The sequence below is a fragment of the Castor canadensis genome, chromosome 15, assembly GCF_047511655.1.
Source record: "Castor canadensis chromosome 15, mCasCan1.hap1v2, whole genome shotgun sequence".
In the NCBI taxonomy this organism is placed as follows: Eukaryota; Metazoa; Chordata; class Mammalia; order Rodentia; family Castoridae; genus Castor; species Castor canadensis.
In genome coordinates this window covers 19,009,143-19,061,232 of record NC_133400.1, presented here as the reverse complement: position 1 = coordinate 19,061,232, position 52,090 = coordinate 19,009,143, and the positions used below count along the sequence as shown (strand labels likewise).

The following is a 52,090-nucleotide window of genomic DNA, read 5'->3' as shown; positions in this document are numbered from 1 at the left end:
AGAGCTCTGCCCACACAGGGAGACCTATTGGATGGGAGACCTAGAATGGACAGAAGGCCTTGATGAATGGGCAGGTCAAGGAGAAGCAGTGATCCAGGCTCCTGGCCCCTCAGCCGAGGGAAATACGGTTGCTGCCACCATGGCTCTGAGAAGGACAAAAACTGTGCCGGGTGGGCTCTGAGTGCCTATGGGGGCAGGAATGCCGAGGTAGTTGCTGGTTTTCAGGGAGCAGGTAGTTGTTGGTTATAGGCTGTCTGAGATTGAGTTTAACGTTATTTCCTCATGGAAGTCATGCTGGGTGGATGATCACAGTCCCATGATGCCTGTCCTACATCCACACAGCCCTCAGATGCTCAGAATCTCCATGTGAGGCCCTGACACCTCTGACTCACCAAAGGTCTACATAGTTCCTAGTGCCAGGACCAACAGGCTCCCATTTCATGATGTTCCTGTGGATATTTAACTGTGCACTGGCTTGGGTCAGGCATGATGGGAACCTGCAGAAGTACCACAGTCTCATGTATATTACAAAAGAAGGGCCAAGGCTGAGTTGGGAAGGGCCCTCAGATCATGGACTCTAAGAGATACAGAATTGTTGAAGGGGATGAGTAAACCATGCATGCTGATGGCCTGGAGGAGTTGTGCAGATGAAGGACACAGTTACTTAGGAAGAGGACACAAGAAAAGGCACTTCTCAAGCAGTTCCCTTCAGCTTATCAAAGATCAGAGCCATCGTCCATCTGTGGGGTCCTGAGCAAGAAACTCCTCAGAGATGCTCTCTTAGCTTCTCCAATTATAGCATTCTACTCCCTCTTTCCACCCCCTAAGTCTAAACACTAGGAATCAGACTGCAAAGACAATGATCATGCAGTGACTAGCTCTGTGTAGGGGCTTCCTGGTATCTATGAGGTCAGCAGAAGGCACATAGTAACTTTGGAGGAGCTGAAGGGGGCATGGGAAGAGGGGTGACAGCCATACACTACCTGCTGGCCACTCGTTTCCTGTGACCGCTGCCTGCTCAGTGCCACTATCATGCAATACCCATCTGGTACTGTTCCTACCACTTTCCTGTCCAAACTCCAGCCAGGACGAAGCTCTGAACCTCAATTGTCTGTCAGTGAAACACTGCAGACACACTGCAGTGAGTCAACCATGCGGCTGGAACAACTTCCTATGCGGCTGAGAACCGTGGCCTGTGGGCTTCTGCTTCTCCTCTTTCAGGCCCAAGGTGTGACTTCTGCAGGGGATGACAGGGACCAGGATCAGATCTGCCACACTGTGCAGAGGCACAGCCCGAGATTGGGAGCCAAGGGCTTCAAGATGGAAGGAACTGGTCCCATTGCTTCAATGGCAATTCACAATTTCCAAATCACGGAAGCTAGATTTGAGGAAAAGGAAACAAATTTTATTATTTGTGGGAAAAAGGTGAGGATAGGGACAGTCAAGGCCTTAAACCTCTGTTGTCCCACGTCTGAAAGAAAATGCCCACCTTTCCAAGGAGTTCAGGGGGTGAGCTTGAATGGGTGACTTCCTGCGTGTCCACCTTGGTTACTGGCCTTGATTCTCCCGGTGTCTGTCACCACTTCTCTGAAGCTGTACCTTGGCTGGAAGGTTTACTGCTCTGGTGGTCAGGAAGAGATAAAGAGTAGTAGACCCCTGGGGTAACTGAAGAGCAAAGGGAGTTAACCTTTGATACCAGATTCTCCAGCATTTAGACAAAGAGAGAAAGAGAGTCAGTTTAATCAACAAGCAGAGTATCCTGGCCAGAAGACAAGCTAGCTACCCAAATAGGATTTTTCTTTTCTGGTCCCAGTTACATCTGTGATAAAAAAAAATCAGGTGTGGGAAGCTTGTGTCCACGTAACAGGTCTAAAACCCCATGGGGGTCCCTAAAGCTAAGAGGGTCAGGGCTGGCTGAGGACACATCACTGAATAGGCAGGTGATTAAGGAGGGTTGTGAAGAGCCAGAAGGGCAGGTCAGAAACCTGGGGTGGGATTTAGAATCTTTTCCTCCCGCATTTGTAGTCAGCACACAATGGTGATAATGCTTTCATAGTGCTATTTTTCTCTGATTGTGACATGTCCTGGGCCAAAAAATTACCCGGCTACCCTCCAAATAGGCCCCAGGCTAGGTTACTGGCCCTGAAGGGATTCACAAACCCCTGGTACCACATCTCAAAGCTGAAAGGAGAGACCACTTGGGTTCATTTCATACCATGAATCTGACCTGGGGCAAAGTAATGGCTTGGCTTCCAGAGCAATGGGAATGTGCCCTTTGGGTGCCACGTACTCTCCAGGATCTTATCAGAAGTTCATGCTCTCAGGGCTCGATGCCCAGAATGTATGTCCAACCCTTGACGCCTTCCCCACTAAGTCCCCTGGTGTGGGACCTGAAGATATCTTCCCCCATTTCCCCAATCTAATCTGCGCTAACAATTCCCCATCCATGGCCACCACTGCTGGACTCCTTATCTTACCCGCTCCTGGTCAGGATCTGGGAAGTCCCCAGTGCCTTCTAGGCAAGACCTCACTGATGACTCCACTTTAAAATGGGATATGGAACAGAAAGCTGGAGGATCATGGTTCACAACCAGCCCTAGGCAAATAGTTCATAAGACTCTATTTCAATAAAACCCAAAAAAAAAACGTGGGGCATAGTGGCTCAAGTGATAGATTGCCTCTTGTAAGCTTGAGGCCCTGCGTTCAAGCCGTAATTGGACAAAAAATTACAAATGGCCTAGTATTTGCATGTAACCTAAGATTGTACTTTTGACAACCCTCTAGCTTACATATAGTGACTACTACAACGTGAATGCTATATACATATTGTTACACTATGTTGTTTAGGAAATAAGAACAAAAAGTCTGTGTGTGCTCAACACATGCACAGAGTTGTTTCTTTGTTTGTTTTAATATTTTCAATCTGCAAGATTGAATGAAGCCAGGGATGTGAACTCACTGAGATGGAGGTATAGTAACTGACCCTTGTCTACACCACACTCCTGGCTTCTTCAGAAGAACCTTCAAATTCCCTTGGACTTTAAACACATTGTGAATTTAATGGTGCTTAGATTAGTCACAGAATTAAGCACCTCCTTTCCCCTTGCCCCAAAACACAACCCCTAACCTCTGTCTTGGACACCAACCTGCTGATCCTTTTAGTGATATAAAATTTAGAACTTTTCATGAAAATAGAATTACACAGCCAGTGGTGTGGGAGGAGCAGAGTGAAAAAGGAAAACCATGTGAAGCCAATGTTTGCAGACCAGTGTCTTCACAAGGCAAACCTGGAGTTTCAAGGAGGTGGCAACACTCAAAGCGTGCATGACATCTCACTGGGCAGGCCCAGCTTTCATGTGCTTCTCTCCACACACAGGCCAGGACTCAGCCAGCCCCATCAGGACCACTCACACAGGGCAAGTGCAGGGCAACCTCGTCCACGTGAGGGGCACCGATGTGGGGGTCCACATCTTCCTGGGAATTCCCTTTGCCAAGCCACCTCTTGGATTGCTGCGGTTTGCGTCCCATGAGCCTGCTGCACCTTGGAGTGGTGTGAGGGATGGGACCTCCCACCCAGCCATGTGAGCTCTCCCAGGGCCCAGGGAACTTCAGGCCTTTGGGTGGGGCCCTCTGAGTTCTGGGCCAGGCCTACTGGTTCTTCCATCAGAACTCACAGACATTTTCCTTCTGCATTGGGAGGATTCTGCATGCATTTTTCCAATGAATGTGCTAAGGTTCCGAGAGTGGAGCAACCCTGCCAGGCTCAAACTCAGGGCTTGGTACCTGGACATGTTAGCTCCTGCTGTTGTGGTAGGAATAGAGAGAAAATTGGGCCCTGGTCCATTTATTCCCGGTGTTCTATGCCGCCAGGGGAGGTGTCTATGGGAAAGGTCCAGGTTGACTCCATGAAATGTGAGCCCTCCTGGATCTAGCAGCAGATACTGCAGGTCCCTAGTAGGGAAACAAGGAGCCTCCTTGGGAAACCTATTCTCCACAGTGATTGTGCCAACGGACAGGGCCAAGGGGCCACGTGCTTCCAGCTGGAGACTCTATGGGAGGGTTGGTGTGCCCTGTTACTCTGTGCTTGGGCTAAGGGATGTACTACTTCCCTATGGGAAAGAGGTCCCCAATCATTCATGCACTACTTGTGAGTGGTGTGATGGGTCTTGAGGTGGCTGCTCAAGGTAAAAGGAGTGAATGTCAACATTTGTAGGTAATGGATCCGGTAGAGACTTCTAGGAGTCATGATTTCCCATCCTCAATAGATGTGAGATCCAAGGCCTTCAACAACCTCAAGGCCTCCCTTGAGTCTGGCTCCATTATAGCTCCACTAGAGCCTGTGGTCTGTACCTTGCTGGGGACGGAGTTCCCAGGCTGTGTGTCAGAGAATGAAGAAATGTCTAACGGTGGATGGGAACAAATCTAGCACCTGGGTCTAATATTGACCACTGTACTGAAACAGTTTAACTTTACCCTGTCTCCTGTCTCCATGTCTGAGGACTGCCTGTATCTCAGCATCTACTCACCTGCCTATGCCCATGAGGGCTCCAACCTACCTGTGAGTGATATGCGATGGTCACCTAGGGACAGAGGACATTTATTTACAAGGAGATGGAATGAGCCAAGATCACCTGGCTCCCAATGTAATGTGAACCTGAGGAGAAGTCTCTCACTGCCATGTCCACAAAGTCTTCTCACCCAGAAAGGGAAACCATTCATAGTATGGGAACACAGAGGCCTAAGAACTCCAAGAGGTCAGAGGTCAGAGGCCTTAGCCTTTTGATGAACTGAGGGCTCACAAAAGTGAGGGCTCACTTAGGCCCAGAAGACCCATGCAGGTGCCCAAGTTCTCATCTTTGACATCACCCAAGTTCCCAGCCATAGATCATCTACTGTGCCAATGAGGTTAGGTGACCTTTCCATTAATGTTAAGGGAGCCACTCAGAGAAACACCCCTTTTCTTTTCTCTTCACATGTATAGAATATAAAGGAACAATTTTGGAATCTTGGAGCCATTATTTCAGGATTGGGTTCAGGGGTGGCCCAAAGTTTATACTGAGTGTTCTTGTGTCCCTAATGCATGGTCCAGGTCAAGGAGAACTGAGATAGTTCTTCCTATATGGGCAGACAACAGGCTGAAGTGAGCAGTGTAGGGAGAGGCCAGGGAGCATATGGGGTGGGTCAGAACGTGTGATCTCTGTCTTATTTCCTCAGGTGATGGTGTGGATCCACGGAGGTGCCCTGGTTGCAGACATGGCTTCCTCATATGATGCTTCCATACTGGCAGCCACTGAGAATGTGGTGGTGGTCGCTATCCAGTACCGCCTGGGTGTCCTTGGCTTCTTCAGGTGAGCCTAGGGCTGGACAGGACAGTGGGAACAGGGTAGGCCAAGGACAGAACTGTGACCCTTGTCTCTGCCACTTTTCAGCACTGGAGACCAGCATGCATCTGGCAACTGGGGCTACCTAGACCAGGTGGCCGCCCTTCGTTGGGTCCAGAAGAATATTGCCCATTTCCAGGGCAACCCTGCCCGAGTCACCATTTTTGGCGAGTCTGCAGGTGGCACTAGTGTGTCCTCACATGTCGTGTCCCCCATGTCCAAAGGACTCTTCCACGGTGCCATCATGGAGAGTGGGGTGGCTCTTCTGCCAGACCTCATCTCCAGCTCCTCTGAGGTGGTCTACACAGTGAGTGACCGCAACTACCCCAGCTTACATCTGCCTCACCCTCAGAGTCTCTGTCTCCATGGAGGTCCTTTGGAAAACGTCTCTGTCCTGTGAATTGATGAAAGGCTCAAAGGTTGTAATGCACACCCCCTGCTTCATAGAGGCTCAGTGTGTTCTGTTGTCAGAAAGTTGCCACCCTGGGACCCCTTTCATGAGCAGAAACTTGTAAACAGTTAGGGTGTCCTATGTAGCCCTGACCTCTAAACATCAGGGATGTGGAAACAATTTCACATGTGCAGCAAGCCATACACTGTACCCTGGAGATATCTTGACACATGGAGCATGGTGGAGTCTGGGAAAAACTTTCTCCTGTGTGAAAGGATGAGTCAGCCTTTGCCCTCTTTCCTTACAGGTGGTGCCAACCTGTCTGCCTGTGGGCGGGTAAACTCAGAGGCCCTGGTGCACTGCCTGAGGGGCAAGAGTGAAGAGGAGATTCTGGCTATTAACAAGGTCAGGCTGATAGTGTGGGTATGGGGAAAGGGACAATACACAGGGTTTGAGGAGTCAGTCCTTAGTACACTGAAATAATGACCTCTCCTCCATGTCATGGTTCCCTTAAGCCATGAACGCCAAATGGAGACCAAGAGAGACTAAACTACATATAAGATTTCTTTGGATGGGTGTGAGCATCCTGGGGTGAATTTAGAATGGATAAAATTAACTCAAGGGCCTTAGAAAATGTCCTGTGCCTGACCTGGATCCCTGACCTTGAATGCCCCTTCAGCCTTTCAAGACCATACCTGGATGGTAGATGGGACCTTCCTACCCAGGCACCCCCAGGAGCTGTTGGTCTCTGCGGATTTTCAACCTGTCCCCAGCATCATAGGTGTCAACACTGATGAGTTTGGCTTTGACCTCCCCAATGTAAGTCTCACTTCCAACTCCTGGGACCCTAGGAATCTCATGTAGTGGGGAGGAGGCCCTAGCAGTATGTGGCTTCATGGCATTACTTAAAGTCTCCTTCCACACCCAGTACCTGGGCTACTCTGAAACCATAAAAGAAATAAACAGAGGAACCTTGCCTGCTATTATGGAGAGCACGACAGCAAACATGGTGAGTGAGGATCCAGGGTTGGATGCCATGGAGAGATATCCCAAGATAGCTTGCTGGCGCAGTAAACTCAAGGAATAAAGGGTGGGCTTGGACTAATGCTGGGGCTCAAGTGCTTAGAACCCATGACCAGCGAGCATGGGGACTGAGGAACCCTAGTACCACAAGAAAAGGTGAAGGATGTGTGTTTGTGGTGGGGTCACTCCACAGCTTGACTGTGCCCAGTACACCTGGTCCAGTCCCAGGCCCCATCTCCCCACCCTGAGGCGCCTGACTCCATGTCCTGGATTCTGCCTATGATGACTCTCCCTGATTCCCCTGGGTTAGGGGTTGCCTGCTGGTTGTGGTGGTCTCTTGATGGAAGAATACATGGGGGACACTGAGGACCCACAGACCCTCCAAGTCCAGTTCCATGAGATGATGGCAGACTTCACGTTTGTGATACCTGTGCTCCAAGTAGCACATTTTCAACTTGAGTACATATGTGACTGAGGCCTGATGCCATTGGGGAGCCCAGACCTGTTGTCCCAGGTGAGCTCTGTGGTGTCCTGGTCCCCATCCACATCCTTATCAGGTCTGAGTGCCACACACTTGATGTTCCACATATCAGCATATTCTCATGGCTACTGTAAGAGACAGTTTTCACCCCGTTTTACAGAAGACATACTGAGTTAGTAACAGTCAGTGACTTTTCCAAGGCCACAGAGCTTGGAAGCCCAATGCCAAGACAGAAGTGGCCTTCCCACTGGGCCTGCTCAAGCCTGTAGCTCCCCTCCTCATCATCCAGATTCCAGACAGCTGTGGTCCTAGCTCACAGTTCAGGAATGGTGACGAAGGACAGTTCAAGGTGACAGTCCGCTACACTCCAACCTGTCCACACCTCTAGGTTCCCATGCCCCTGTCTACTTCTATGAGTTCCAGCATCAGTCCAGCATTTTCAAAGACATCAGGCCGCCCAACGTGAAGGCTGACCATGGTGATGAGGTTTCTTTTGTCTTCGGATACTTCTTGAACAGCAATAGTGAGTTTTCTTCATTTCCAGGAATTGGGATGGACCCTGCTTGGGACCTGATGGGTGATTGTCCTTGCTGTCTACAAGTGGAAAACTGAGGCTCAGAAAGAGACAGAATAACATTTGCACCAACTTATAGCCCCAAAGTACCACTTGGGTTACATACCAAGTTCTCACAGACTCTAGCCTGTGTTCCTCCACTGTCTGCACCTACCATAGTGTCAGGTATGGGTGCTGGGGAGGAGGCTGAGGGGGTGTTTCAAAGGCATGATTGTTCCTAAAGGATATCCCAGAGTTAGAGGAAAGAAGGAGCTGCTAGGTCAGGAATGAGCTCAGGACAGATGCAGCTCAAGGTTGGAATGAATAAGCGAAGGTTGGACAAATGAGGGCCTGGCCCTGAGTTTTAAGGGAGGGAACGGGACTTGGCCTGGATTCCAGGGTCAGGTTATGGAGGGTGTTGAGGGTGGAGCCTGATGGGGTGCCCTGATATGGTGGCCAGATCTTGACCTGTCCTCCTCTATGCAGGTGACTTCACTGAGGAGGAGGAGCTGCTAAGCAGAAGGATGATGAAGTACTGGGCCAACTTTGCTCGGAATGGGTGAGAGCACCCCAACACACCCCAATCCCTGCATTGGGCTCATCCAGAGCTCCTCTCATCTGGGGTGGCCTCATTACCATGCACGCATCCTTCATCATAGGATTGTTCTCTCCCCAACCTCTAGGAGGAGGTGACGATGTGAGTGCCAGTCATTTGGCCCTTGTCCAAGAGACATGAGAGTTGGTCCAGTGTACTATGTCGATATCAGAGCCTACGTCAGAGAAGAAGGGACAAATATGTCAATTGGCTGCGTCCCACATTTCCAAACATGGGTCCTTACTTTCCTTTGTCTGGATAGGATGTGGCTTTCAGTCTCTACACACCCCTAGCCTGCTGGTTGCTTGGCCTGACCGAGATCTGGGGCTTGTTATGAAAATGTCCCCAACTAACCCTACTGGGATGTTATGTCTGCAGGAACCCCAACAGTGAGGACCTGCCCCACTGGCCTGGGCTCCATCATGATCAGCAGTACTTGAAGCTGGACATCCAGCCTACAGTGGGCCAGGCCCTGAAGGCCGACAGGCTGCAGTTCTGGACCAAGACCCTGCCCCGGAAGATCGCGGAGCTTACAGGGCCTAAGAAGAATCATTAAGAGCTGTAGCACACTGTGTCCAGGGAGGGAGTGGGCTTGAGGTCAGATGGCATCAGCCTGAGGTGCTCACACACCCAGGTAGGAGCTGAGGTTGACTCCAACTGTCCAGTAGTCATACATCTCTTCACTCAGCCTATACTTATAAATAACTCACTGCATGATGTTCATTGACACATCGCCCTGAGCCCTCTCTTGTTAGACATAATCAATAAATGGCCATATGAAAATGTGGATGCACGAGGCCCAATGCATGATCACAATATTGCACACAATACTGGCCCTTGGCCCCTTCCTCTCAGGTTCACCTTGGTCCTCTTCCAGCCTTCCTTCTCTCTATCCTCCCAATCCCCAATTCCATTCAAATAAAGAAGATGCTTTGGGCAATGTTATCTGCATCAGGGGGTCAAAAATCTCATGTGCACTTGTAGAAAAGTCCCATGTTCTCTCTCATCTGTAAGGGGCCAATAGAAACCCCAGGTTTAAAAGCCTTGGGGTCTTAGTGAGTTCAGCTGGTACAACAGGATTATCATAAGAAGTACCGGGGAGAATTCCAAGATAGCGGCTAGAGGTAGGAAGCAGAAAGCGACCCTTCTATAGTGAAATCTTGGAGAGACGCTGGAGACACACTTTGCAGGTATAATCACCGAGAAAAGGCATAACTTTGACTCCTCCACATCTCCAGCCGGCGCAGAGAATCTCCACTTCACGTTAAACGGAGAAACGAGGAGGGCCCCCGGGGCCGCCAGTGGCCGACGCCCATACGGCTTGGGAAGACGCGGACCAGGTGAGCTTCGCGGTACCGCGGTAGCCCCACAGACAAGCCTGGGCCAGAGCAGCATAGCCCCCTGGACAGACTGACCTCCACCCGGGAAAAAAAGAGAAACTGAGTACTAAGCAATAAGAACAGTTAAGACACGCTGGAAAGAGGGTGGGGCGCCCTGAGCGCTGAAGACTGGGGGAAGGGAATCCTTCCCGGGACTGTAAATAAACGAGCCGGGCGGGCCGGAGAGTCTCTGGTGGGAGCGGGGCACGCCCAGCAACCAGGAGCGGGGACACTTGTGAGAGGAGGGAAGACCCACTTCCCACGTGAACACGTGAACTGTAGATAAACACGCAGGCCTGACAACGCGGGGGCAGTGTCACCTTTCCCAGTGCTTGGAAAGGGAAAAGCCTGTAGCAGAGGCCCCCGCACAGGAGAACTCTGAGCAAACAAAGCCTGTGGGACCAGGTGAGTGCTAGCTCACCCCAGACATCTGCATAAATAACGCCGCCAGCTACAGGCTGAGAGCAGCAGGCAGGCAAGCCACAGTTGAAGATACCACTCTCAGAACTGCCTCCAGACGCTTTTTTTTTCTTTTTCTCCCTACCTTTGATGAGAGAACAACCGAATTACACCTGCAAGCCAAAAAACTTATTGAAACTGTATTGCATTTGAACTGGGGACACTTGGTGGGGCTTTTTTTTTTTTCTTCTGTGTGTGTGTGAGTGTAGTTTTGTTCTACTTTATGCATCCCCTTTGATGAGACAACTACAGAACAACATCTGAGGCACCAACTCCAGGACTGGAGATTGAGACGGACATCCAAATTATTAAGACTGAAACTGCATTGCATATAAACTTGGAAGTTTTTTGGTTATTTTTTTTTTAATTTTCTATTTTCCATTTTATTTTAATTCATTTTTATATATAGATGTTACTTTCATATACTTATTTTTTATTTTTTTTATCTTTGATTTTCAATCCTCTCTCTGTCTCTCTATTGTCTGTTCAGCTTACTGTCGATTAGTACACTAACACTCCCTGTTTATACCTTTGAAACTCTCTTGTCTGATACCTTGTTCTGCTTTCTCCCTCTTGTCTGTATATTTGTTTTCCCCTTTTCTTTAACTTCTTGCTTTCCATCTCAGCTCACTCTTCCATTCTCAATATTACCATTGTTATTATTACAAGCTAGAAAATACTTAATTACACACAGTACAGGGACAGTAACAACACCAAGGACAATGACAGGAAGACAGAAAAAACAAGGAAACCAGTTTCCCCACAGCAAAAAATTAGTACAGGAACCAGAGGGGAATGAAGAGAACAGAAACTCAGATCCAGACTCCAACAAAATGAAGATAAACTATGCCAAAGGACCCAATGAAGCCCACAAGAATAATTTAAAAGAAGACATACTACAAGTACTCAATGAGAATTTTATAGAGATGATACTGGACAGGGTCAACCAAAATGTACAGGAGACACTCAAGAAATTCCAAGACAACAAAAATAGAGAATTTGAAAAAGCAAAAGAAGAAATAAAGGAAACCATAGAAGCACTGTATAAACACTAAAGTGAAAGAGAGAACACAATGAATAAATGGATAAATGAACTCAGGACAAAAATAGACAACAATAAAGAAGAAAACAGCCAGGAAATGGAAAACCTCAGAAAAAAGAACAAAACAGAACTGCAAAACAAAACGGAAGGCCAATCCAGCAGAATAGAACAAACAGAAGACAGAATCTCAGAACTTGAAGATGAAATGGTAATTAAAGGAAAAACTAAAGAACTATTAATTAAATAACTCAAGACCAGTGAAAAGAAAATGCAAGAACGCACCGACTCCATCAAAAGACCAAACTTGAGAATCATGGGCATCGAAGAAGGAGAAGAGGTGCAAGCGAAGGGAATGCGTAATATATTCAACAAAATAATAACGGAAAATTTCCCAAATCTAGAGAAAGATATTCCCATACAAATGCAAGAGGCCTCCAGGACACGAAACAGACCAGATCAAAATAGAACTACTCCACGACATATCATCATTAAAACAACAAGTTCAGAAACTAAGGAAAGAATATTGAAGGCTGTAAGAGAGAAAAAACAAGTAACATACAAAGGTAAACCCATCAAAATCACAGCAGACTTCTCAACAGAAACATTAAAAGCAAGAAGAGCGTGGGGTGAGATCTTCCGGGCACTGAATGAAAATAACTTCAACCCCAGGATACTCTACCCAGCAAAGCTATCATTCAAAATAGATGGAGCAATAAAAGTCTTCCATGATAAGCAGAAACTAAAACAATATGTGACCACAAAGCCACCATTACAAAAGATTCTGCAAGGGATCCTGCACACAGAAAGTGACACCCAACTTAACCATGAAAAGGCAGGCAGCACCAAACCACAGGATAAGAAAAGCAAGACAGTAGAGAGTAACATCAAGTTAGGTACACACAATCAAACCTTCAAACAACTAAGATAACTAAATGGCAGGAATCACCACATACCTATCAGTACTAACACTTAATGTTAATGGACTTAATTCACCCATCAAAAGACACCGTTTGACAAAATGGATTAAAAAAGAAGATCCAACAATTTGTTGCTTACAGGAGACTCATCTCACCAACAGAAATAAGCATATGCTTAGGATGAAAGGCTGGAAGAAGATTTACCAAGCCAATGGCCCCCGAAAACAAGCAGGAGTAGCAATACTTATCTCTGACAAAGTAGACTTCAAACCTACATTGATCAAACGAGATAAAGAAGGACATTCCATACTAATAAAAGGGGAAATAGACCAAAAGGAAATAATAATCATCAATCTGTACGCACCCAACGTCAACGCACCCAATTTCATCAAACGTACCCTGAAAGACCTAAAAGCATATATAAACGCCAACACAGTGGTTGTGGGAGACTTTAACACTCCATTATCATCAATAGATAGGTCATCCAAACAAAAACTCAATAAAGAAATCCAAGATCTAAAATATGCAATAAATCAAGTGGACCTAGTAGATGTCTACAGAACATTTCATCCAACCTCTACACAATATACATTCTTCTCAGCAGCCCATGGAACCTTCTCCAAAATAGATCATATCCTAGGGCACAAAGCAAGCCTCAGCAAATATAAGAAAATAGAAATAATACCATGCATACTATCTGACCACAATGCAGTAAAAGTAGAACTCAACAACAAAAGTAAAGACAAAAAACATGCAAACAGCTGGAAACTAAATAACTCATTACTTAATGAAGAATGGATCATCGATGCAATAAAAGAGGAAATTAAAAAGTTCTTAGAAGTCAATGAAAATGAAAACACAACCTACCGGAACCTATGGGACACAGCTAAGGCAGTCTTGAGAGGAAAGTTTATAGCCATGAGTGCATATATTAAAAAGATTGAAAGATCCCAAATCAATGACCTAATGATACATCTCAAACTCCTAGAAAAACAAGAACAAGCAAATCCCAAAACAAATAGAAGGAGAGAAATAATAAAAATAAGAGCTGAAATCAACGAAATAGAAACCAAAAAAACCATACAAAGAATTAATGAAACAAAAAGTTGGTTCTTTGAAAAAATAAACAAGATCGATAGACCCCTGGCAAACCTGACTAAAATGAGGAGAGAAAAAACCCAAATTAGTAGAATCAGGAATGCAAAAGGGGAGATAACAACAAACACCATGGAAGTCCAGGAAATCATCAGAGACTACTTTGAGAACCTATATTCAAATAAATTTGAAAATCTAAAAGAAATGGACAGATTTCTAGATACATATGATCATCCAAAACTGAACCAAGAAGAAATTAATTACCTGAATAGACCTATAACACAAAATGAAATTGAAGCAGCAATCAAGAGTCTCCCCAAAAAGAAAAGTCCAGGACCTGATGGATTCTCTGCTGAATTCTATCAGACCTTTAAAGAAGAACTGATACCAACCCTCCTTAAACTGTTCCATGAAATAGAAAGGGAAGGAAAACTGCCAAACACATTTTATGAAGCCAGTATTACACTTACCCCAAAGCCAGGCAAAGACACCTCCAAAAAGGAGAACTATAGGCCAATCTCCTTAATGAACATTGATGCAAAAATCCTCAACAAAATAATGGCAAAACGAATTCAACAACACATCAAAAAGATTATTCACCACGACCAGGTAGGCTTCATCCCAGGGATGCAGGGGTGGTTCAACATACGAAAATCAATAAACGTAATAAACCACATTAACAGAAGCAAAGACAAAAACCACTTGATCATCTCAATAGATGCAGAAAAAGCCTTTGATAAGATCCAACATCATTTCATGATAAAAGCTCTAAGAAAACTAGGAATAGAAGGAAAGTTCCTCAACATTATAAAAGCTATATATGACAAACCTACAGCCAGCATTATACTTAATGGAGAAAAACTGAAACCATTCCCTCTAAAATCAGGAACCAGACAAGGATGTCCACTATCTCCACTCCTATTCAACATAGTACTGGAATTCCTAGCCAGAGCAATTAGGCAAGAAGAAGGAATAAAAGGAATACAAATAGGTAAAGAAACTGTCAAAATATCCCTATTTGCAGACGACATGATCCTATACCTTAAAGACCCAAGAAACTCTACTCAGAAGCTTCTAGACATCATCAATAGCTATAGCAAGGTAGCAGGATATAAAATCAACATAGAAAAATCATTAGCATTTCTATACACTAACAATGAGCAAACGGAAAAAGAATGTATGAAAACAATTCCATTTACAATAGCCTCAAAAAAAATCAAATACCTAGGTGTAAACCTAACAAAAGATGTGAATGACCTCTACAAGGAAAACTATACACTTCTGAAGAAAGAGATTGAGGAAGACTATAGAAAGTGGAGAGATCTCCCATGCTCATGGATTGGTAGAATCAACATAGTAAAAATGTCGATACTCCCAAAAGTAATCTACATGTTTAATGCAATTCCCATCAAAATTCCAATGACATTCATTAAAGAGATTGAAAAATCTACTGTGAAATTTATATGGAAACACAAGAGGCCACGAATAGCCAAGGCAATACTCAGTCAAAAGAACAATGCAGGAGGTATCACAATACCTGACTTCAAACTATATTACAAAGCAATAACAATAAAAACAGCATGGTACTGGCACAAAAACAGACATGAAGACCAGTGGAACAGAATAGAGGATCCAGATATGAAGCCACACAACTATGAGCAACTTATCTTTGACAAAGGAGCTAAAAATATACGATGGAGAAATAGCAGCCTCTTCAACAAAAACTGCTGGGAAAACTGGTTAGCAGTCTGCAAAAAACTGAAACTAGATCCATGTATATCACCCTATACCAAGATTAACTCAAAATGGATCAAGGATCTTAATATCAGACTCCAAACTCTTAAGTTGATACAAGAAAGAGTAGGAAATACTCTGGAGTTAGTAGGTATAGGTAAGAACTTTCTCAATGAAACCCCAGCAGCACAGCAACTAAGAGATAGCATAGATAAATGGGACCTCATAAAACTAAAAAGCTTCTGTTCATCAAAAGAAATGGTCTCTAAACTGAAGAGAACACCCACAGAGTGGGAGAAAATATTTGCCAATTATACATCAGACAAAGGACTGATAACCAGAATATACAGGGAACTTAAAAAACTAAATTCTCCCAAAACTAATGAACCAATAAAGTAATGGGCAAATGAACTAAACAGAACTTTCTCAAAAGAAGAAATTCAAATGGCCAGAAAACACATGAAAAAATGCTCACCATCTCTAGCAATAAAGGAAATGCAAATTAAAACCACGCTAAGATTCCACCTCACCACTGTTAGAATAGCCATCATCAGCAACACCACCAACAACAGGTGTTGGCGAGGATGCGGGGAAAAAGGAACCCTCATACACTGTTGGTGGGAATGTAGACTAGTACAACCACTCTGGAAAAAAATTTGGAGGCTACTTAAAAAGCTAGACATTGATCTACCATTTGATCCAGCAATACCACTCTTGGGGATATACCCAAAAGACTGTTACTCCAGAGGCACCTGCACATCCATGTTTATTGCGGCACTATTCACAATAGCCAAGTTATGGAAACAGCCAAGATGCCCCAGCACTGATGAATGGATTAAGAAAATGTGGTATCTATACACAATGGAATTTTATGCAGCCATGAAGAAGAACGAAATTTTATCATTCGCTGATAAATGGATGGAATTGGAGAACATCATTCTGAGTGAGGTTAGCCTGGCTCAAAAAACCAAAAATCGTATGTTCTCCCTCATATGTGGACATTATATCAAGGGCAAACACAACAATGGGATTGGACTATGAGCACATGATAAAAGCGAGAGCACACAAGGGAGGGGTGAGGATAGGTAAGACACCTAAAAAACTAGCTAGCATTTGTTGCCCTTAATGCAGAGAAACTAAAGCAGATACCTTAAAGCAACTGAGGCCAATAGGAAAAGGGGAACAGGTACTAGAGAAAAGGTTAGATCAAAAAGAATTAACCTTGAAGGTAACACCCACACACAGGAAATCAATGTGAGTCAATGCCCTGTATAGCTATCCTTATCTCAACCAGCAAAACCCCTTGTTCCTTCCTATTATTGCTTATACTCTCTCTACAACAAGATTAGAAATAAGGGCAAAATAGTTTCTGCTGGGTATTGAGGGGGGGAGCGGGAGGGGGCGGAGTGGGTGGTAAGGGAGGGGGCGGGGGCAGGGGGGAGAAATGAACCAAGCCTTGTATGCACATATGAATAATAAAAGAAAAATGAAAAAAAAAAAAGAAGTACCCGGCACTGTGGGGAGGGTCTGTGATGCAAGCTATGGGGAGACACACAGGAGGGTTGCAAGCCCCCGAGTTCCAGGTATTCAGAGAAGCATTGCAATAACCCCCTGTTTTTCAAAAACAAAGCCACAAAAAATCCTACGCTGGTTATTTAAAAGCAAGAGCAGCTTGTTCACAGTTTTGGAGACTGAAAATTCCACGGTGAGGGTTAACCAGATTTGGTGTGAAATAAGCGCTCTGTCTCTGGATAAATGATGGCACCTGTGTCCAAACGTGTTGGAAAGTATAAATGATGATCCTCATGAGTTCATCACCTCCTAAAGAGTTGCATATCATCTGAATATCAGGCAAAGTCCTGAGGACTCTGAATGTCATCACATCAGACATTAGGTTTCAACATATGAATGTGGAGCACAGAGTTTGTCAGACAATAGTACCTAGAGCTCAAATTATGAGCCCAAAGGAACCCGACTACTGAAAATATCTCTAACTATGGTCCTGTAGATTAAATATCATTTAAGTTGACAAAGAAAACAACCAAGTCATTCATCTATTTCTTTCCTAAAGCTGTGACTGGACCCTGGTTTGCAAGGAGCAGGACTGGGCATGTCCCTTAACCCCTTCAACATTTGCCATCTCAGGGTTACCGTGAAGAGGCAAATGTGTTTCTCAGTGGCCTGAAGTTTGCTCTTATTCCATGGTTCTGCACACAGTGTTAGGCCACAAACACATGATCACTGCACATCTCTGAATTTGTCTGTGGGAAGTGTCCTAGAGGATGGACTGGGATAGGGGTCAGAAAGTCTAGACATGTCTACCAGAAGTGATTTCTATCACCTGGTTCCCTGAGGTCTGTCCATCCCAGGAGGTGTTCTCATGCCTTTCAGAGCTCCCCTGCAAGTTTCTGACCCTCCGAGCATCCCCTAGTCTTTTTGGTTCTTTAGCTGATTAATTTTCATTCTTCAATTATTTTTGTCCCTACACTGTTTTTGACCCCCAACCCAGTATTAATCTTCTCTTGCACTTTATGTTATATACCAAGGTGCCAAATTGTACTCACACTGTTTCTTTGACCTCCCCAAAACCATTTCCTCTGTGTAATTGAGGCTGTGTCCCTCTTCCTATAGACCTTAGGTTCTACCATGTCCTACCTCTAACCAACAAGTCTTCTGGGGCCAGATCACATCCCATTTCTTTCATCCACTGTATTGAAACCCAACTCAGGGCCTCAGGACTTGTTAGGATGAAAGATGAAGATTCCCATGTTGCCTAGTGTACCAGGTAGGTAGCAGACAAGGATAACATGAAGACTGTAGTAAGAAGCTGGACAAAATCAAGAGAAGTGTGAGTGACAGGACTCCTGCACTGTGTCCTGAGACATCACTGAGCTCCTGCTGCACACAAGGCCCTGTGTGGCTGCAGGATTGCCGATGCACAGCATGCTTCCAGAGGGGGTTCCCAGGGAACTTCTCGCATTTTTAGCAGTTATTTCATTAGACAGTGACACAGGTCTTTTCTACAACCCTGCCTCTGTACAGTCACCCTGCCCAGCTGAATGCTCTCATCTGTGTGCTCCTGCTCCAGGTAAGACTCCAGTAGGGGAACAGGAACCAGGCTCTAATTGTCATATTGTGCAGAGAAAAGTCTGAGACTCTGCAAGGGAAGGCTCCAGGGAAGGAAGTGCTGGTGGAGATGAAAGAAGAGTGTGGGAAACTTGCACCACCCAAAACCCCCAATAGGGCTCTCATAAGCCTAGAGATAACTGAGGAAACCAAATAGTGATCCCAAAATGAGGAGCTGGAGGGAGGCTTCTCCCTCCAGCAAAGTGGGAGGATTTGGGACATTTCCCTCCTTTGTGTGTGATTATGACTGTAGCATGGGTAATAATAATAACAATAATAATAATAAGCTTCATGCTTCCATTTAATTCTGAGTGTGTCACTCTGTTGACCAGAGAGGCTACCTGACATGAAAGGGACCCAGGCAAGGGCAGCAGTGTAGCCCTTGGGGACACACAAGCCCCTGGCTCCACAGAGGACTTCTCTCTAACAGGAACATGTCTGTAAGCTTGTCCTTGTCTGTAACAAGTATCAGAAATCAGTGGCTTGTGCCCATGGCGAGCTACAGGACAGAGGTCCCCTTCTATAAGGCATCTTGGGGAGACAGCATGATACCCAAGGATGAGGGATGCACCTTTGTTCCTGGAAAGGGGTTGGGAAATTACCATCTCTGTTCCTGTGTGTGACTGCCACTTTGGTCTCAGTTCTCCAGGTGGCATAAACTTGCTAATGCACAAGGATCTGATAAGGGAGGGGAACACTAGTTTCCCCGGAGAGATTGGGGTTTTTTACTTTTCATATGGAAACAAGATACACCAATTTCTGCAGAGTTAGAAAGTGATACTGGGGGAAAGAAGGAACCAAGGATATGGGAGATGACAAAACAGTAGGGGACTGTGGTCTTATTTGCACCCTGAGGCAGAGAGGAGCCTGGCTTCCTGATGAGTGCACAGCACCCAGGGATGTCCCAGTTTAAGGTAGAAAAAACCCATTGTGCCCAGAATTGACCATAGGTGACTTTCAATAGCCTCTTTCTTCCCTAATCCACACCCCAGGCAGGACTGGCTTTTCAAGATCTGGTCACAGCTGCATGGCTCTCTCCGTGCTCCTCTCCTTTCACTCCTTGCATGGAGGATCTTTCTTCTTGGCGTTTCTTGCAACCTCCAGTGTGACATCTGTGCAGACTCTAAATGTTCATTCCAGTTCCTGAAGTCCTCTTAGTGTGTTGCATAACTGGCAGGGTTGGTGGATGGATGCTTCCTATCTCAGCACATGGGACGCACTGCTGAAAGTTTGGAATGCTGAATGAGGGTGTCAGACTCCATGGACCCTCACTGAGTCTCATTGCATGGGTTGGGCCAGGCCAAGTGAACAGAATGGTGGTAAGTGGACAGTGTGACAGGCAAGTGGTATATGAAATCAGACTTGCAGCACGGTTCCGTTGACATACTGAGGTGACAAACGCAAAGAGGTAGAAACACCCGCAGTATGCCTGACAGCTGATTGGGCAGACCCAACTCTCATGTGCTTCTCTCCACCCACAGGCCAGGAATCCACCAGCCCCATCAGGACCACTCACACAGGGCAGGTGCAAGGGCAGCCTCATCCTCGTGAAGGGCACCGATGTGGGGGTCCACACCTTCCTGGGAATTCCCTTTGCCAAGCCACCTCTAGGACCACTGCGGTTTGCGCCCCCTAAGCCTGCAGCACCTTGGAGTGGTGTGAGGGATGGGACCTCCCACCCAGCCATGTAAGCTCTCCCAGAACCCTGGGAGCTTCACCTGGATTTGGGGCCCTCTGAGCTCTGGGCTAGGATGAGTGATTCTTCCATGTGAACCTCACAGTTTTCCCTGTGTGTTGGGAGGATTCCATGTGCATTTTTCTATGAAAGTGCTACAGTTCAGTGGGTGGAGCAACTTTGCCAGGTTCTAGCTCAGGGATTCACACCTGGACAGTGGTAGATCCGAATGCTAAGAGAGGAGCACAGACTCACTTGGGCCCTGATTCCAGTTATGACAAGTGTTCTCTACCAACAGGGCAGGTGTCTCTGAGAGAGCTTTAGGTTGGTTCTATGAACCTGTAAGTGCCCCTGACTTCATCAGCATTCTTCAGGTCCCATAGTAGGGCAGCAGTGGTGGTTTCTTAGGAATTCCACCCTTCACAATCACTGTTTCAACACACAGGGACAGGTGCCTTGGCCAAGGATCAAGTTTAGGTGCTTAAAGTGGAGACTTTGTAAGACAGTTGACCTTTCTGAAATCTGGACTTGGAACAAAGGATATCCACTACCCTGTGGGAAAGTAATCTCAAATCATTCATGCAGCCCCTGTAAGTAGCATGAAGGGTTTTGGGGTGCAGCTCCTCTATTCCTGACCTGATGGGCTACGGACAGGCAGAAGTGATGGATGTCAATATTTGTAGCCCATGGATCCTGTAGAGACTGCTAAGAGTCGTGATATCCCAGCCTCAATAGAAGTGAGATCCAAGACTTTCAACAACCTTCAGGACTCCCTCAAGTCTGGCTTCATTCCAACACCCCTAGAGCCTGTGGCTTGTACCACGGTGAGGAGGGACTTTAGAGAAAGATGCTCTGTGTTAGGGCTCCATCTAAGGGTGGGCGGGAGCAAATCTGGCATCACAGTCTCATTTCTCAGTTCCTGGAATTACTGTCTGCCATTTTCACCAGGTGTCTGCAAAATTCTGATATAATGAATATAGATGCTCTGAAGCAATTTAATCTGACCCTGCCTCCCATCTCCATGTCAGAGGACTGCCTGTATCTCAGCATCTACTCACCTGCCCATGCCCATGAGGACTTCAACCTGCCTGTGAGTGCTAGGTCGTGGTGACCTGGTGAGGGAGGACATTTTTTAACAAAAAGATTGAAAGGGCCAAACTCCCCACTGTAGTGTGGACACTGATGAGAAGTCTCTCACAATCATGTCCAGACTGTTCACTTACCCAGAGAGAGCAACCAATCCTGGGAAGGGGACACACACTTCTGACAGCTGTAAGAGGTCAGAGCCTCTGGATTTTTGGTCAGCTCAGGAGTCCCTCTAAGAACTTGGTTCCAGAAGACCCATGCAGTTGCCCAAGTGCTGATCTTTGAGGTCACCCAAGTCCCCAGTCATGAATATTCTGTTGTGCCAATGAAGTGAAATGACCTTTTTGAATAATGCTGGTGAGACACTCAGAGAAACACCACATTTCTTTTCTCTTCAAATGTGTCTGAGAAAAATGGTACCAAGATAAAAGCCTTGGAGTCATCATTCGGGGTTTGAATTCATGGGGTATCCAAAAGTTATACTGAATGATCTTGGGTCCTTCACTTATGGCCCAGAACAAGGCAGACAGAGAGTTTCTTTTTATGTGGGCTGGTGCACAGACCCTGAGGGAATAAGTTAGGGAGCAGCCCAGATAGGTTTTGGGTGGGACAGAGCCAGTGATAGCTGTCTTGATTTCCTCAGGTGATGGTGCGGATCCATGGAGGCTCAATGGTTGCAGGTATGGCTTCCAATTTGATGGTTCCATACTGGCAGCCACTGAGAATGTGGTGGTAGTCACTATTCAGTACCACCTGGGTGTCCTGGGCTTCTTCAGGTGAGCCTGGGACTGCAATGGACAATGGGAGTGAGTAGGAAAAACAGTCCAGTGACCTTGTCTCTGCCACTTCTCAGCACTGGAGACCAGCATGTCACCAGCAACTGGGGCTACCTGGACCAAGTCGCTACCCTACGCTGGGTCAAAGAGAACATTGCCCACTTCAGAGGCAACCCTAACCACATTACCTTTTTTGGTGAGTCTACAGGTGGCACAAATGTGTCCTCACATGTCATGTTCCCTCTGTCCCAAGCACTCTTCCATGGTGCCATCATGGAGGGTGGGGTGGCTCTGCTGCCAGACCTCATCTCCAGCTCCTCTGGAGCATGAGTACATCTGTGACTAAGACCTGACTGCCATTGGGGAGCTCAGAGCTGTGGGTCCCAGGTGAGCTCTGTGGTGTCCTGGTCCCCATCCACATCTTTATCAGCTCTGAGTGCCACGCACTTGATGGCCCACACATCAGGACATTCTCATGGCTAATGTGAGAGACAGATGTCACCCCATTCACAGAAGACAAACTGGGTCAGTAACAGTCAGTGACTTTTCCAAGGCCACACAGCTAGGAAACCCAAGGCCATGACTGAACCAAGGCCTTCCCACTGGGCCTGCTCCAGCCTGGGCTCCCACCTCATCATCCAGATTCCAGACAGCCAGGACCTAGCTCACACTTCAGTAATGGTGAGGAAGCTCAGCTCCAGGTGACAGACACCACACCCCAACCTGTCCACACCTCTAGGTTCCCGTGCCCCCGACTACTTCTATGAGTTCCAGCATCAGCCCAGCCTTTCAAGGACATCAGGCCACCCTACATGAAGGCTGACCATGGCGATGAGGTTTCTTTTGTCTTTGGATACTTCTAGGACACCAATAGTGAGTTTTCTTCATTTTCAGGAATTGAGATGGACCCTGCTTAGGTACCTGAAGCGTGATTGTCCTCACTGTCCACAAGTGGAAAACTGAGGCTCAGAGAGAGACAGAATCAGGTGTGCACCATCTTTTTGCTCAAAGGCACCATTGAGGTTGGAATCCAAGCTCCCTCAGACTAGCCAGTGTTCCTTCCACCAGTCCTCACTCACCATAGTTTCAGGTGTGGGTACAGAGGGAGGTGGTTCAAGGCATGATTGTTCCTAAATGACTTCCCAGGGTCAGAGGGAATAGGGGCCTCTAGGTCCAGGAATGAACCCAGGACAGATATAATTCAAAGCTGGGATGAGTAAGGGCAGGTTGGGCAATGAGGTCCTGACCCTGGGTGGTGATAAGGGAAGTGCACTAGGTCTAGGGTCCAGGATCAGATTATAGAGGGTGTTAAGGTTAGTGTATGATTTGGTTATCAAATATGGTGGCCAGACCTTGGCCTTGTCCTCCTCTGTGCAGCTGACATCACTGAAGACGAGGAGATGCTGAACTGAAGGATGATGAAGTACTGGACCAACTTTGCCCAGAATGAGTGAGAGAAACCTCAACACCCCAAACCTCCCAGCATGGGGCCCTTGTCTGTGGTGGCCTAATTGCCATGCATGGGTCCTTAATTATACGATAGTACCTTCCCAACCCACTCAGAGGAAGGCACCTTGTCAGTGCAAGTCATTTGGCCCTTGTCCAAGTGACATAAAAGTTGATCCATAGGACTATGGCACCATCAGAGAAGAAGGGGCAAAAAAGGCCAAGTGACTCCCATGTAGAGAAAACACTGATGGGAAGTTCTTGCTTTATTATATCAGGACAGAAAATGGCCTTCATTCTCCACACCCTGGCCTGTTGGGCTGTGTAGCCAACAAAGATCTGGGGGGTTCAAGATTGAGCTTAGAAGGACTCAGAATGACATCCCACCCTACTGGGATGTTGTATCCACAGGACCCCCAATGGTGAGGTCCCACCCCACTGGCCTGTGTTTGACCAGGATGAGCAGTACTTGTAGCTGGACATCCAGCCTGCTGTGTATCAGGTCTTGAAGGCCTCCAGGCTCCAGTTCTGGACCAAGACCCTGCCCCAGATCCAGGAGCTAACAGGCCTGAGATGAAGCAAGTGAACTGTAGCAGAATGTGTCCAGGGAGGGAGAAGACTTGAGTATGGGTGGCGTCGTCCTGAGGTGCCCACACGCCCAGAGAGGAGCTGGGGTTGACTCCTACATTCACGTAGCCATACATCCAAGCATTCATCCTACACTTATGAAGAACCTACAACCTAATGTTCATTGCCAAGTCTACCTGTGCCCTCTCTTATTAGACACATTCAATAAATGCCAACATGAAAATGTAGATGAATGAGACACAATGCATGGTCACAGTATTCCACTATACACTGGCCTTGGGCCCCTTCCTTCTAGGGTCACCTATTTCCTCTTCCTATGCTCTCTTAACCTCTCCCTCTCCACCAAATCCCCATTCCCTTTCAAAGGAAATATCTAGATGCTTTGGGCAATGTTACCCATACCAGAGAGTCAAAAATCCCATGTCCACATATACAAAAGTCCATGTCCTCTCTAATATGTTAGAGGCCAATAGAAACCATGGTTACCAAAAGACCTAGTGTCTTAGTAAGTTCAAGATGCTGTAACAAGATTATCATAAGCTGTAACCTGGCATTGTGGTGCTTGTCTGTGATCCATGCTACTAGGGAGGTTGAGACAGGAGGATTACAGGAGCCCAGGAATTCCAGGTATCCAGAGAAACATTGCAAAAACCACACCTTTCAAAAACAAAGCCACAAAAAAATCATAAGCTCCTTCTTTAAAAGCATTTTGTTTACAGTTTTGAAGACAGAGAAGTTTAAGTTCAAGGTGCAAGTAGATTTGGTGTCACATGAGGGTTTTCTCTCTGAATCAAAGATGGAAAGATGGTACCTGGTGTCCTCTTGCTGGAAGGAATAAATGCTAGCTGTCATGACTTCATCACCTCCTAAGGACCCCACCTCTGAATATTAACACATCAGAGATTAGGTTTCGACATTTGAATTTGAAGCACACAAGCCATCAGACAATAGCACCTGGAGCTCCCCAGTATCAGCTCCCCAGGTTCCCAACTACTGAAAACATCTATACCTATGGCCCTGTAGATTGAATATCATTTAAGTTGGCAATGTAAACCACCCACTCATTCATCTATTTCTTCACCAAAGCTGTGACTGCCCCCTGGTTTGCAAGAAGCAGGACTGGGCATTTCCATAGACCGCTTGAACCTTTACCATCTCAGGGGGTACCTGAAGAGGCAGGTGCTTTTCTCAGTGGCCTCAAGTTTGCTCTTACTCTCAGCGGTTCTGCACACTGTTAGACCCACAAACACATGATCACAGCACATCTCTGAATTTGTCTGTGGGATGTGTCCTAGAGGTTGGACTTGGGGATCAGAAGGTCTAGACATGTCTAGCAGAAGAGATTTCTATCACCTGGTTCCCTGAGACCTGTCCATCCAGGGAGGTGTCCTCCTAGCTTTCAGAGTTCCCTTGGTAAGTTTCTGACTCCCTGAGCATCCCCTACTCTCCTTGTTCTACCATGTGGCTAATTTTCATTATTACATTATTGTCCCTATACTGTTTTTGACCCCTCCAACATGTCTTCTCTTACAGTTTATGTCATACGAAGGTGCCAGATTGTGCTCAATCTGCTTGTCTGGTCCCCCAAAGCAATTTCTCTGTGTCATTGAGAGGCCGTGTCTCTCTTCCTATAGACCTTAGGACTCCACCATGCTCTCCTTCTGGCAACTCATCCTCTGAAGTCACCAATTTTCCCAGGTCAAATCCCCCTTCTTTCATCCACTGTATTTAAATCCAACATCAGGGCCATATGACCTGTGGATTAAGATAAAAATTCCCATGTTGCCTTGTGCACCAGGTGGCAGATGAGGATACATGAAGACTGGGCTGAGTTGGGAGAGGTAAGAGAACTGTGAGTGACAGGACTGGTACACTGTGTCCTGAGAGATCACTGAGCTCCTGCTGCACACAGTCCTCTGTGTGGTCGCAGTGTTGTCGCTGCAGAGGATGCTTCCCCAAGGGGGTTCCCAGGAAACTTCTTTTATTTTTTAGTAGTTGTTTTATAAGAGCTTTATTGAGGTCTAATTTACATGTAATTAAGTTCAGCCATTTTCTGCGTACTTTGTAAAGTTGTGACAATGTATGAGACATGGAGTCACCCCCACATCCAGTATTAGAACTCTTCTTTCACTCCAGTGCTCATCCTCACACCCCTTTACAGTTACTCAGTGTCCTGGACCCTGCTTCCTAGCAAACACCCGATTGCTTTCTGTCAACTGTAGTTTGGAAACTATACACAGTTTGGAAATGTTACAGCCCTTTCTGTCACGTCATATTAAAGGAATCATTGGTGACTTGCTGTGCCACCAGGCATAATGTCTTTGAGTTTCAAGGAACACTTCCTTCCTTTTACCGAGGGGAGCCGTCTCATGTGTGCACACACCACATGGATTGATGTACATCTAAGTAACTTCCATTTTGGGTTATTTTTTGTGGGTTCATTTTTTTTTGAGACCAGCTTTTGTAGGTAGTAAAGACTGGACTCAAAAAAATCCAATCCTCCTCTGTTAGCCTCCCAAGTGCTGGGTTTACAGGCATATGCCACCAAGCACTGCTTTTGGCTCTTTTAATCAAACTGTTATGTACATTTTCAGACATCACTTCACTTTCTGAGAATGGAATTGCCAAGTCATACAACAAGTGTGTGTTTCCCTTAAAGAAAATGCCAAACTGTCTTCCATATTGACTAGGTCATTTTGCATCCCCACCACCCATTAATGGCAGTGCTAGTTGCTCCATGTCCCTAACATTTGATGGCATGGCTCTTCAATCTGGTCGTATTGAATAGGTGTGTCATGGTGTCTCCCTGTCAGATGTCTCCCCGAACTTTTCAATTTTTATTATATATATATGCAACATTGGGGTTTGAACTCAGTGCCTCATACTTGCTGGGCAGGCACTCTTAGCACTTGAGCTACACAGCCAGCCATTTTATTTTTTAATTAGTTAATTAATTAAACTCAGGATCCTACTGCCTCAGCCTCCTAATTACTGGGATTATGGATGTGTGTCACCAAGTCTGACTCTCACTGAACTATTAACCTCTGCTTCTTTCTTCATTTATATTTCTGTCTCAATATCTCTTTGTGTCTCTCTGTCTCTATCTGCCTATTTCTCTCTCTCTCTCTCTCTCTCTCTCTCTCTCTCTCTTTCTCCCTCTCTCTCTGGACCACTGTATATAGTGAGTTTTCATCACCCCCCCATGCACATAGAAATGCTCCTGAGAAGTCCTCATCGAACTCTTTTTCTACGCTCTTAGCCATCACGGATGCCAGGACCTCTGTAAGATAGTGCAGGAAGTGGTAGAGCACATGGGGACTTCACTCTGGCAGTGGTGGACAGCAGCCCCAAGATTAGAAACAAGCCCTGTGTTGTCCAGTTAACATGATGGAGCTTGTAACATGACTCTGAGATAGGAGCTGGGATTCTCAGATCCATGTCCAGCTATGAATTAGGTCAAGAGAATTAAGGGCAGAGAGACAATTTTCCCAGAAGGGACTGGGACTGACTGGAACCAGAGTGCTTCCAATGGGAGACAATGAATTGACAGCAGGCCTTGCTGATTGGGTAGAGGTCAAGGGAAGCCCTGGCCATGCTGTGTCAGGGGAAATAATCTCTCCCAGAAAGGCACAAAGAAGGAATTCTTGTCATGGTGCTCTGTGTGTGCCCAAGATCATTGGATAGTAGAATGAAAAACCAAAGGCCTGTTCCCAGACGGCATTAAAAGCTGTCTGAGTTCAAATCCCACACCACTTCCTCTGGTACATCAGGCTGTTTTTGCTGTATCCAGGCAGGATTCTAAGTTGTTTGAGAAACTCGAGATTTTAAGTCTCTTCCCAGGATTAGCACAGGTCCATAGAGCCCTATCTCATCACAAACTCTGCAACCAGCAAGTTCCCATGAAATCTTGTCAAATGGGTAAATGACTGTGAATTTGTTCTTGGTGGGAGCTAGCCTCTAGGGCTGTCACAGGGTGGGATGGGGAGAGTAGTTGGATAAGCCTTAAGAAGTGCTGTCACAGTGTGTGTCCACGGAACAGCCCTTCCCAAATAGGGATGGGTCCTTGCAGACCCAGAGACCATGAACCTAAAGGTCGAGAGCCTTGAAGAATCCCGGTAAAGCACGAGTCCTTGAGAGCAAGGAGGAATTGCATGGTGAAGGGGACAGTCACAGCTCCCTGCCTCTGCTCAAGTGGTTGTTTTTGCCCTGTCAAAGTTCTCAAACAGTCCCTGCTCTTTCCTTTCTGCCCTCAATGTCTTCTTCGGACCTGTGACTGCAAGGACAGTGAACTTGGTACTGCAGGATTCAGGCAGGGCTTCCTGGTATTTTGGAGGTGATGCAAAAGGCACTCAGCACATTTAGAAGAGGCAAAAGGGGGCACAGGAAGAGGGGAGGCAACCACACCCTAAATGTAGCCCTGGCCCCCCTTGTAATCTGTTTACTCAGTGCCACTCTCTTGTAGCCCTGCTTTGCCAGGCCAAGCCAGAGCCCCAACTCTTTTTGCTGGGAGCAAAGTCCAGCCAGATCTCAGTTGCCTGTCATCGAGGCTGAGCCTGTTCTGCAGAGCTGACCTAGGCCTGAGAGAGGACCATGCCCCTAGAATGACACCCAGTGCAGCTGAACACCGTGGCCTGTGGGCTCCTGCCTCTTCTTCTCTGGGGCCAAGGTGAGGCTCATGTGGAGGTGACAGGGACCAGAGTCAGAAGCCCAAACTGTACAGAGGCAAACTTGGTGCCAGCTGTTCCATTTCATCATGAACATTTGGTTTTATGGGCCTTAAATCTGACTTAATTGAACAGGTGTGTCATTGCAATGTTTCCCTAGACTTTGCCTCCATCCCCCTACCCCCATAGTGCACTCTCTCTCTCTCTCTTACTCTCTTTCTCACTCCCTCTATCCTTATATACTTCTGAGATTCATTCATTCCACATTTTTATTATGATCTCGGCCATGACCAATGCCAAGGAATTGATGGAGCAGAAGTGTCAGCACAAAAGAGCACCTTGCCAATGTGATAGACAGCAGTCTCGGAATTAGGAATTAGGAAGAAACCCTGTTGCTGTCCAGTTAACATGAAGGATCTTATAATATGACCCTGGGATGGTCGGACTTGGAATCGTTCACCCCACAGCCCAGCTGTTAATTAGATGAAGAAAATTAAAGTCAGGGAGAGCATCTGCCCAGACAGGGACTGCAATATGGCTTGGACCAGAATACAGTGGATGGGAGACCCTGAACGGACAGCAGGTCATGATGGTTGGGTGGAGGTCAAGGAGAAGCAGTGGTCCAACATGCTGGCTACTCAGAGCCAGGGAAATGTGGTAGCTCCCACCATGGCTCTGAGAAGGGACCAACACCATGCTGGGGGGCTTTGAGTGGCTGAGGGGGGCAGGAACCACAAAGGTAGTTGCTGGATTTCAGGGAGCACTACAGGCTGTCTGAGATTGAGCTTGACATCTTTTCCTCTGGGAAGTCAGGCTGGGTGGATGCACCCGGACCTAGGCTGGCTGCCCTCCATCCACACGTCACTCAGGGTATTTCAGAACCTCCAGATGGGGCCCTGCCTCCTGTGACCCACGAAAGGCCTTGAGGTTTGCTAACTGATTCCTAGTGCCAGGACAAACAGGCTCTCGTTTCATGATTATTCCTGTGATTACGAGACTGTGCACTGGATTTGGACAGGGTGGGGGGGAGGGGCGGGGGGTGATGGGAGACATGCAGAAGTGCCACAGTCTCAAATGTGTTGAAAAGAAGGGTCACGGCTAAGTGCAGAAAGATCATGGACTGTAAGAGATTGGGACTGATGAAAGGGATGAGTAAACCGTGTGTCCTGATGGCCTGGAGGAGCTGTGCAGATGAAGGACACAGTTAATTAGAAGAAGGGCACAGCAAGGGCACTTGCTCAAACAGTTTCCTTCACCTCACCAAAGGCGGTAGCCATTATTCATCTCTGGGATCCTGAACAAGCACCTCCACAGTGAAGCCCTCCTGGCTTCTCCAATTATAGCCTTCTGCTCTCTCTTTCCATCCCCTACAGTCTAGTGATCAGAACTAAGGCTGCAGAGACTGTGACCAGTGCAGTGACTCTAGGTCTGTGGAGGGGCTTTCTGGTAACTGTGAGGGCAGCAGAAGCCACACAGTAACTTTGGAGGAGCTGAAGGGGACATGGGAAGAGGAGCGGCAGCCGTGTTCTGCCTGCTGACCCCTGGTTTCCTGTGACCTCTGCCTGCTCAGTGCCACTCCCCTGCAACACCCACCTGGCACTGTTCCTACCCCTTCCGTGTCCAAACTTCAGTCAGGGTGAGGCTCTGATCCTCAGTTGCCTGTCAGTGAAACACTGCAGACACAGTTCAGCGAGTCAACCATGCGGCTGGAACAACTTCCTATGTGGCTAAGAACCGTGGCCTGTGGGCTTCTGCTTCTCCTCTTCCAAGTCCAAGGTGAGACTTCTGCAGGGGGTGACAGGGACCAGAGTCAGATCTGCCACACTGTGCAGAGGCACAGCCTGAGACTGGGAGCAGAAGGGCTTCAGGAAGGAAAGAACTGGTCCTCTGGCCTAATGCCATTTCACAATTTACCAATAATTAGAGATAGCTTTGAGGAAAAGAAAATAAAGTTTACTAATTTTCAGACGAAGAGGACAGGAAGAATCAACCACTCAACAAAGCTCTGTTTTCCCATGTCTGAGAGAAAATGTCCACCTTTTAAAGGAGAGTTCAGGGGGTGAGCTTGACTGGGTGACTATATGTATGTCCACCTTGGTTACTTGATTCTCCAGGTGTCTGTCACCACTTTTCTGAAGCTGTATCTTGGTGGAAGGTTTACTGCTTTGGTGGTCAGGAAAAGATAAGGGGTAGAAGACCACCAGGGTAATTGAAGAGCAAAGGGAGTTAACCTTTGTTATCAGATTCTCTAGCATTTAGATAAGGAGGAAAAGAAAGTCAGTTTAACCAACTAGCAGAGTAAAGTGTTCAGCAGACAAGCTATGCAGAAGGTTTTTCTTTTCTGGTTCTATTACATTTGTGATAAAAAAAAAAATTTGCAGTGTGGAAACCTTGTGCCCACCTAACATGTCCAAAGGCCCAGGGGGGTCCATGAAACTACCAGGGTCTGGGCTGTCTGAGGACACATCACTGAACAGGCAGGTGATTAAGGAGGGTTGTGAAGAGCCAGGAGGGTGGGTCGGTAACCTGGGATGGGATTTAGAACCTTTCCTCTTATATTTGTGTTTGGCAAATAATGAAAATACTTTCACAGTTCTATTTGTCTCTGCATGTGACATCTCCTGGGCAAGAAAAGCACCCTGACATCCTCCAAAAGGGCTCCAGTCAAGGTTACTGGCCCTGGAGGGATACACAAACCCCCAGCGCTACTCACAAAGCTAAACGGAGGGTTCATTTCATAATATGAACTGACCAGGGACAAAGGCATGGCTTGGCTCCCAGGACAAAGGGGATCTGCTCTGTGTGTGCCGCATACTCTCCAGGACCTTATCAGAAGCTAATGCATGAAAGGGCTCCATACCCAGAATATATGTGCAGCCCTTGATCTCACTCACCCCAAAATCCCCTTGTGTGAGCCCTGATGATATCTTTACCCCTTTCCCCAATCTAATCTGCCCTAAGAAGCCCCCATGCATGGCCCACCCTGTTGGGCTCCCTCCCTCACCTGCTCTTGGTCAGGATCTGGAAGTCACCAGGCCTTCAAAGCAACACTTAACTGATGAGTCCATTTAAAATAGGACAGAGAGACAGAGATCAGGAGGATCATGTTAAAAGCCAGCCCCAGGCAAATAGTTCTGGAGACCTTATCTCAAAAATACCCAATACATAACAGGACTGGTGGAGTGGCTTAAGTGGCAGAACACCTGCCTAGCAAGCATTAGACCCTCAATTAAAATCCCAGTACCACCAAAAAAATAAAATAGTATATGGGCTTGCATCCACATTCAAAAAGACTATATGGGGCCTGGTACTAGTGTCTCATGCCTGTAATCCTACTCTGAAGACAGAGATCAGGAAGGTTGAGGTTCAAAGCCAGCACAGGAAAACAGTTCAGGAGACCCTATATCAAAAAAAAAAATCACTAAACAGGGTGGGTGGAGTGACACAAATGGTAGAGCACCTGCCTAGCAAGCATGAAGCCCTGAGGTCAAACCCCAGTAGAACAACTACAATAAAAAGATAAATGGCCTAGTATTTATCACTAAGCTTGCATACTTTGAGAAACTTCTAGATTACTTACAATGCCTACAACATGAATGCTGTATAAATAGTTGTTATATTACATTGTTTAGTAAACAGCAACAAGAAAAAAGCCTGTGTATGATGAAGAAGTGCACAGTTTTTTCAAATTTTTTCAATCTGCAAGATTAATTGAATTCAGGGATACTGAACTCACTGACATGGAGGGACAAGTATAATTGGCACAATGGTGGGTCCCACCCTTGCCTGTACCACCCAGTCCTGGCTTCTTCAGAAGAACCATCAAATTGCCCTGGGCCTTAAGCACAGTATGTACTTCAATGGTGTTTAGTGCATTCACAGATTTCAGCCCCTCCTTTCCCCTTGCCCCAAAACACAACCCCAATCTCAGCCGTGGACACCAACCTGCTAGTCTTATTAGTAATAGAAAATTTTGAACTTTTCATGAAAATAGAATTAAGTAGCCAGTGGTGTGGGCAGGGCAGTGTGAAAGGAGGAACATGGTCAGTGTTTGCAGACAAGTGTCTTGACAAGGCAGACCTGGGAGTAGCAGGGAGGCAGCAACACTCACAGCGTGCATGACATCTCACTGGGCAGGCCCAGCTCTCATGTGCTTCTCTCCACCCACAGGCCAGGACTCAGCCAGCCCCATCAGGACCACTCTCACAGGGCAGGTGCGGGGCAGCCTCGTCCACGTGAAGGGCACCGATGTGGGGGTCCACACCTTCCTGGGAATTCCCTTTGCCAAGCCACCTCTTGGACCGCTGCGGTTTGCGCCCCCTGAGCCTGCTGCACCATGGAGTGGTGTGAGGGATGGGACCTCCCACCCAGCCATGTAAGCTCTCCCAGGGCCCAGGGAACTTCAGGACTTTGTGGTGGGGCGCTCTGAGCTCTGGGCCAGGCCTACTGGTTCTTCCATCGGAACCCACAGACATTTTCCCTCTGCATTGGGAGGATTCCACATGCATTTTTCCAATGAATGTGCTAAGCTTCTTAGAGTGGAACCACTTTGCCAGGCTTGAGCTTAGGGCTTGGCACCTGGACAGTGTTAGCTGCTGGTGCTGGGAGAGGAGCACAGACACACTTGGGCCCTGTTTCCATTTATTCCCAGTGTTCCATGCCAACAGGGGAGGTGTCTATGGGAGAGGCTGGCTCCATGAACATCTGAAAGCCCTTAGTTCCAGCAGAAGATACTCCAGGTCCCTGAGGAGGGCAACAGTGGTGGTTCCTTGAGGCACCCACCCTCCACAGTCACTGTGCCAACCTACAGGCACATTAGCAAAGGATCAGGTTTAACTGCTTCCCACTGGAGACACATGAGAGGCTTGACGTTTCCTGTTAGTCTGGACTTGGGATGAGGGACATCCTACTACCCTATGGGAAAGTGATCTCCAATCATTCATGCAGCACCTGTAGGTGGTGTGACAGGTTTTCCGGTGGCAGCTCTTCTGTTCCAGACATGATGGGGACAGGGAGAAGTGGTGAATGTCAACATTTGCAGTCAATGGATCCTGTAGAGACTGCTAGGAGTCATGATTTCCCAAGCCTCAATAGAAGTGAGATCCGAGGCCCTCAACAACCTTGAAGCTTCCCTGGAAGTCTGGCTTCATTCCAGCTGCTCTAGAGCCTGTGGCCTGTGCCTTGGTGGGGAGGGAATTTAAAGAAAGGCCTGTGTGTCCGGGCAAGACGGGAGCAGTGTCTGAGTGTGGATGGGAGCAAATCCAGCCCCTGCATCTCATTTTGACCACTATACAGTCCTGAGAATATCTGTCTGCCATTTTGTCCAGGTGTCTGCAAAATTCTGACAAAATGAATACAGGTGCTGTAAAGCAGCTTAAGCTGACCCTGCCTCCTGTCTCCATGTCTGAGGACTGCCTGTATCTCAGCATCTACTCACCTGCCTATGCCCAGGAGGGCTCCAACCTGCCTGTGAGTGATACCCCATGGTGACCTGGGAAGAGAGGACATTTATTTACAAGAAGATTGAAAAGGCCAAGGTCTCCTGGCTCCCAACATTATGTGAACCCCAATGAGAAGACTCATCATGTCCAAAAGGCCTTCTCACCCAGAGAGGGAAACCAACCATGCATAGAGGCCTGGCAGCTCCCAGAGGTTGGAGGTCTTGGCCTGTCAATCAACTGAGGGCTCACTCTAAGAACTTAGGCCCAGAAGACCTTGAGATCACCCAAGTCCTCAGCCATGCATTATCTGTTGTGCCAATGAGGTTAGATGACACTTTTGATTAATGTTTAGGTGAGCCACTCAGGGAAACATCCCTTTTCTTTTCTCTTCATAAGTGTCTGATAATAATGGCACCATTATTCCATTCTGAGAGCCTTTAATCCAATTTGGATTCACGGTGTGAACCCAAAAGTTATACTGACTGATCTTGGGTCCCTAATTCATGGTGCGGGACAGGGGTGACTGAGAGTTCTTTCTGTATGGGCAGCTGCACAGAGCTTATATGAGCAATCTAGACAGCAGCCTGGATGGGGTTTGGGATGGGTCAGAGTTGGTGAAAACTGTCTCGTTTTCCCCAGGTGATGGTGTGGATCCACGGAGGTGCACTTGTTATAGGCATGGCCTCCATGTTCAATGGTTCCATACTGGCAGCCACTGAGAATGTGGTGGTGGTCACCATCCAGTACCGCCTGGGTGTCCTGGGTTTCTTCAGGTGAGCCTAGGGTGGGGTTGGACAATGAGAGTTGAGTAGGGCCAGACAACACTCTGACCCATATCGCTGTCACTTCTCAGCACTGGAGACCAACATGCCACCGGCAACTGGGGCTACCTGGACCAAGTAGCCGCCCTACGCTGGGTCCAGCAAAATATCGACCATTTTGGAGGCAACCCTGACCGTGTCACCATTTTTGGCCAGTCTGCAGGTGGCACTAGTGTGTCCTCACATGTTGTGTCCCCCATGTCCCAAGGACTCTTCCATGGTGCCATCATGGAGAGTGGGGTGGCTCTGCTGCCAGACCTCACCTCCAGCTCTTCTGAGATGGTCTACACAGTGAGTGCCCTCAAACACCCCAGCCTAGACATGCCTCACCAACACCTTCAGAACTTCTGGTTCCATGGAGGTACCTTGGAAAATGTCTCTGTCCTGTGAATTGATGAAAAGCTCAAAGGTCAGAATGCACAGTCCTTAGCCTCATAGAGGGTCAGTGTGCTCTATTGCCAGGCAGCTGCCACTCTAGGACCCCTTTCATGGAGAGAACATTGTAAGCAGGTAGGGTGGCCTCTCTAGCTGGGACCTCTGAAAATAAGGGAAGTTGAAACAATTTCACACCTCCAGCAATCCACACACTGCCACCTATTAGATTTAGGAACACATGCACCAAGTTGGGGTCTGGGAAAAGCCTTTCTTCTGTCTGAAAGGATCAGACAGTCCCTGCCTGGTCTCTTTACAGATGGTGGCCAATCTGTCTGCTTGTGAGCAGGTGGACTCAGAGGCCCTGGTAGACTGCCTGAGGGGCAAGAGTGAAGAGGAGATTCTGGCTATTAACAAGGTCAGGCTAAATAGTATGGGTATGTGTGATTGGGATATAAATAGGGTGTGGGGAGCCAGTCTTACTACTCTGAGTCAATTACATTTATTCCATGACGTGGTGTCCTTGAACCATGAATGCAGAATAGATAACATGAGAGACTAAACTAGGTGTAAGATCTCTTTGAAAGGGTGTGAGCATCCTGGGGTGAATAAGAATGGGCAGAAGTAACTCAAGAGCATCGGAAAATATCCTGGACCTGTAACCTTGATCCTTAACCTTGAATGCCCCTTCAGCCCTTCAAGACCATACCTGGACTGGTAGATGGGGCCTTCCTACCCAGGCACCCCCAGGAGCTGTTGGCCTCTGCAGATTTTCGACCTGTCCCCAGCATCATAGGTGTTAACAATGATGAGTATGGCTTTGTCCTCCCCATGGTAAGTCTCATTTCCAACTTCTTGGGAGCCGATTAATCTTTCTATTGGGGCGAACATAGTGGTATGTGGCTTCATGGCTTTAACTGCATGTCACCCCAAACTTCAACTGTCCTTCCACCACTCAGTACATGGGATACATTGAAACCATAAAGAAAATAAACAGAAGAACCTTGCCTGCTATTATGGAAAGCATGACAGCAAACATGGTGAGTGAGGATTCCAGAGTCCAGTCCCATTGGAGAGCTATCCCAAGATATCTTGCTCATGCAGTAAACTGAAGGAATAAAGGGTAAGCTTGGGCTGGTGCTAAGGCTCAAGTGTTAGACTGCCTGACCAGCAAGCATGAGGCCCTGAGGAACCCAGTACCACAAAAAGAAAGAAGGGTGTGGTATGTGTGTGTTTCTGGTGGGATCACCCCAGAGCTTGACCTTTGCCCAGTCTAACTGGTTCCTTCCTGGCCCCATATCCCTAGCCTGAGGCTGCTGACTCCATGCCCTGGAGTCTGCCTATTATGACTCTCCCTGCCTGGGCTAGGGGTTGCCTGCTGGTTGTGGTGACCTCTTGATGGAAGAATACATGGGAGACACTGAGGACCCCCAAACTCTCCAAGCCCAGTTCCAGGAGATGATGGGGGACTTCATGTTCATGATACCTGCGCTCCAAGTAGCACATTTTCAGCGTGAGTACATCTGTGACTGAGGCCTGACTGCATTGGGGAGTTCAGAGCTGTGGGTCCCAGGTGAGCTCTGTGGTGTCCTGGTCCCCATCCACGTCCTTATCCAGCCCTGAGTGCCAAGCACTCAATGGCCCAAATGTCAGTAAATTCTCATGACAAGTGTAAGAAACAGATGTCACCCCATTTTACAGAAGACAAAACTCAGTTACTGACAGAAAGTGGCTTTTCCAAAACACGCAGTTAGGTACTCCAAGGCCGTGATTTAACTAGGGCCCTTCCCACCTGGCCTGATCCAGCCTGGGGCTCCCCACATCATTGCCCAGATTCCATCCAACCTTGGACCTAGCTAACTCATCACCAAGGATGAGGGAGGAAGCTCCAGGTGAGAGAGCACCACATCCCAGCCTGTCTTCTCCTCCAGGTTCCCATGCCCCTGTCTACTTCTATGAGTTCCAGCATCAGCCCAGCCTTTTCAAGGACATCAGGCCACCCCATGTGAAGGCTGACCATGGCAATGAGGCTTCTTTTGTCTTTGGATACTTCTTGAACAGCAAAAGTGAGTTTTCTTCATTTCCAGAAATGGGGCTGGGCTCTTTTTCAGTTCCTGAGGGGTGATTGCCCTCACTGTCCATATAAGGAAACTGAGGCTCAGAGAGAGAACAGGGTCAGGTGAACACCATCTTATAGTTCAAAAGGTAGCACTGGAGTTAGAATCCAAGCCCCTTCTAACTCTAGCTTGTGTTCCTTCCACCATCCCCACCCAACACTGTCTGGTATATGTGCCCCAAACTTTCCAGCATGGAGCCAGTCCAGCACTCCCCTTGTCTGTGGTGACCTCATTACTATGCATGAGTCCTTCATCATACGAAGGGTTCAAAGGCATGATTGTTCCTAAATGACTTCCAGGGTCAGAGGAAACAAGGGGCTGCTAGGTCAGGAATGAGCTCAGAAGAGATGCAGCTGAGGCTGGGATGAGTAAGAGCAGGATGAGCAAGAGGAGGGCCTTGCCCGGGTGGTGGAGCCTGGGGTCCAGGGTCAGGATATAGAGGATATCTGACTGATCCTCCAGATATGGTGGCCAGACCTTGCCCTTGCCCACCTCTGTACAGTTGACTTCACTGAAGAGGAGAATCTGCTAAGCAGGAGGATCATGAAGTACTGGGCCAACTTTGCTCGGAATGGGTGAGAGCACCCCCTACCCCAAACTTTCCAGCGTGGAGCCCATCCAGCATGCCCCTTGTCTGTGGTGGCCTCATTACCTTGCATGTGTCCTTCATCATATGATAGTACTGTCCCCAACCACAGGTCCCACTCAGAGGGCATCTTGTGAGTGCTGGTCATTTATCCCTTATCCCAGTGACATGAGATTTGGGCTGTAATACTATGGCACCATCAGTGCCTGCCTCAGAGAAGGAGGGACAAAACAGGCCAAGTGGCCTTGCTCCGTGTAGACCGGACACTGGTAGGAGGTTATTGCTTTACGACATCTGGACAGGATGTGGTCTTCATTTTCCACACACCCCTGGCCTGCTGGGACAAAGAAAAATAGCGGACAAAGATCTGGGGGCTCAAGACTGGGCTTAAAGGGACTCATAATGACTCCCCACCCTACTGGATTGTGGTGTCTACAGGAACCCCAACAGTGAGGACCTGCCCCACTGGCCCGTGCTCGACCAGGATGAGCAGTACCTGCAGCTGGACATCCAGCCCGCTGTGGGCCGGGCCCTGAAGGCCTCCAGGCTGGAGTTCTGGACCAAAACCCTGGCCCAGAAGATCCAGGAGCTCACAGAGGCTGAGATGCATACAGAGCTGTAGCAGACTGTGTCTGAGAAGAGGGTGGGCTTGTGTCCTGGCAGTCAGCCTGAAGAACCTACATGCCCAGAGAGGAGCTGGGGTTGAGTCCATCATTCACATAGACATATATCCAGGCATTCAGCCTACACTTACGAAGAACCTACTGCATGCTGTTCCTTGCCAAGCCAGCCTGAGCCCTCTCTTACTAGACACGTTCAATAAATGCACACCGGAAAATGTGGATGGATGAGGCTCAATGCATGGTCCTATTATTCCACACCACACTGGCCCTGGGCCCCCGCCTTCTTGGCTTACCTCTTTCTTCTTCCCTCCTCCTCTCTCCCTCTCCTTCTCTTCCAAATCCCCGTTCCTTTCAAATGAAGGAGGTGTTTGGGGCAATGTTACCCACACCAGGATGTCAAAATCCCACGTCCACCTCTACAAAAGCCCCATTTTCTCTCTAGTCTTTAAGAGTCTCAGTTCCAAGTTCTTGGGACCCCAGGAATCTCATCTAGTGGGGAGGAGGGGCTAGTAGTATATGGCTTCATGGCTTTAGTTACATGTCACTCCAACTTAGTCTCTTCCACCACATAGTACCTGGGCTACACTGAAACCATAAAATAAACAAACAGAGGAACCTTGCCTGCTATTATGGAGAGCATGACAGCAAACATGGTGAGTGAGGATTCCTGGTCAGGTCCCATTGGAGGGCTAATCCAAGATATCGTCCTCATGCAGAAAACTGAAGGAATGAAGGGTGGGCTTGGGCTAATGCTGGGGCTCAAGTGCTTAGATCCCATGACCAGCGAGCATGGGGCCTGAGGAACCCCAGTACCACAAAAAGGGTGAAGTATGTGTGTGCTTGTGCTGGGGTCACTCCAAGCTCAGCTCCAAGAGATGATGGGGGACTTCATGTTTGTGATGCCTACGCTCCAAGCAGCACATTTTCAGCGTGAGTACATCTGTGACTGAGGCCTGACTGTCATTGTGGAGCTCAGAGCTGTGGGTCCCAGGTGAGCTCTGTGGTGTCCCGGTCCCCATCCACGTCTTTATCATCTGAGTGCCAAGCACTGGATGGCCCACACATCAAGACATTCTCATGTCTAATGTGAGTGACAGATGTCACCCCATTCACAGAAGACTAACTGTGAGTAACAGTCAGTGACTTTTCCAAGGCCACACAGCTTGGGAGTCCAAGGCCATGACTGAACCAAGGCCTTCCCACTGGGCCTGCTCCAGCCTGGAGCACCCCACCTCATCATCCAGATTCCAGACAGCTGTGGTCCTAGCTCACACTTCAGTAATGGTGAAGAAGGGTAGCTCCAGGTGACAGACACCACACCCCAACCTGTCCACACCTCTAGGTTTCCATGCCCCCGTCTACTTCTATGAGTTCCAGCATCGGCCCAGCCTTTTCAAGGACATCAGGCCACCCATGTGAAGGCTGACCGTGACAATGAGGTTTCTTTTGTCTTCGGATACTTCTTGAACAGCAATGGTGAGTTTTCTTCATTTCCAGGAATTGGAATGGACCCTGCTTAGGTACCTGATGGGTGATTGTCCTCACTGTCCAGAAGGAGAAAACTGTGGCTCAGAGGGAGATAGAATCAGGTGTGCACCATCTTATACGTCAAAGGCACCACTGGGGTTAGAATCCAAGCTCCCTCAGACTCTAGCCTGTGTTCCTTCCACTGGTCCCCACTCACCGTAGTGTCAGGTATAGGTGCTGAGGGGAAGGTTTCACAGGTATGATTGTTCCTAAATGATGTCCCAGAGTCAGAGGAAGGAAGGGGCTGCTAGGTCAGGAATGAGCTCAGTACAGATGCAGCTCTAGGTTGGGATGAATAAGGGCAGGTTGGGCAAAGGAGGTCCTGGCCCTGGATGTTAGGGGAGGGAACGGGACTTGGCCTGGGGTCCAGGGTCAGGTTATGGAGGGAGTGGAGCCTGACAGGGTGCCCTGATATGGTGACCAGACCTGAACCTTGTCCTCCTCTATGCAACTAACTTCACTGAGGAGGAGATGCTGCTAAGAAGCAGGATGATGAAGTACTGGGCAAACTTTGCTCGGAATGGGTGAGAGCACCCCACACACCCTAATTTCTAGCATGGAGCTCTTGCAGCACTTCCTTTATCTGGGGTGGCCTCATTACCATGCAGGGTTCTTAATCATTTGATTGTACCTTCTCCAATCCACTCAGAGGACACCTTGTGAGTGCCAGTCATTTGGCCCTTGTCCCAGTGACATAAGAGTTGGTCCATAGGACTATCGCACCATCAGAACCTTCCTCAGTGAAGAAGGTACAAAAGAGGCCAATGGCCCTTCCCCATGTAGAGCAAACACTGGAGGGAGGTTCTGACTTCACTGTATTGGACAGGATGCGGCCTTCACTCTCTACTGGCATTGAAAGCAACCTTATTTATCTATTTCCTCACCAAAGTTATGACTGGCCCCTGGTTTTCAAGAAGCAGCCTTAACTCCTTGAACATTTGCCATCTCAGGGGTACCGTGAAGAGGCAGGTGTGTTTCTCAGTGGCCTCAAGTTTGCTCTTACTCTCAGTGGTTCTGCACACACTGTTAGGCTCACAAACACATGATCACAGCACATCTCTGAATTTGTCTGTGGGATGTGTCCTAGAAGTTGGACTTGGGGGTCAGAAAGTCTAGACATGTCTAGCAGAAGTGATTTCTATCATCTCGATCCCTGAGGTCTGTCCATCCAGGGAGGTGTTCTCATGCCTTTCAGAATTTCCTTGGCGTGTTTCTTTTTTCATTTATTCATATGTGCATACATTGTTTAGGCCATTTCTCCTCCCTGCCCCCTACCCCCTCCCTGTCCCCCTCACTCCTACCCTTGCTTCTAGGCAGAACCTGTTCTGCCCTTTTCTCCAATTTTGTTGAAGAGAAGAAATAACCAGTAATAAGAAAGACAAAGTGTTTTTGCTAGTTGAGATAAAGATAGCTATACAGAGAGATTCCTAGCATTGCTTCCATGCACAAGTGTGTTACAACCCAAATTGATTCATCTCTAACTGACCTTTTCACTAGTTCCCAATCGTCTTCCCATATTGACCTCTTTCACTTTAAGGTTTCTGTATTAGCTTCTCTGCAGTGGGGGGACATCAAACACTTTCATGTTTTGGGTTTCCTACCTATCCCCATACCTCCCACATGTGCTCTCCCCTTAGTGTGTGACCCAAGTCCAACAACATTGCTGTATTTGCCCTAGATCTAAAGTCCTCATATGAGGGAGAACATACGATTTTTGGTCTTTTGAGCCTGGCTAACCTCACTTAGAATGATGTTCTCCAATTCCATCCATTTACTTGCAGATGAGAAGATTTCATTCTTCTTCATAGCTGAGTAAAATTCCATTGTGTATAAGTACCACATTTTCTTAATCCATTTGTCAGTAGTGGGGCATCCTGGCTGTTTCCATAACTTGACTATTGTGAATAGCACTGCAATAAACATGGGTATGAAGGTGCCTCTGGAGTAACCTGTGTTGCATTCCTTTGGGAATATCCCCAGGAGTGGGATTGCTGGATCATATAGCAGATCTATGTTTAGATTTTTAAGAAACCTCCATATTTTTTTCCAGAGTGGTTGCACTAGCTTGTATTCCCACCAGCAGTGTACAAGGGTTCCTTTTTCCCTACATCCTCTCCAACACCTGTTGTTGGTGGTGTTTTTGATGATGTATAGTCTAACAGGGGTGAGGTGGAATTTTAATGTGGTTTTAACTTGCATTTCCTTTATGGCTAGAGATAGGGAGCATTTTTTCATGTGTTTTTTGGCCATTTGAATTTCTCCTTTTGAGAAAGTTCTGTTTAGCTCAGTTGCCCATTTCTTTATTGGTTCATTGATTTTGGGAGAGTTTAGCTTTTTAAGTTCCCTGTATATTCTGGTTATCAGTCCTTTGTTTGATGTATAGCTGGCAAATATTTTCTCCCACTCTATGGGTGGTCTCTTTAGTTTAGAGACCATTTCTTTTGTTGTACAGAAGCTTTTTAATTTCATGTAGTCCCATTCGTCCATACTTTTTCTTAGTTGCTGAGCTGCTAGGGTTCTATTGAGGAAGTCCTTGCCTATACCTATTACTTCTTGAGTATTCCCTGCTCTTTCCTCAACTAACTTCGGAGTTTCAGGTCTGATATTAAATTCCTTGATCCATTTTGAGTTCATACTAGTATAGGGTGATAAACATGGATCTAGTTTCAGGTTTTTTGCAGATGGATAACCACTTTTCCCAGTAACATTTGTTGAAGAGGCTGTCTTTTCTCCATTGTATGTTTTTGGCACCTTTGTCAAAAATAAGGTGGGTTGTGTGGATTCATATCTGGGTCTTCTAACCCTGGCACATTTTTGACTCCCTGAGCATCCCCTACTCTCTTTGGTTCTCCCTCCGATTAATTTTCATTCTTCCATTATTTTTGTCCTGCACTGTTTTTGACCCCTCCAGTATAAGTCTTCTCTTATATTTTATGTCATATACAAAGGTGCAAAATTGTACTCAGTCTGTTTCTTTGATGTCACCAAGAGCATTTTCTCTGTGTCAGTAAGAGGCTGTGTCCCTCTTCCTATAGACCTTAGGACTCCATCATGCCCTACATCTGACCAACTCATCCTCGGGGCGACCAGTTTTCCCAGGTCAAATCTCCCTTCTTTCATCCACTGTATTTAAACTCAATCTCAGGTCCTCATGATGTTTTAGGATGAAAGATGAAGACTCCCATGTTGCCTTGTGCACCAGGTGGCAGATGAGGGTACGTGAAGACTGGGCTAAGAGCTGTACAAAATCAAGAGAACTGTGAGTGACAGGACTGGTGCACTGTGTCCTGAGAGATCACTGAGCTCCTGCTGCACAAAAGCCCCTGTGTGGTGTCAGTACTGCCCATGAACAGGATGCTTCCCCAAGGGGCTCCCAGGCAACTTCTTGCATTTTTATTGACAAGTTTTATTGAGGAAGAATTTACATGCAATTAAATTCACCCATTTCCCTGCATAGTTTGGTAAAGTTGTGGCAATGTATGAGACATGGGATCACCCCACATCCAGTATTAGAACACTTCTTTCACCCCAATGCTCATCCTCACACCCCTTTACAGTTACTCATTGTCCGGGACCCTGCTTCCTAGTAAACACCCAATTGCTTTCTGTCAATTGCTGTTTGGAAACTCTACACAGTTTGGAAACATTACAGCCTTTGCTGTCACATGGTATCAAAGGAATCATTTGTAACTTGCTCTGTCACCATGCACAATGTCTTTGAGTTTCAAGGAACACTTCCTTCCTTTTACTGAGGAGAGCTATTCTACATGTGCACACAGCCATTCTGTGTGTACACACATTGGTGTATCTGAGTAACTTTCGTTTCAGGGTTCTTTTTCATGAGTTCATTTTTTTAAAAAAACAGGCTCTTGCTGTGTAGTGAAAACTGGCCTCAAATTCCCATCTTCCTGCATTAACCTCCCAAGTTCTGAGATTAGAGGCTTATGCCACCAAGCACTGGTCTGGGTCATTTTTAATAAGGGTGTTATGTACACTTTCAAACATGACTTTCATTTCTTTTGGGTAAAGACCTGAGAATGGAATTGCTGAGTCATATGACAAATACGTATTTAACTTAAAGAAAATACCACACTGTCTTCCCGAAATGACTAGGTTATTTTGCATTTCACCAGCCATGAATGACAGTGCCAGTGCTCCATGTCCCCAACATTTGACTGTACTTTGCTTCCATCTGGTTGAATTGAATGGTGTGTCATGGTGTCTCTCTGGGAGATGTTCCTCGGACTTTTATTTTTATCCTATTTTATTTTTTGCGGCCTAGGGTTTGAACTCAGGCTCTAACACTTACTAGACAAGCACTCTTGCTGCTGGAGCCACTCCATCAGCCTATTTTATTTATTTATTTATTTATTTATTTATTTATTTATTTTGAGAGTTTACCTGAAACTCAGGGTCCTTCTGCCTAGCTTCCTAATTATTGGGATTCTGGATGTGTGTCACCAAGCCTGATTCTCCCTGGATTTTAGCCTCTCTTTTCTGTCTCTCTCTATCTCTACCTCTCTTTGTCTCTCTCTGTCTCTTTCTTTCTATCTTTCAATATCTCTCTCTCTCTCTCTCTCTCTCTCTCTCTCTCTCTCTCTCTCTCTTTCTCTGGACCACTGAATATAGTAAATTTTCATCAACTTCTCATGCACACAGAAATACTCCAGAGACTTCCTCATTGCACAATTTAACTATGATCTTAGCCATCATGGATGCCAGTAAACAGTAAGATGTTGCAAGAAGTGGTAGAGCACATGGGACCTTCACCCTGTCAGTGGTAGACAGCAGCCCCAGGATTAAGAAGAAGCCCTGTTGTGCAGTTAACACAAAGGAATTTGTAAGGTGACCCTGAGATGGAGAAGCTGAGGTCTCCTAGGCCCTGCAGTCCACCTGCTAAAAAGGTCATGAGAATGAAGGGCAGACAGAATCTGCTCAGTCAGGGGCTGGGACCAAGACTTGGACCAGAGAGCTATGAATGGGAGACAATGAATGGACATCAAGTCTTACTGACTGAGTAGAGGTCAAAAGGAGCCCTGGCCATGCTGTGTCAGGGAAATAATCTCTGCCAGAAAGGTGCCAAGAAGGAGTGCTTGTGGAGCAAGTCTGTGGGTGCCCAATACTATTGGGTATTGGAACAAAAAAGGGAAGGCATGAGTTTGAATCCCATTCCACTTCCTCTGGGATGTCAGGCCAGGTGGCAGCTCCTGGCCCCTGCTGTTTTCCCTGTATCCTAGTAGGATTCTAGTTGTTTAAGAAACTCCTGATTACAAGCCTGTCTCCAAAGCCTTAGCACAGGTCCATAGAGCCCTATCTCATCACAGCCCTGCACCAGCAAGTTCCCTCTTAAATGCTGAATAAATGAAAGTGAACATGTTCTTGGTAGGAGCTAAAAGCAGGGGAGCCTTAAGGTAGGAGTGGGATAAGTAGGTAGATAGGTCCTTTGAAGTGCTAGTCACAACTGTGGTTCCATTGAACAGCCATTCCCATACAGGGAGAGGTCCATGAGACCCTCTGACCATGAATCAAAGGGTTGAGAGCCCTTGAAAGGGTAAAATATGAGTCCTTGAGAGCAAGGATGAGTTTCAGGATGAAGGGGACAGCCACAGCTCCCTGCCTCTGCTCAATTGGTTGCATTTGCCTTTCCAAAGTTTTCAAAGATTGATCCCATTTTCCATCTGTGGGATTCTGAGCACTGTGCCTCCTCAGAGAAGTCCTACTGGCTTCTCCTTTACGACCTACTGCTCTTTCCTTCTTGTCCTCAATGTCCTCATTGGTCCTGCGACTGCAAGGAGAGTGAACTTACTGACTGCTGGTTTCAAGCAGGGTTCCTGGCATTGTGGAAGTGCTGCAGATGCCATTTAGCACCTTTAGAAGAGACTAAAGGGGGCACAGGAAGAGGGGAGGCAGCCATGCACCACATGCTAGCACTGGCTCCTCTTCACCGCCTCCTGCTCAGTACACTCTCCTGCAATCCTGCCTTCACAGGCCCCACCCAGAGCACTGTCTCCTCCCTGCTGGGTGCAAACTCCAGCCAGATCTCAGCTGCCTGTCATTGAGTCTGGGCCTGCTCTGCAGCACACACATCAACCTGAGAGTGCATCATACACCCAATGCAGCTGAGCACCGTGGCCTGTGGGCTCCAGCTTCTCCTTCTGTGGGGCCAGGGTGAGGCTCCTGTGAGGGTGACAGGAACTGGGGTCAGATCTGCCAAACTGTGCAGAGGCAAAGTAAGAGTATGTCAAGAAATGATCCTGGGACTCTACCCAGCAAAGCTATCATTCAAAATAGATGGAGCAATAAAAGTCTTCCATGATAAGCAGAAACTAAAACAATATGTGACCACAAAGCCACCATTACAAAAGATTCTGCAAGGGATCCTGCACACAGAAAGTGACACCCAACTTAACCATGAAAAGGCAGGCAGCACCAAACCACAGGATAAGAAAAAGCAAGACAGTAGAGAGTAACATCAAGTTAGGTACACACAATCAAACCTTCAAACAACTAAGATAACTAAATGGCAGGAATCACCACATACCTATCAGTACTAACACTTAATGTTAATGGACTTAATTCACCCATCAAAAGACATCGTTTGACAAAATGGGTTAAAAAAGAAGATCCAACAATTTGTTGCTTACAGGAGACTCATCTCACCGACAGAAATAAGCATATGCTTAGGATGAAAGGCTGGAAGAAGATTTACCAAGCCAATGGCCCCCGAAAACAAGCAGGAGTAGCAATACTTATCTCTGACAAAGTAGACTTCAAACCTACATTGATCAAACGAGATAAAGAAGGACATTCCATACTAATAAAAGGGGAAATAGACCAAAAGGAAATAATAATCATCAATCTGTACGCACCCAATGTCAACGCACCCAATTTCATCAAACATACCCTGAAAGACCTAAAAGCATATATAAACGCCAACACAGTGGTTGTGGGAGACTTTAACACTCCATTATCATCAATAGATAGGTCATCCAAACAAAAACTCAATAAAGAAATCCAAGATCTAAAATATGCAATAGATCAAGTGGACCTAGTAGATGTCTACAGAACATTTCATCCAACCTCTACACAATATACATTCTTCTCAGCAGCCCATGGAACCTTCTCCAAAATAGATCATATCCTAGGGCACAAAGCAAGCCTCAGCAAATATAAGAAAATAGAAATAATACCGTGCATACTATCTGACCACAATGCAGTAAAAGTAGAACTCAACAACAAAAGTAAAGACAAAAAACATGCAAACAACTGGAAACTAAATAACTCATTACTTAATGAAGAATGGATCATCGATGCAATAAAAGAGGAAATTAAAAAGTTCCTAGAAGTCAATGAAAATGAAAACACAACCTACCAGAACCTATGGGACACAGCTAAGGCAGTCTTGAGAGGAAAGTTTATAGCCATGAGTGCATATATTAAAAAGATTGAAAGATCCCAAATCAATGACCTAATGATACATCTCAAACTCCTAGAAAAACAAGAACAAGCAAATCCCAAAACAAATAGAAGGAGAGAAATAATAAAAATAAGAGCTGAAATCAACGAAATAGAAACCAAAAAAACCATACAAAGAATTAATGAAACAAAAAGTTGGTTCTTTGAAAAAATAAACAAGATCGATAGACCCCTGGCAAACCTGACTAAAATGAGGAGAGAAAAAACCCAAATTAGTAGAATCAGGAATGCAAAAGGGGAGATAACAACAAACACCATGGAAGTCCAGGAAATCATCAGAGACTACTTTGAGAACCTATATTCAAATAAATTTGAAAATCTAAAAGAAATGGACAGATTTCTAGATACATATGATCATCCAAAACTGAACCAAGAGGAAATTAATCACCTGAATAGACCTATAACACAAAATGAAATTGAAGCAGCAATCAAGAGTCTCCCCAAAAAGAAAAGTCCAGGACCTGATGGATTCTCTGCTGAATTCTATCAGACCTTTAAAGAAGAACTGATACCAACCCTCCTTAAACTGTTCCATGAAATAGAAAGGGAAGGAAAACTGCCAAACACATTTTATGAAGCCACTATTACACTTATCCCAAAACCAGGCAAAGACACCTCCAAAAAGGAGAACTATAGGCCAATCTCCTTAATGAACATTGATGCAAAAATCCTCAACAAAATAATGGCAAATCGAATTCAGCAACACATCAAAAAGATTATTCACCACGACCAGGTAGGCTTCATCCCAGGGATGCAGGGGTGGTTCAACATACGAAAATCAATAAACGTAATAAACCACATTAACAGAAGCAAAGACAAAAACCACTTGATCATCTCAATAGATGCAGAAAAAGCCTTTGATAAGATCCAACATCATTTCATGATAAAAGCTCTAAGAAAACTAGGAATAGAAGGAAAGTTCCTCAACATTATAAAAGCTATATATGACAAACCTACAGCCAGCATTATACTTAACGGAGAAAAATTAAAACCATTCCCTCTAAAATCAGGAACCAGACAAGGATGCCCACTATCTCCACTCCTATTCAACATAGTACTGGAATTCCTAGCCAGAGCAATTAGGCAAGAAGAAGGAATAAAAGGAATACAAATAGGTAAAGAAACTGTCAAAATATCCCTATTTGCAGACGACATGATCCTATACCTTAAGACCCAAAAAACTCTACTCAGAAGCTTCTAGACATCATCAATAGCTATAGCAAGGTAGCAGGATATAAAATCAACATAGAAAAATCATTAGCATTTCTATACACTAACAATGAGCAAACGGAAAAAGAATGTATGAAAACAATTCCATTTACAATAGCCTCAAAAAAAATCAAATACCTAGGTGTAAACCTAACAAAAGATGTGAAAGACCTCTACAAGGAAAACTATACACTTCTGAAGAAAGAGATTGAGGAAGACTATAGAAAGTGGAGAGATCTCCCATGCTCATGGATTGGTAGAATCAACATAGTAAAAATGTCTATACTCCCAAAAGTAATCTACATGTTTAATGCAATTCCCATCAAAATTCCAATGACATTCATCAAAGAGATTGAAAAATCTACTGTTAAATTTATATGGAAACACAAGAGGCCACGAATAGCCAAGGCAATACTCAGTCAAAAGAACAATGCAGGAGGTATCACAATACCTGACTTCAAACTATATTACAAAGCAATAATAATAAAAACAGCATGGTACTGGCACAAAAACAGACATGAAGACCAGTGGAACAGAATAGAGGATCCAGATATGAAGCCACACAACTATAAGCAACTTATCTTTGACAAAGGAGCTAAAAATATACGATGGAGAAATAGCAGCCTCTTCAACAAAAACTGCTGGGAAAACTGGTTAGCAGTCTGCAAAAAACTGAAACTAGATCCATGTATATCACCCTATACCAAGATTAACTCAAAATGGATCAAGGATCTTAATATCAGACCCCAAACTCTTAAGTTGATACAAGAAAGAGTAGGAAATACTCTGGAGTTAGTAGGTATAGGTAAGAACTTTCTCAATGAAACCCCAGCAGCACAGCAACTAAGAGATAGCATAGATAAATGGGACCTCATAAAACTAAAAAGCTTCTGTTCATCAAAAGAAATGGTCTCTAAACTGAAGAGAACACCCACAGAGTGGGAGAAAATATTTGCCAACTATACATCAGACAAAGGACTGATAACCAGAATATACAGGGAACTTAAAAAACTAAATTCTCCCAAAACTAATGAACCAATAAAGAAATGGGCAGGTGAACTAAACAGAACTTTCTCAAAAGAAGAAATTCAAATGGCCAGAAAACACATGAAAAAATGCTCACCATCTCTAGCAATAAAGGAAATGCAAATTAAAACCACACTAAGATTCCACCTCACCCCTGTTAGAATAGCCATCATCAGCAACACCACCAACAACAGGTGTTGGCGAGGATGCGGGGAAAAAGGAACCCTCTTACACTGTTGGTGGGAATGTAGACTAGTACAACCACTCTGGAAAAAAATTTGGAGGCTACTTAAAAAGCTGGACATCGATCTACCATTTGATCCAGCAATACCACTCTTGGGGATATACCCAAAAGACTGTTACTCCAGAGGCACCTGCACATCCATGTTTATTGCGGCACTATTCACAATAGCCAAGTTATGGAAACAGCCAAGATGCCCCAGCACTGACGAATGGATTAAGAAAATGTGGTATCTATACACAATGGAATTTTATGCAGCCATGAAGAAGAACGAAATGTTATCATTCGCTGGTAAATGGATGGAATTGGAGAACATCATTCTGAGTGAGGTTAGCCTGGCTCAAAAGACCAAAAATCGTATGTTCTCCCTCATATGTGGACATTAGATCAAGGGCAAACACAACAAGGGGATTGGACTATGAGCACATGATAAAAGCGAGAGCACACAAGGGAGGGGTGAGGATAGGTAAGACACCTAAAAAACTAGCTAGCATTTGTTGCCCTTAATGCAGAGAAACTAAAGCAGATACCTTAAAGCAACTGAGGCCAATAGGAAAAGGGGACCAGGAACTAGAGAAAAGGTTAGATTAAAAAGAATTAACCTAGAAGGTAACACCCACGCACAGGAAATCAATGTGAGTCAATGCCCTGTATAGCTATCCTTATCTCAACCAGCAAAACCCCTTGTTCCTTCCTATTATTGCTTATACTCTCTCTACAACAAAATTAGAGATAAGGGCAAAATAGTTTCTGCTGGGTATTGGGGGGGAGGAGCGGGAGGGGGTGGAGTGGGTGGTAAGGGAGGGGGTGGGGGCAGGGGGGAGAAATAAACCAAGCCTTGTATGCACATATGAATAATAAAAGAAAAATGAAAAAAAAAAAAAAAAAAAAAAAGAAATGATCCTGGGAAAGAGAGGAGCTGGGGCAGCCCTCATCAGAAGTTAGACCAGCTGGGAATCACTGTGGGATGGGCCCATCTCCTGCCACCATTCTTTTTTTTTTTTCCAGTTTAACTGTCATTCTTTATTTTTTTTATTTTATTTTATTTTTTTTAATTTTTTTTATTTTTTTTTCTTTTATTATTCATATGTGCATACAAGGCTTGGTTCATTTCTCCCCCCTGCCCCCACCCCCTCCCTTACCACCCACTCCACCCCCTCCCTCTCCCCCCCACCCCCTCAATACCCAGCAGAAACTATTTTGCCCTTATTTCTAATTTTGTTGTAGAGAGAGTATAAGCAATAATAGGAAGGAACAAGGGTTTTTGCTGGTTGAGATCAGGATAGCAATACAGGGCATTGACTCACATTGATTTCCTGTGCGTGGGTATTACCTTCTAGGTTAATTCTTTTTGATCTAATCTTTTCTCTAGTTCCTGTTCCCATTTTCCTATTGGCCTCAGTTGCTTTTAAGGTATCTGCTTTAGTTTCTCTGCGTTAAGGGCAACAAATGCTAGCTAGTTTTTTAGGTGTCTTACCTATCCTCACCCCTTCCTTGTGTGCTCTCGCTTCCTGCCACCATTCTTAATCTGCCCAGTCCCACCCTCTAGGGCCTCCCACCTTTGCCTGTTGTGACCAAGCTCTCTGAAGTCCCCAGGACTTCCTGCAGAAAGATCTGCCTAGCATCACTAATAGGCTCCAATTTTAAATAGTGCTTACCCTTGGATAGGGTTGGAGCTCAAGTGGTAGAACACCTATCTAGCAAGTGTGAAGTCCTCAGTTCAAACCCCAGAAACACCACCACCCAAAGAGAGAGAGAACAATATATTTGGATCCCACTCAGCAATGGCTCTGCCAAAGACACCATCAGGTCACAGGGACTTATACACAGTACCCAGGACTTTGCATAAGAGTAGATGCATCTTCTTGTCCTTGGTTTCCACCTAAAGGGTCACAAATTCACCTCCTTTCTGGTACCATGCTTTTCCACTTCCTCACATTCCTGAATGGTAGAACAGACTCATAATAGGTTTTTGTTTTCTTTTGTTTTGCTTTGCTTTGCTTTGTTTTATTTTGTTTTTGGTTTTTTTGGCAGCACTGTGGTTGGAACTCAGACCTCACACTTGCAAAGCAAATGACTCTTCCGCTTGAGCCACTCTGCCAGCACATCACACCAAGTCCCTTGGTGTCTGAGATGCCTCTCCTGTAGCTCCTGGCCAATCTGAACTACAACACAAACTCTCCACTTAAAACTCAGAGCACAGGCACCTGTGACTCTCAGAAGAAAATGGAGAGAGAGAT

The 52,090-nt window shown here is 46.2% G+C and overlaps 1 protein-coding gene and 1 pseudogene across 2 annotated transcripts; both read left to right on the top strand.

The window, feature by feature from the left end:
• The first annotated feature begins 1,152 nt into the window (after window positions 1-1,152).
• Window positions 1,153-9,012, top strand: LOC109680254 (pyrethroid hydrolase Ces2e-like; annotated as a pseudogene).
• Window positions 9,013-30,032: 21,020 nt separating this feature from the next.
• LOC109674541 (pyrethroid hydrolase Ces2e-like) lies at window positions 30,033-38,590 on the top strand. Of its 2 annotated transcripts, XM_020151486.2 has the most exons (12): window positions 30,033-30,187; window positions 32,582-32,786; window positions 33,739-33,880; window positions 34,492-34,625; window positions 34,706-34,964; window positions 35,365-35,463; window positions 35,739-35,879; window positions 36,005-36,085; window positions 36,414-36,558; window positions 36,977-37,111; window positions 37,665-37,737; window positions 38,187-38,590. In XM_020151486.2, exons 1-12 carry the CDS (start codon window positions 30,112-30,114, stop codon window positions 38,368-38,370), a joined length of 1,674 nt encoding a protein of 557 aa, XP_020007075.1. In that variant the 5' UTR covers window positions 30,033-30,111; the 3' UTR covers window positions 38,371-38,590. The 2 variants fall into 2 exon arrangements, with proteins under 2 accessions (XP_020007075.1, XP_073911983.1); XM_074055882.1 differs by lacking the exon at window positions 38,187-38,590 and having other exon boundaries at window positions 37,625-37,737.
• The last annotated feature ends 13,500 nt before the right edge of the window (window positions 38,591-52,090 follow it).

Excerpts from the sequence above, each read along its gene's own strand:
- LOC109674541 (XM_020151486.2), top strand. The coding sequence starts at position 30,112 with ATGCGGCTGGAACAACTTCCTATGTGGCTAAGAACCGTGGCCTGTGGG. Across the intron at positions 32,787-33,738 it reads GGGACCTCCCACCCAGCCAT|GTGTCTGCAAAATTCTGACA; the intron begins GTAAGCTCTCCC and ends CATTTTGTCCAG. Across the intron at positions 36,086-36,413 it reads AAAGCATGACAGCAAACATG|GGGTTGCCTGCTGGTTGTGG; the intron begins GTGAGTGAGGAT and ends TGCCTGGGCTAG.